The sequence below is a fragment of the Gymnoscopelus braueri genome (genome assembly GCF_963280865.1).
Source record: "Gymnoscopelus braueri genome assembly, chromosome: 4".
NCBI lineage: Eukaryota > Metazoa > Chordata > Actinopteri > Myctophiformes > Myctophidae > Gymnoscopelus > Gymnoscopelus braueri.
In genome coordinates, this window is record NC_137605.1 from 14,668,123 (window position 1) to 14,740,211 (window position 72,089).

The following is a 72,089-nucleotide window of genomic DNA, read 5'->3' on the forward strand; positions in this document are numbered from 1 at the left end:
CACACACACGCGCACACACACACACACACACACACACACACTCGCTGAAAGGGGTCAAATGAGGTAAAGTGTGTGTGTGCGTCACGCACACACATGCGAGTGCATGTGCACACATGCGCATGCACACACACATACACATACACAGTGTATCCACAATAGACCGCCGAAGTCTGACGTCATTTACACATCCTTTGTTTGTCTACCTGGTTCGCAGTTTTCCACCCCCGTTCTGAATCCCACAGACGTATTTAATATCGCGTCAAATAAGAACTTTGTTCCAAAAATAAACAAATGACCCCGGCGGGTTGACTCTTATGGATATGAAGCATCAACTGACGGTGAGAAAACGCTAATGTTACTTCCGCCGAATTAGTTACATTTTCGCCAGAAACAGACTGTATCAAATATAAGTGACTGACTATCATAAACGATACAGAACCTCCTCCCTGACAATAACGCCGACACGCGGTGTTTATTTTTGGACCACAATTCTTATATGAGACGATTCTAAGATGACCCAATGTTATTCTCCATAGAGAAATTACTTCCGCAAACCTGGGGATGAACGAGTGACGTCAGGACTTCGGTGCTCTATGTATCCAACTCTCTTTTACCTGTGTGTGGGTGGGGTTTTCTCGCAAAAACCCAGAGAAAACCGAACCCCCTCACAGAAGTAGAGGGGAGACATGTACTAAACCTACACAAGATGCAGCTGACTGTCAAAGTGACAAGATGAGTGAGGAGAACACAGCCTTTGGGTATCTTAGAAGCATTATTGACCAGCAAGAGGGTGAAGTACAAGATGGATGTGACAGTGACAGAGGATGAGTCAGAAGTGGAAGATAACGTCAGTGATGAAGATCATGAGGATTCAGATTATGTTCCTGTTACTCCAAGAGAAACTTTCATCTAAAAAAATGGTGAAATACAATGGTCATCAACCCCTAAACAACATCAAGGAAGACTGAATGCTGTAAATGTCATCAAGATGAAGCCAGGGCCCACCAGGATGGCAGTGACTAAAATCACTGACATCAAATCAGCTTTTGAGCTGCTCATCCCCAGATCACTGAAGAGAATCGTCCTAGAAATGAGCAATTTGGAAGGGAGGCTAGTTTTTGGTGAGAGCTGGAAGGACATTGGGGAAATCCAATTGGAAGCGTATTTTGGGCTTCTCATACTGGCTGGCGTCTACAGGTCCAAGAATGAGTCCACAGAAAGCCTGTGGGGTGCAGACACAGGCAGGTCTATTTTTCGGGCAACCATGTCTCTGAAAGACTTCCAGAATAATCCGATTTGATAATCGTGAAACGAGAAGTAGAGGGGACAAGCTGGCACCAATAAGGACCCTGTGGGACAAGTGGGTAGAGCTTCTTCCACTACTCTACAACCCAGGTCCTGACATAACAGTGGATGAAAGGCTGGTGGCATTCAGAGGCCGCTGCCCTTTCAAACAATATATGCCTTCCAAGCCAGCGAAGTATGGCATAAAGATATGGGCAGCAACGGATGCAAAATCAAGTTATGCACTCAACATGCAGGTCTACACTGGAAGGCCAGTTGGAGAAGCCCCTGAAAAAAATCAGGGCAAGAGGGTTGTGCTTGACATGGTCCAGGGTCTCAGGGGTCACAACATCACATGTGACAATTTTTTCACAAGTTACAACCTGGGACAGGAGCTTCTGAAGAAAAAGCTCACAATGCTGGGAACTGTTAGAAAAAACAGAACAGAACTCCCTGCTGAACTGTTGGAGACGAAGAAACGGGCTGTACAGTCATAAAAATGTGTCTTCACAGAAGACACAGCCCTAGTGTCATACATCCCCAAGAAGGGGAAAAATATCGTCCTCATGAGTACACTACACAAAGATGCCGAAATCAGCCTGAGAGACGACCAAAAACCCGCCATGATCCTCGACTACAACAGTACAAAAGGAGGAGTGGACAACCTTGACAAAGTGACAGGGTGCTACAGCACCAAGAGGATGACTAGACGCTGGCCTTTAGTTGTATTCTTAACATCATTGATGTGTCAGTCTATAATGCCTTTGTGATCTGGAGGGAACTCTTTCCTGAGTGGAATAAGGCAAAGCTCTACAAGAGGCGCATCTTCCATGAAGAGCTGGGGAAAGCACTTGTGGAACCATGGATACTACAGAGGCAGCACATTCCAAGGACCCCTGCTGCTGCAGCAACAATGACGGCGATCCGGGAGAGGGCTTCCCCCTGTACACCAGTGCATGAGGTGAGAGAGAGAGAGAGAGAGAGTGTGTGTGTGTGTGTGTGTGTGTGTGTGTGTGTGTGTGTGTGTGTGTGTGTGTGTGTGTGTGTGTGTGTGTGTGTGTGTGTGTGTGTGTGTGTGTGTGTGTGTGTGTGTGTGTGTGTGTGTGTGTGTGTGTGTGTGTGTGTGTGTGTGCACATATGTCAAGGGATTGGGGTCAGCAAAAAGACTAAGTCATCCTCATCGTTCTAGGTTGCTTCTGGGAGGAAGAGGAAAAGGCCAGCCGCTGGAGCCACATTGAGTGCGATCCCAGAGAGGGCTTCTCCGACACCAGTGACTATGGTAAGTGTGTGTGTCTCTGTCTGCGTGCGTGCGTGTGTACGTGCGTGCAACACATGTCAAACGATGGGATTCGGCAAAAAGAGTAATTATCATCCTCATCTTTATAGGTTGCTGCTGGGGGGAGAAAGGAGAGGAAGAGATGCTATGTCTCCATGCCGACTGACAGCAAGACAACAAAAACATGTGCAAAATGTGCAAAATATATTTGCCCAAAGCACACTGTTCTCACATGTCACTCATGTTTGGGGAAGAATTAATGTCTATGGGAATGAACCCGACATGTGCATTTTGACATTGCTTGTATTAATTTCATTGTTGATTTTGTGTTGTTCAAAAAAAGGAAAATTCGGAAGCACTTCAGAAGTGTAACTGTATGTCTTTACCCTGTGCTTCAAAATAAAGAGATTTGAAACAAGAATTAATGTCATCTGTTTCTCTCTAAGTTTTTCTTTTTTTTGATTGAGAACTTGATCATATTGATTGAATTGAGAATTTGAAATTAACAAATAAACACACACGAGTAGCTAATGAATGGTACATGGGCGTTTGCCACAAAGCCCTTCTATTGCCTGCCTGACACTAAACTAAATAACAATATTGATTGAATTGTTAGTACTGTAGTTATTGATGAATAACAAACTATATTCATTAGGATTCTTTGGTTTTCTAACGACTTTAGAATGGTTTAACATGAGCCGGGTCAAAGTGACCCGAAGGCCCTGGGTGTGACTAAAACACGAAGACCCTACGAGGGACACATTCACACACCGACAGGACTCACAGGAGAGGAAACCATGCAAGGCACCAACCTGCTGATCAGGAGCAGTTAGGGGTTCCATGTCTTGCTCAAGGACACTTCACAACGTAGCTAAGAGCAGCCAGGATTACGTACAAATACATAGCATATACTGTACATACAATGATACAAATACATAACCTTATATCCTCAGTGTTAAGAATGTCCTGAGTGGAAAAATGTACCTTAGTTTATTTTAAATTAAAATAAATTAAGGTACATCTTTCCATTTATAAAAAAATGTAATAAACAGATATTGTTCTAAATCTTAAAATAATAGAGGATTTTACAGTGTGCAAATACATAACAAGCTCACAGCTGCGAGCTTGTACATCTGCTTGTACAATTTTGAACATTTTTTAAAAAATCTTGAAAGAGCTACTGATTTTGAAGGCCTCAGGTCCTAATGGGTAAGTCATGCAATGTCCCCAAATTTTGGCTTGATTAGTGTCTGTGTGTGTGCTTGTGTGCGTGCGTGCGTGTGTTTATCATTGCGGCAGAGTAGGCATGGAGGAGGCCAAGTCAAATAAGAACCTTCATGACGAATCAACGGCACAGTTCACCTGAACAACTTAAAGGGATACTTCACTTTCAAATAAAATAAACATTAAAAAAATATATTAAAAAAAAATGAAAGAAGTTATGGCAAAATAAAGGCCCCCTCACGCATTAGAGTGTCCTACTAATGTGTGAGGGGGCCTTTATTTTGCCATAACTTCTTTCATTTTTTTTAAATAATTTTTTTTAATGTTTATTTTATTTGAAAGTGAAGTATCCCTTTAATAAACATATTATTACCGTAAAGCAGTCAAGATGAGATCAAAATCAAACAACACCAGGATGTGTGCACTGAGCAGTTCCTTGTTGTCTCTGGGTCAACAACAGTACTTTGTGCTATTTTAATATATACGTTCCATGCGAACGCTCATCAAAGGCAATCAATCAATCACATTGTGACATCAAGCACCTGACTAGTTCTGTGAAAGATGGTTCTGGCGAACACATCTCATCTGACGGCTAATGCTGAGTTCACACTGGCAGCTACAAATACAGGCTGCCATTATTTTTCAGTGGAAGCCAGCGACATGAAGATAGAAAGATAGCCTCACAAGCCAGGCTCTGTTGCAAGATGTTTTTTAACAGTGGTGGAATGTAATTAAGTACATTTACTCAAGGACTCAAGCACTATTTTGAGGTAGTACTTGATTATTTTTCTAATATTTTTTTCCATTTCAATTTGTTTATACTTCTATTGTGCTTTTTACTCCACTACAATTGAAGGCTTTTGTTACTAGTTACTTATTAATACAACATATACATTAACTGATTAATGATATTTAACGTCTGTCAGGTGGAAACCTCATATGTCCAAAACTGTTACTTTTCAGGATTTAAAAAAAATATATCTGCAAAAATAGCAGATCTACAAGCTCAAAACTAGTCACTTCGTGCCACGTTTCAAGCTTGTAGATGTGCCATTTTTGATACTTTTGTGTGAAGCTGTGTAGTAGTATGATCAAGCAGGGCATTAATTTACGAAAAACAACAACAATTACAACAGGTTAAGCTATCCAGCATCACAAAGTAATCAACATTCTATTCTATTCCTCCCTACCACGTGTCTGGTACTGACAGAGAAGACAGACGCCGCATTATCCAGAATACTTTTATTGGTCTCATGTGCATGTAGGAAATCTCATAAGAATGACCTTTAAATAAAACGCAATGTACAGCTGTATATGTAATATTGAAAAAAAAAAAAAAGAAAGTTTATACAAGGTGTCAAAATACTAAATGAACATGTTAATTTCTCTCTTCAGGTTCATTTTATTCTGTTTGTTAACCAAAAGAGTTATCTTTCCCACTTTCAACTCTTTTAACTTTAGAAAACTGTACAAACGTAAATCTACAGCCTGCGTGGCATCACTCGCTCTATCTCACACATACACACACACACACACACACACATACATATACTGTACAGGGGCTGGGCTGTCACTCTGAATTGTGTGTGTGTGTGTGTGTACAGTACACATACACATAACCATCTATGCATCGGCCTATGGTGTGTGCATGTGTGCACGTACATGCAGGTGCGCACATGATGTGTGAGTATCAGTCAGTCGTGTGGGTGGGTGTCCACTTCAATCTGTCTAGAGAACAGCAGCCGTCTCTCTGTTGGTTGCTCTGTGTGCGTTATGATCCGTTATGATCTGTATCACAGATCTCCAACTTTGAAAACATCATCAAAAATTATAATTTAAAGGGATACTTCACTTTCGGGCCGGGGACACATTTAAAAAAAATATTAAAAATAAATGAAAAAAGTTATGGAAAATTCATGGCCCCCTCACACATTAGTAGGACACTGCGTGTCGTGAGGGGGCCATGAATTTTCCATAACTTTTTTCATTTATTTTTAATATTTTTTTTAAATGTGTCCCCGGCCCGAAAGTGAAGTATCCCTTTAAGTAACTTACTGGACGTACACACGTACAATGAGATTGGATTTCTCATATATTCAATATTTCTCTTGCTGCATCGTGTAAGGCTTTTGATTGTGTAGCATTTGTTTGGTTTGTTCTCCTTGTTATTTGCCACGTCAGAAGATTAAACCATCGCAGGGACAGCGGTGGTTTACAGTACCATATCATCTCGTCACAGGTTTGAGTCTCATCGTGTGGGGTGTAAATGGCTTGGGGCGGGGGTTTAGGCTGGGCTTAGACTAAACTTGATTGAGATTTGGGTTTTAAGTTGATCCAACGACTCGCCTGAATACATTCAACTATAGGCAACATCAACCATGTGAGCTCACGTGAGGAGCGCCTGATCTTAAGCCATTAAGACCGGGAACGCATCTGTGTCATTTTTAGATTTCTTTAGGCTATTCAAAAATAGCAGATCTACAAGCTCATAGTGCGGCACTCAGTGCCGCGCTATGAGCTTGTAGATCTGCTATTTTTGTAAAATCGTGCTTGTGCAAATCTTTGAATATATATATATATTTTTTAAAGCGTTGGGATTTTGAAAACATTTTTTAATCAGCCTCAGGTCTTAACCCATTAAGACCAGAGGCGATTCTTTAAAAAAATCTAAATCCTAACATTTTTTTTTTATAGCCGCTCTATGAGCTTCTATATCTGCTATTTTTTAATAGCCAAAGAAATCTAAAGTGACACCGATGCGTTCCAGGTCTTAATGGGTTAATGGGTTAAGCCTCATTTATAAATTAAGCTTTAGATTCCACCTTACTTTAAGGGGATCTTTGCCAATTTGAACGTTTTTTTTGTTTGTTTTCGTTCCAAAAATAGCCGATCTACAAGCTCACAAAGTGTCGCATTGGGACGTGTTGTGAGCACAACCTGTAGATCGACTATTTTGGCTACTTTTGAAACAGAGCTTAGATGTTTAACCAGCATCCTACCGTTCTATTGTTGAGGAGGACATACTAGTATGATAATGTGGTTGCTTACTTGCTTTATTGAGTACATGCAGGCATAGTGTATGTACATAAGAAAAGTGGATTGCTCTGATATTATTTAACAAGAAGAGAACAGTTAAGACAAAGACAAATGAACGCCAGAGCCTCGTCGCCCACAGGATGGCGCCATCTTCACACTGCAAAATCTGACCTAACACCTCCCGTAACATCTCGTTTTTAACCACCTAATTCTCCCTGTATACTCAACTGACCGGGATCTATCCTCGGGCCCCTCCTTTTTTTTCCCCCTCTACACCAAATATCTTTGCTGAAAATAGCCAATTGGCTATTTATGCAGAATTGTTCGCCCGTTTTGGCTGAGTGTTCGCCTATTATGACATGCCCAGAATAGAGACGCGAGGGTTCATGTGGTTATGTCGTTAAACAAGAGTTCTTCCAGCACCTACGTAGTGAACACAAAGGGAAGTGTTTCCACATCCTCCTCACAAATAGAAAGACAGTATTCAGGTTAAAAGTCGATGAAGCCGCCGCTCTTTAAATAACACAATCTAAAGGCTAGTGGGTCTGACAGTTTGTCACTGTGTGTGTGTGTGTGTGTGTGTGTGTGTGTGTGTGTGTGTGTGTGTGTGTGTGTGTGTGTGTGTGTGTGCGTGTGCATGTCAGACAGAGCAGAGTGTACTAATATGCTGCAGCTTGCTAAGGTCCGCCAGTAGCTGTTTGATTGACAGCTTGAGCTGCGGGAGGCGGGCCAAAGGGTCCGGCGGTTCTAGGCCTCCTGATAAGTCCAGCCAGGATTCTAGAACTGCCAATGAGAGGGAAGGAGGAGCGTCATGTCACCACATGAGTATCAATGCCACATTATTAATGTTATTATAATTATTATAAATATTACCAGCTGACAAAATGCCGGATGGAAAACCAAAGCCATGACTTATACTTTGTCGTAAGGAAATAGCCGTTCTACAAGCTTGATCAGCTGTTTTCAGACTAGAAATTAACCACTAGAAAGAACTGTTCCTGCAGACGCCATACTGACGTCATTGATAAGAAGTCCCACATGGCTCCATGTTGGCCTCTCCGTTGACTATCAGTATAAAATGTAAGTTTTAAAACGTTAAAAGTTTCAAAAAAAAGTATAAAACATTTCAAAGCATTGTACGAGAAGGCCACAATTCCCAAGGAAACTGACAATTTTTAAGTCTGAATGAAGTTTCTAGGTGAAACAGGCAGGGTCCAAAGGTTTGTAGGTGAAATAGGTTCACCTAAGGTGAAATAAGATTTTTGGGAGAATAAATAAATATAATAATAAAAAGGGGGAAACATCATTCGTGGGCTCTCCCAGCGAGCACACTGCAACATTCACTTCAACATTCCCATAACAGGGAGGGGACCTTTTTAATTTTATTTTTATTAATTAGTATCTTTAGTATCGTTTTCAACAATTCACTATGTCGTGACATATGCTTAGTTTTTTATACTTTTCACTTTGTTTGTTTATTTTTATTTTTTACTTTGCTTTGTCTGTATGGACCAGTAATGTGGTTCCATCATAAAAAAAATGACATGATGAAATTATGTTTTTCTCAGGGGAAAAAAATCTAAACAAAAAATTATATGATGGAACGATGTTCTTCCTCTGTCTAACTGTCTGAAAAATGCTAAATAAACACAAAGGTTACAAAAAAATTAATTAAAAAAAAACAACAAAATGAACCATTATATTTATTTCATCACATGTATTCTTGAAGCACTTTTGACATCTTCTTACCATCCAGTTCTTTCTCTATGTAGTCCATTCTGGAAGCCAGTTGGTTCTGAACGTCCTCGATGTGGGTGAGCAGGTTCATCTGCCACTGGACACACGTTCTGGTCCTGAAACACCACAGACCAGTTTAAACTTTAACTATAGTTTGTTGATTACCTTTGATGCAATAATGGTCTTTTTCTTTTCTTTCTTTTTGAGGTATCAAAACGGTCTTAAAAGTCTTAAAAGTCCTGGCCCCAGTGTTGATTTTGACAGCAAATTTTGATTTAGTTTTAGTCATAGTCTTTTGAATAAAATTCCATTCAGTTTTAGTCATATTTTACTCATCTGAAATGTTTTAGTTTTTGTCTAGTTTTGGTCGACTAAATCAACAGTTGATTTAGTCGACTAAAATGTATTTTGGCGGTGCCTTGATGGCGTCGTAACGCCTGATTTTACACTTGGTTGCATGCTGAAAATAAAAAAAACGCGACGCAGCGCAACGCGTTGTGAGCTTGTAGATCTGCTATTTTCAGAGCGCAACACCCGAGCGCAACCACACATAAAATGACTCGTCTTTTAAGTTCTACTGGATTTTATTTGTTGACGAAATTGTCAATATATTTAGTCCCAGTTTTAGTCATCATAGCTTGGTTTTTAATCTAGTTTTTATTTAGTTTTCGTCAGTGAAAAAAAGGTAGTCGACGAACATTTTTCGTCATAGTTTTAGTCGACGAAATCAACACTGCTCTGACCCACAGGTTGAGAACCCGTGATTCTAGGGGAGCGTACTGTACCTGGCTCTGGCTTGGTGCTCCGCCTGTGACAGCCTCGCTGGACTGACGGACGTTCTGGAAGGTTCTACTGGACCTCCTGGTGTCTCACCAGCTTCCACAGAGTTTGGACACGGAACAGCCAATGTGGTCTGCTGCTGGACACACACGCGCACGCGCGCGCGCACACACACACACACACACACACACACACACACACACACACACACACACACACACACACACACACACACACACACATACACACACACACACACACACACACACACACACACACACACACACACACACACACACACACGTAATTATTGGAAATCTGACGGTCCCCCAGGAGCAGTGGTGGAAAAAGTACTCAAATGTTTTACTTAGGTAAAAGTATCAATACTGCTGCTGTAGAAGTACTCCGTTACAAGTAAAAGTCCGGAATTTTAAAATTTACTTGAGTAAAAGTACAAAAGTATCGGTATCAAAATGTACTTAAAAGTATCAAAAGTAAAAGTACTAAAGTGTTTGAAAATAGCAGATCTACAGATGCGACGCGTTGTGAGCTTGTAGATCTGCTATTTTCAAATAGCCTAGGTATAAGATAGGGCTAAAGTGTTTAATGTATGTTTTATAGCGTAATCATTTACCGGTATATCTGCAAAGTAACTAGTAACTAAAGTTTTCAAATAATTCTAGTGGAATATTTGCCTCTGAGATGTAGTGGAGTAGAAGTAAAAGTATAGACAATTGGAAATACTCCAGTAAAGTAAAAGTACCTCAAAATTGTGATTAAGTACAGTACTTGAGTAAATGCACTGTGTTACTTTACAGCACTGCCCAGGAGTCTATACTAAGCCCCCCCCTCAACAAGTTTTTATTTTTATTTCAGTTAACCCATTCAGACCGGGAATGCATATACTAATAGCAGATATACAAGATAGTAGATCTGCTTTTTTTGAAAAGCCAAATAAATCTAAAAATGACACAGTTTTGACACACTTTCCCCAATGGGTTCTAAATTGTTCTTGCAATAATAAAAAGCAATGAACTGAAATGAACACAACCTGCCTACCGATGATGTCACTGGTAGGCAGGCTTCTAAACTGTCCACAGCCCTGTCCTCCTCGGAGACACAGAGCGAGTAAGCGAGACAGAAACGGTGCCGTTTTATAATGAGCATCAGTGAGGATCAATTATATGAAGATAGGTTGAAAATAGGTGTAAAGTTAACTAAAATGTTTTCCCCCCACAATCGACACACAGGCAGAAACTTTTAACCCATTAAGACCTGAAGCCGATTCTACAAAATGTCTTCTAAATCCCAACAGTTTTCTGAAAAACGTATGTTTCTATGTCAGTGGTGCTCAAATCGTTGTCGGACCCTCAAAATGATATGTATTTGGCCGCGGACCCCCATCTCAAAATATTTCGTTCCAAGGACCCGAGATGCAAAGATTTGAGTTAAAAATGTTTGCTTTAAAACAATATATATTCAAAGATTTGCACACATTTAAAAAAAAAAAATCAAAAATAGCAGATCTACAAGCTCGTAGCGCGGCACTCGGTGATGCTATATATTAACACATTTTGCTGGGGACCCCCCTGAACCCCCCCCCCCCCCCCATGGACCCCTGGGGGTCCCCGGATCCCCACTTTGAACACAGTGTCCGGTTTACCTGCGTGTGCTGCGTGCTACAGCCTGCAGAGTCTCCGGCTGGCCCCGTGTGCAGGGAGCCCTCAGGGTTGTGCACTGGGTCGGCTGGTTTCTGGTAGCTGTGCTCACTGGTGATGTAGGTGTCTGGGAGGAGGAGGGGGGCGTCGGAGGGGGCGGGCGGCGGCGGGGGCTGCAGCTGGGGGAGGAGGGAGTCGAGGTGAGGCGGGGGCAAAGAAGAAGAAAGGCAAGGGTCCAGGAAGTGCAAGCAGTCGGGCAGGCCTCCCATTGGCTGGTGCTCGTCGGAGTTGACCCAGGAGCGCGCCCAGAGCTGCAGGCTGGGACTGTGGCAGTCCCTGGAGAGCAAACAAACACACACACACACACACGTTTTTATAACTATATTTTGTGAGGACATCAACCTTTTAGGACGACGATTTTATCAATTTAGATTTTGTTTATTTGCCATTCATAACTCTCTGGCTGCTAAGAACGAGTTATCACAAGTTAAAAAAAAATAATAAAAAAAAATGTTTTGGGGAGGAAAAATGTTCAGAACCCAATATATTGTGATCCGAAGATTTGCTGCTCCATTCACTTCTTGCTTAACTTATTACTTAAAAAGGCTGTATCTCGGCTCCTGTGTACTTTTTTCTTTTACTATGTATTTTTGGCCCAGACATGCTATTTTCAAAGGCAGACAATTAATGTCAACGAGGTCGCGATGACCTCGTTGAAACCACACAGTATAACCCTCAGTGATTAGCAATCATCAGGGGATCAATCATGATGGAGATAAATATTCTGTGACTACTTGAAAAAGGTAAGAACATCGAAAAATCGCTGGCAGTGGGCAAACGCGGCCAGAAATAAGTCTGGCAGCGAGAGAGTTATTAACTGTAACCCTAAAGCCGACAATAGCAGATCTACGAGCTTGTGCGTAGATCAGATATTTTTGGTGCGTAACCAAATATAAATAAATAAGGCAATGCTTCAACCACGTTGCATCGCAATGCGTTGTGAGCTTGTAGATCAGCTATTTTTGAAAACATTCCCCAAACATGAAACATTTGAGTACTTTTACTTTGATAATAATGTAGTACTTTCACTCAAGTAAAATATTGAATGCAAGCCGTTTTCTTGTAACATAGTATTTTTATATTGTGTGTGTGTGTGCGAGTGTGTGTGTGTGTGTGTGTGCTAATATGTCTTACTGTAGTATGTCCATCTTCAGGGTGAGACCGTGCAGGACGTGTTTGAGGCTGAACAGGTCTGCCAGCAGCTGGTGGGTGGAGACTATCCTCTGGCTGTTCTGCTTGGAGTAGTTCTCCGATAGGACGGACAGGCCGAACATGTGACCCTTCACCAACCAATCGCGGTCGTGACGGTACTTGGCACTGCACCTTTGGCCTGTGGGACATAATGTGAACAAAATGACTTCAAGAATATATTCAAGAGTATATAACATATCTCTGCTGTCGGTCAGAAACCAGCTATGTCCTAAATATTATACTTATTATACTTTCAGAAAATGAAAAGAAAACGTGTTTTTTCAACAACACAATACTGCCTCATCAAAGTTGGCATGGTGCCTTTATACATTGTCAGATTGAATGTGTCCTTATATTATCATCACTTTACCCAAATACAGCTCAGGTGGAGTTAGGAGGTTTTTGACCATTAACCCATTAAGACCTGAAGCCGATTCTACAAATGTCTTCTAATTCCCAACAGTATTCTGAGAAACGTATATATTTCTATATCAGTGGTGCTCAAACTTTTTCATGTCAAGGACCCCCAAAATGATGTATTTGGCCGCGGACCCCCATCTCAAAATGTTTTGTTCCAGGGACCCCCCAGAAGCAAAGATTTGATTTAAAAATGTTCGCTTTAAAACAATATATCTTCAAAGATTTGCACACATTTTCACGATTTAAAAAAAATAACAGATCTACAAGCTCGAGCTTGTAGATCTGCTATTTTTCAATAGCCAAAGTGTAAAATAATGCTTTTTGGCTCAAATCAAAAAGTGACACAGATGCGTTCCAGGTCTTAAAGGTAGGGTAAGTGATTTTCTTTGGTTAAAATAAGTGTTAAATAGCTCTATATTCTGATAGTACTCATTGCTATAGAGTGTTTGTTCAGTAAAAGGAGTCTCCATGTCTCTCCAGCTCTTTATAAAGCAGAAAATGCATTTTAGTTTCAGTTTCAGTTTCAATTTCCAATTTCATCCAATCAGGATAGAGAACTCAATCAGGATACAGATTAAACAAGTGAAATTGGAAGTGATGACACTAAGAAATGAGCAGGCAAAATTGGAACTGGAACACTATAAAAAATGAAGCTTAAAAATTGGTACTTTCTTCTGATTGGCTGAGATTTTGACACCTACCGGAAAATGTATTTTCCGTTTATTAAAGAGCTGGAGAGACGGGGAGACTCTTGTTACTGCGCGCGCGTGTGCGTTACCTGGAGGATCTCTGCAGATGTAACAGATGTACTGTTCTGGGATGCTGTCTTCCAGGAGACCCATGCACGCACTATGCTGCCAACACATACACTCCTCACACTACACACACACACACACACACACACACACACACACACACACACACACACACACACACACACACACACACACACACACACACACACACACACACACACACACACACACACACACACACACAGTTAGCATGAGGCAGGTCAATACTGTGGGTCAGTCAGTCAGGGTGATGTTGGCAGGGGTGGGGGGGGGGGGGGTCGTGGGGGTCACCTGGATCATGAAGCCGTTCTCCTCGTCCATCTGGCACACGCAGCGCACGATCTCCTGACTGGCCTCGCTGAGGTCCTCCTCCGGTGGGACGTCCTCCTCCTCCAGATCCAGCTCCAGTTCCTCTGTGCTGTACGGTAACGACTCTGTGGTGGAATCCTCAGGGAAATCTCCCTCCGACAGATCTGCCAGAACAACGACAACAATGATATTAACCCATTAAGACCTGGAACTGTGTCATTTTTAGATTTGAGCTAAAAAGCATTATTTTACACTTTTGGCTATTCAAAAATAGCAGATCTACAAGCTCATAGCGCGGCACCGAGTGCCGCGCTACGAGCTTGTAGATCTGCTATTTTTGAAAAATCGTGAAAATGTGTGCAAATCTTCTGAATATATATATTTTTAAAGCGATTTTTAACTCAAATCTTTGCTTCTGGGGGTCCCTGGAACAAAATATTTTGATGGGGGTCCGCGGCCAAAAACATATAATTTTGGGGGTCCTTGGCATGAAAAAAATTGAGCACCACTGATATAGAAACATAGGTTTTTCAGAATATTGTTGAGATTTAGGAGACATGTAGAATCGGCTTCAGGTCTCAATGGGTTAATAGAACGATATTGATATATCTTCTACAAGGAACAGTCGATGCAACAAAAAAAAACATTGCCTGCCCTGAACCTATTGTCTGAAACGCTGGCCGTACAGAGTAGCTAAACTTATGAGCTCATGGGTGACCGACCGCGCCTTTGCTGTGTCGCGGGCCCGAAGCCGTGGAACAGCATTCCCTTCTCGGTCAGATCTGCCTCCTCCAGGGGCGCCAACGGCCTAGTGGTTAAGGTGCATGGTATACCACATACAGGCTCTAATGCAGCCTGACAGCGAGTCGCAGGTTCGAAACCCGAGCATCTGTGTCATTTTAGATTTTAGCTATATATGAAGCAACAGAAGCGTTTTGAAAATCGTTCAAAACGCCCTCATTAAGTGATTCCCTCATTACACACACAGGGGTCTCGTAGAATCGGGGAAAAAATTATTGCAGCCAGTTGAAAATAGCATGTTTTGCCAAAAATACACTGTAAAACACAGGAGCCGAGATACAGAATATTTCCGCTATAGCCGGTTTTGGCACTCATTGTGTTAATATGTCGCCTTCCCGAAATGACTACTTGTGTGAATGGGAGGCTGCAGTGGTTGTGGTTGCATTAACTTTAGGAACGAGCTTCGTAAAGCTTTGTTACAGGTGAGACAAATATATTGTCCGTTCAACATGACAAACTTTTTTTTTAAATAAACTTGGAAACGGCACGTCGTGAGCTTGTAAGTGAGCTATTTTCGACACGTGCCACCATCGTGCGACGAAATATGAAATGGGCTTCATACAGGAAGTGTGGTTGTCTGGGGGGGGGGGGGGGGGGTACGTACTCTCTCCACTGAGGTCCACCTGCAGGATGGCACGGGGACAAACAAGGTGCTTAGAGGACGAGGAAGAGGCAGGCAGGGAGAAGGAGTTGCCGTGACGATGATGCAGAGACGAATGCTCCAGTAACGACAGTGACAGGTCGTCGTAGTTATGGTAGCCTGGGTCAGAACAGCCAAGCACACACACACACACACACACACACACACACACACACACACACACACACACACACACACACACACACACACACACACACACACACACAGACATTTAGATAATAGTTAATGTTACCTATTCACTTCGTGCCTCGTGGCACATAAGGCCTCTTTTGTAATACTTAGGGTAAACTTTGGGTCAATGCAGATGGAAAATTTCATATATGTTTGCTGCAAGTGTACAGTGACGAATAACCCAAAAACTAAAAACGAACATAGCGAGCTCACTATGTTACCAGCTGACCAACAAGAGAATTTTATTTGGCATCAATAACCAGGATATATTGGTTGGAACAGTCACTGTATGTTATTGTTGTCAGTCTGTCAGACAGCCAGTCTATGAGCTGTTGGTGAATTGTGGGTAATGTAGTTGTAGATGTATATTTACAGTGCTGCTTTGACTTTTTCTTCTTTTTCTTCTTCTTCTGTTTCAACTTGAACGGGTCTCTGTCTCTCCGATCTCTTCTGTCTTTCTTCCTCCCTGTGGACAGACAGACAGACTCCATTAGCAATCCGACAGACGGACAAGACTCAGTCAAACTCAGAGAGACAGATGGACACGGACGGACAGACACACACACACACACACACACACACACACACACACACACAGACCTAAACTCAGGTGCTTCGCGTCCATTTTCAGTCTCTTCTCCATCTTGATTAAACCTAGGAGGAGAGGTCAGAGGTCACACAGGTTCATCACTATCACAACCCCTTTGACTTATCGTTTATCAACCATTCTGTTGTCAACACAGACTATTGATTTGGTTTGTTCAACATGGTGACGTGTCAGCGTCTTCTCTCGGCGGTTTTCTGGGATGGGGGTCTGGGCAGGACGCACAGCGCTCCCAGCTGAACCTCTTCTCAACTTTAGCCACAGATTAACCCATGAAGACCTGGAACGCATCTGTGTCACTTTTAGATGTCTTTAGGCTATTCAAAAATAGCAGATATACAAGCTCATAGCGCGGCACCGAGTGCCGCGCTATGAGCTTGTAGATCTTTTTTTTTTTTTTAATCGTGAAATTTTTTTTTTCAAAAAATTGTTAGGATTTAGAAAACATTTTTAAGAATCGCCTCAGGTCTTAATGGGTTAATGTCACCCTCTGGGTCAACTGGCCAATCAAATCACTAGAGCAGTGGTTCTCAAACTTTTTTTTTTTTAATTTCAAGGACCCCCATAACTCTGAGAGTTTGCAAATGGGTCCATTTGGTTCCATTTGCACACTCTCAAGAGTTACAGACCTATGAGGGTCCATTTGGACACCCCTCAAGGAACCACGAGGATCCCCTGGACCCCCACTTTGAGAACCAGTGCACTAGAGCAGTGGTTTTCAAACCATTTTCATGCCAAGGACCCCTAAATTGATATACATTTGGCCGCGGACCCCCCATCTGAAAATGTTTTGTGCCAGCTGACCCCCCAGAAGCAAAGATTTGAGCTAAAAATGTTCGCTTTAAAAAAAACCACTTAGCCAAAGCTAAGTGGTTAAAATGTTAACCTCATTTAGCTGGGGACCCCCTGGTACCCCCCCCCCCCCCCCCAGGACCACTGGTGGTCCCCGGACCACTGGTTGAAAACCAGTGCACTAGAGAAATGGGGACTTTACATTCAGTGTGTATTTCCAGGCAACAGCTGATTACAATGATGCAATGCGACTTGATTACGAAACACAAGCGGAGATACGATTACACCCCCATGTACTTCGTTTGTCTGGCAAATAGCGACAAATGGCCTATTATCTGCACGCTCACGATGCATGCATCGCGTTGTAAGCTTGTAGATCTGCTATTCAAAACAAATGGAACGTCGCCAGGTTTAGGGAACTCTGGGCGATTGGACGAGCATTACAGAAACACCTTGGCGGACAAAGCTTTAACTGGCGATTCATTGTCACACAAACAAATTGCGATTGAATTTAGTTTTTTTTTTAAACAAAAAACGAACAAAAAAATAAGTACCTTTTCCTTCCGACTTTTAGGCTACGTAAACAAGAAATTCCACAAGGCAGATATGACAAATAACTTTAACCCATTAAGACCTGGAACGCATCTGTGTCACTTTTTGGTTTGAGCTAAAAAAGCATTATTTTACACTTTGGCTATTCAAAAATAGCAGATATACAAGCTCATAGCGCGGCAGCGAGTATTTGTATTCAAATATGTTAGCACTTTCACTTTTGGTACTTTAACAGATCCACCGCCAAGAACGTAGTCCTACGGTCCGTTAAATCCAACTGTTAAGCGCCGAGACCGTAGTCCTACGGTCCGGGTGTTTTTTCCTTTTTTTTTTTTTTTTCAATTTTCTAGGGGGACCATTTTCAGTGTAACACCACCCGAAGTCAACCGGAAGTGCGATCCCGTTTTTTGTTTCCCGTCGGCCTCCATTCTAAGTCGTACACAAAAACCCCTGTAAACCTATGTAGTTTTTCATCCTCGCATTTCCCATGTTAACATAAACGGTCAGAACTCAAACATGGCGGCTCCGTTTGACACGTGGTTTTCACTGGGAGATACAGTGGGATGTCGCGGATGTAAACAGACCTTGTACGGCTCAATCTTAAGGATTTTAACAAGATCTATGGCGACATGAAAAAAACTAAAAAAACACCTTGGCACTGGTGAGTACATTATGAGATTAACCTCTGGCGGTGGATGTGTTAAAGGAGTAGTTCACCCAAAAAATGACTTATTTTCTATCAATTGCACACCCCATGAAGCCTTGAATTCATGGATTTGTTTTTGTTTTTGTCGCATTCCTAAGCTAATAATTTGATTCCCGTCTCCTACCGACTAATGTATCTGGTAGGAGACACAAAGTAGATTCTTTGTGTCTCCTACCGGAAATACACACGGTCATCAAATTGTTGGCTTAGGAATGCGACAAAAACTAAAATAAATCCATGAATTCAAGGCTTCATGGGGCGTGCAATTGATATAAAATAAGTCATTTTTTGTATATTTTGATGCCAATACTTTTGTACTTTTACTCGAGTAAATTTTGAACGCTAGAAAATAGCGCTACTGAACGAGAACGTGAACGAATCATTTGAACGAATCATTGCCGTGAACGTGAACGAAATCGTTCGTTCACTGAAATGAACCTTTTTTCCCCATCACTACACTTCAATGTGATTAAACTGCTGGCTGGTACCTACCTGGCTGTAGAGGGTTGCTGAGCTGGCCGGGGTGGGGGTGAGGATGGGGGTGGGGGTGAGGATGGGGGTGGGGGTGGGGGTGTGGGTGGGACTGGGGGGGCTCCAGTCTCAGCTCCCTGGGGGGAGGAGGGGGGGAAAGCGCCAGGGAGGAGGGGTGAGGGGGGAGGGGAGGCAGGGAGGAGCACAGCTCCGCGCTGTTGTCCGAGCTCACAGACGTGGACGAGCGCTTCTTCTTCCCGGACGACCGGACCGTCGACCGCACGTCCTCCAGCTGGAAGGCCTGCGGAGAGAGCGCTACACACACACACACACACGATTTAGAGAAGTGATTCTCAACGGTGATGCACAACCTCAAAAGGTCTTGTATTTGGGCCCCCAAATAATTGCCAAAACCCTAAGATTGTATTGATATTATGAGATTAATACAAAAAAAAATGTTTTTCTTTTTAAACCTTTAAAACCTTGAAAAGAGAGTTTTCATTGTCATAGCGATAAATGGGAACTTCCCATCACGTATTGCAATGGGAAGAATATATTGTCTTGCAGAATAAAGCTACTGTTGTTCTGTATTGATGGTGTTTCTTATCATTTTTTCTTACAGTACTTTCCTTTTCTGTACCTGTAACTCCAACTCTTAACTGCTGTTCTGCCTCTGGGCGACTGACATTTCCCAGCGGGATCAATTAAGGTATCTATCCAAGTTGATAATTAAATGTATTTGTGGAATCCAACAGCGTCAAAAACAAAGCCTGCTTTCTCTTTTCTGTCCTGTTCCACCTGAACCCTGTGCTCCTCTCTCTCTCTCTTTCCTTCTCCCAATTTCCTCTCCTTCTCCTTATGTCCTCACTCCTTCTCCCAATGTCCTCACTCCCGTCCTCTCTCCTTCTCCTAATGTCCTCTCTCCAAGAACTCTCAACCAGAAGTCTCTCTCTCTCTCTCTGTAACAATGTCACTCTTCTTAAGGAGGAAGCAACAATACAGGCATTCACACAAAGGGAGTGTCATATACCCCCTGGCCAGGGCAGAACAGGCTTTGTTTATACAGGTGGCTTGTGGCCCTCTATCTCCTTATCGAAGGAGTGACCACTTCTGGCTACCCACAACAGTGGGTGTGGAGAAAAGGGAATCTCATAATAATATGCGTGCAATCGTGAAATGATGGATCAATATTTGACGGTCAAAAATATCGCCATAACAAGTATACTATCTCTGCTGTCGGGCAGAAACCAGCTTAAATACAAAATGATCATTTTTCAGGAAGTGAAAAAAAAAAAGTGGAGTTAGGAGGGTTTGTTCATCATTGATAAGAACAGCTGAATGGATCTCCAAGCTCACAATGAGGTTGGAGGTGGAGCCTGGAGTCAGCAAAACCAGCTAACTCCACCCCCCTTTGGTGGAGTTAAAGGGATACTTCACTTTAGGGCCGGGGACACATTTAAAAAATATATTAAAAATAAATGAAAAAAGTTATGGAAAATTCATGGCCCCCTCACGCATTAGAGTGTCCTACTAATGTGTGAGGGGGCCATGAATTTTCCATAACTTTTTTCATTTATTTTTAATATTTTTTTTAAATGTGTCCCCGGCCCGAGAGTGAAGTATCCCTTTAAGCTGGTTTAGCAGAAAGTTTGAGGATCCAATGGAGTTAGCTGGTTTTGTCTTTTTAATACTTTTCATTGGTTCAATATTGTTTTAACCAACACACAGACACAGTAAAGGGTGTTCAATAGCACTGATTTATGAAAAAAAATGAAAAAGCTCAAAAATGGAGTTGGCTGGTTTCTGCCCGGCAGCAACGCTATGTTAGTTAGTTACTTTAATCCAAGCTTGAAGACTATAGACCGATCGACTCCCACTGTGAGAAACAATGATTAACCTGTGCGTCCGCGCGTGTGTGTGTGTGTGTGTGTGTGAATAATGTATGCGTTGGGTGCATGCTATTTACACGAGGAGGAAGACACGGTCCGTCTCCTCTTGGAGTCGTGCAGCTCCAGAGCGGAGGCGAGAGTGGACGAGGGGGGCAGGGAGGCGGAGGTGGCCCGGGTCCGGACCACCCTGTCTGGGGACGGGGTCAGGGTGTGCTGCTGCTGCTGCTGCTGCCCGGGAGGACTGCTGCTGTGGTAGTACTTGAGGTGGTAGTCCAGCAGCTTGGCTTTGCGGAAGGACTTGGCGCAGCCGGGCAGCGTGCACTGGAACTGCCGGTGCTCCTCGCCGGAGGACGACGGAGGTTCGGGAGCGCGCAGAGACGACAGGACTGGTGGGGCGAGAGAGAGAAGAATAGACAATTTAGGCATTTTAGCCGTTGGTGGAAGAAGTACCGGTACTCAGATATTTTACCTAATAAAGGTAGCAATGGAAATACTCTGTTACGAGTAAAAGGCCTGTGTTCAGAAAGTTACTTGAGTAAAAGTACAAAGGTATTGGCATCGAAATATGCTTAAAGTATCAAAAGTAAAAGTACTAAAATGTTTGAAAATAGCTTTATGTATAAAATAGAGCTAAAGTGGTTAATGTATGTTTCATAATATAATAATTTATATCTGCAAAGTAACTAAAGTTTTCAAATAATTGCAGTGGAGTAAAAAGCACAATATTTGCCTCTGAGATGTAGTGGAGTAGAAGTACAAGTATTGAAAATACTCCAGTAAAGTAAAAGTACCTAAAAATGTGACGCTTTTATCCAGAGTGACTTACAATACACAAGGCAAATGATCACGCAAATAAGAGTGCAGAGAGAACAGTGTAGTAGTGCCTTAAATAAACTAGGATACCAGGTGAACAATGAACCTAGCATCTGTCTAAAACAACATTATTGGCTTAGGAATGCGACAAAAAAAATATATATATATCCATGAATTCAAGTCTCCAGGGGGTGACCAATCGATAGAAAAAGTAATTTTTTGGGTGAACTAATCGATAGTTTAAGTGGTTAACACATCGACCGCCAGAGGTTAATCTCATAATGTACTCACCAGTGCCAAGGTGTTTTTGTTGTTTTTTTGTTTTTTTCATGTCGCCATAGATCTTGTTAAAATCCTTAAGATTGAGCTCTACACGGTCTGTTTACATCCGCGAGATCTCCCTGTATCTCCCAGTGAAGATCGCGTGTCAAACGGGGTATCCATGTTGTAGTTAGAGCGGATTACGTTAAACAGTGAAATGCGAGGAGAAAAAACTACAGGAAGAGAATTGAGTTTCAGTTTCGTCTGTAGAATGGGAGCGGGCGTGATCGTCAAAACCGGATCCCAAATAATTCTATTTCCGGTCATCAAACCGGAAACGGAAGTGGATCAAAAAAATTCCGAAAGTGCACCCGGACCGCGCATGCGCGAAAAGACCGCAGCCCGTAGGGCTACGGTCTCGGCGCTTAACAGTTGGATTTAACGGACCGTAGGACTACGTTCTTGGCGGTTAATGTGTTAAAAGTTAGAAACATCAAAAAGGTCCCCTGAACAAGAGGCACTTAAAATGTCTGTGTCAAAGATGATGTGATAAGAAACATTCACATTTAAACCATGTAGCCTACATTCAAATGTTCTACACTCATTCAGTCATAGCAGTCTATGCTATGGAAGCCACAGGGGGGAGTGAGGTGAAGGTGGAAGTGCATACGGTACGTACTGGGTTCTCTGGCGTGTCTGTTGGCTTTGGGTGTCCTGATAGCAGAGCTCCTCACGCCCACAGCTGGAGACGACCACACAACAGGTTAAAAACCTACAGTATATTACTATTGCTGCTACTATCATCACTACTACTATAAATACTAACCCATTAAGACCTGAGGCGATAATGTTTTCTAAATCCTAACAGTTTTTTGAAAAACATTTTTCAAGATTTTTTCAAAAATAGCAGATCTACAAGCTCATAGAGCTTGCAGTCGGTGCCTCGCTATAAGCTTTGCCTCATGTAAAGTACTTTCAATTGCCTTTGTGTATGAGATGTGCAATACAAATAAACTTGCCATGCCTAGAAATGTTCTGAGGTTTCTATTCCTGTGGTGTCCAAGTATAAACCGGTTTAGGTGTTCGTATAGCTAGTCTCTGTCATGCTTAACGAACTCTCATGCCATCAACAACACAAGATGGAGGGGCAAAAACAGGAAGGCTGTTCTCACACTGCAATGCACCGTTTTGGATGCCTAGCTTTATGTGCACATGTACAGGTTCACTGTCAATAATTGACTTCACCAGCTTGCAGTAATTCAGAACATAATTCCCTCATATGAAGCAGACAGTTTGATACATATTCACGATTCAATGCAACGTCAAAACAGCAACAGATAGGCATGTAACAACGACGACGTATCTTTGTTGAGCTGAGCAGCTCGAGCATCCGTTTCACGACGGTTACCTGTGATAGGGGGCGGTGACTTCTCTTCTAGGACAATATAATTGGTCGAAAGGCTGTCAGTCACACGGTTCTGTTCCATGGCTGGCTGGGCTAGCGTTGTGGGCGGGGCCCAGGTGCAGTAGTTGTGGTGACTTGACTCCTCCCTTTCCGTTGATGCACCTGGTCACACACACACACACACACACACACACAGGTACACTCAATTCAAATCACTGGACTTAGTGTACAACTCTTACAATATCAACATGTCACAATATTCAAAATGCCAGAAGCAATCTATCTAGTCTCATATCACGATATATATTTTGACAACAGATTTTTCCTCCCTTATATTTTTGGCAGTATTGTTTGCATATTTGATGTTATATCATTATTTTTGTGACTTCAGTGTCTCACTTGGTGTCTGGGACGACGCAGGCTGTGGCGGACAGGGCTCACGGTGGGCGGGGTCAGAGGGCGGGTCGGAGGCGGGTGCTAGGCGCTGCGAGCGCCGCCTCTGGCTGCAGGTGAGAGAGCAGGAAGGGGCGGAGTCAGTGTGACCTGGAAGGAGAAGGAAAACGAGTGGAATTAGAGTCACAATTATTTTTATTGCCAGGTACTGTTATGTTTGCACACGCAACGCTTTTTCACTCCAAACTCCTCATTATGTCAGCGCTTGGTCGGGTGCGTCTTATTTCAGATGTTGTGGGAGTTCTATAGAAGTCTGTCACAGGGGTTCCCAAACCTTTCTATGGCCCAAGGACCCGCAAATTAGCCACAGCCTCTGACTGCGGCCCCCTATTGTGAAATGGCTTAACCCATTAAGACCTGAGGCCGATTCTACAAATGCCTTCTAAATCAGTAGTTCTCACACTTTCAAGATTTTTCAAAAATGTTCAAAAATAGCAGATGCACAAGCTCGCAGCGCGGCACGCACTGTGAGCTTGTATATCTGCTATTTTTGAAAAGGCAACGCAAAAAATCTAAAATGACACAGATGCTTTCCCGGTTTTAATGGGATAAAAAAAGATAAAACAAACATAGCAAAAATAGCCGATCTGCAAGTGTGATGGGAAATATTTATTGTCCATTCTGAATGAAGTCGATTACAATTCAGTTTAATTGTGGAATCCAACAGCCTCCAAAACAAGCATGTTTCTCTTGAATGTCCCAAGAGGGCCTAGCCTGACACTCAGCCTGAATTTTCATTTCGTTTCACTCCATTATTCAGTCTGAAAGCCCTCTCAATGCAGCGGAGTTCTGAGATGGGGGCGTGGCCAAAGTGGGACTCCACTATGAACCAACGCGATTGGTTCATACTGGATTGTCCCGATCCCGATTCGTCGTACAGATTTTCAACCGAGAAACACCCGCCTTCGAAAGCGTCACCAGACCCTGAATGCTAGGCAAAGGATTCAGGGGGTGGAGCCAGGCTAAAGAGGGCCTGTTCCCTGAGCCAAATACCTTTCCCTCTCTCACCGTGCTGTTGTCCCTCCAGGCTCTCCCAAAAAGAAGTCCCTCTCTGTAACAATGTCACCCTTCTTAAGGAGGAAGCACCAATACAGGAATCCACACACACAAAGGGGGTGTCATATACCCCCTGGCCAGGACGGAACCGACGGGCTTTGTTCATACAGGTTGCTTGTGGCCCTCTCTATCTCCTTATCAAAGGAGTGACACTTCTGGCTGCCCACAATAGTGGGTGTGGAGCAAATGGAATCTCATACAATCCATCATGAATCAAGATTTTACAGTATCCAATATCGCCATAACAGCAAGCTCACAGAGCGTCACATTGTGAGCTTGTTGATACATTTTCGAATATTTTAAATGTTTTGAAAATGTTTGAAAAATTATTCCACAAAGGCATGCTCAAAATAGGTAAATTGACACAATAATCTCATAAATAAATAAATACATTTATATATAACTGGTTCTCATGTTGCCCCCTTTAAAATCCACAGGTCTATGGGACTACTCTGAAACATGTTGAAAAAGGATGCTGAACAACATGTACATGTTAAAAAGGGGGCAGGGGAGTTGGAGGTTATGGACTTGGGGGACTTGGGGGGGTATGACGGCATGGGGGTGGGGTTTGGGGGTCATGGGGTGTGGGCAGGCGGTTGTGGGAGTGGGGGGGGGGGTATGGAGGTGGGGGAGTTGGGGGATACAGGGTATGGGGGGGGGGGATTATGCTGAGGGCGCTTCACACCTCCTCCCTCCCCTGCCCTTTTCTTGCACTTTAATATGCTTGAACTGTTCCTACCTGAACTGCTGTAGAAGTTGTTTACATGAAGTAATGTGGCAGCTACTGAAAAAATGCTGTTGGGAGTACCGTATATAATATACCAAGATCATATGCACATGTACATACGCTGATGTTCTCTTTTTTGCACTCCCTCTCTTCCTTTTTATAATTGTTATTACCTACGCTGCTGCATTGTCTGAAGGAAGCCGAACAAAAAAAAAGTGTACTCTTATGTACCTGTACACAAGATGTAACAATAAAGCACAAACTTGAAACTTAACGTAGGATGGGGCCAATTGCCCACAGGGTGCTTTTTTCCTAGTAGTTAGGAGAGAGAAACAGCACACACGCGCAGACAGACAGAAATTCCCTCACCTACAGTCTGTGGTAATGATGAACATAGCACCCATGATTAGAACATACCTGTGTTGTGTTTGTTGTCTGTGGTGAAGGGGGGCGTGTCAGAGTCTGACTGAGGCTCATCCTTCACTGAACTTCCACTGCTCACACACCCTGCTGCCGAGACGCCCTGACACACACACACACACACACACACACACACACACACACGTACGTACGTGAGTATTTTCACAGTGTCAACACCCTCAATCAGGGATAAACGGTAACATTTGCACACTCTCTGGGTTAACTTAACACTGAGGATGTTGTCCTCAGTGTTGCATCTAGGGGCGCAAATTGGTAGGTACCGGACGATTCAATTCCGCTTCCGAGGGCTACGATTCAATTGCGATGATTGCGATTCGCGATTAATTTGCTTCCATTATCTTTTATTGAAAATAAAAACTAATGGAAGAGATGTGTCACTGTCAGCTGGAAGGTTATATTTGCCAACATCAACAATTGCAGAAAACCAACAAGAAATGAAACAAGTCCTTTTTTGTAAAATAATACTGACTTATAACTAGGGGTGCACATAACTGGTGCGCAGGTGTGCATGCGCACCCAAAATAAATAATGCGCGGCACATCAGACGACGCGAGGCGCTTTTGCGTACCAACAGCTGGGACAGGAATTTCCAAGCTTTTATTTTTTAGCAAAACTAAAAAATAAAAGCCTGGAGACCGAGGCTAGGAATTTACTTCCTGAAGCCATACTCACACAATCACGCTAAAGCACGCGTCGGCCCCATGTACAGCCATTAGGCGCAGGGGACGCATGCTGCGCGTGATTGTGTGAGTGTTGCCTCACAGCGAGTGTTGCGACTTCACACGACTCGCAGCTCGCTGCACGCAGCCAGCAGCGGCTGTTAGAGGCACTCGTCACCGATGATGAACGCACCGTAATGGTGCAAAATATGCCGTGAACGTCCCAATCTGGCGGATAAAAGCAGCGCAGCACAGGGCACCAACCTTGGGGGGTTCATCAAACGGCGTGGGAAAAAAAGAAACGGCGATAACCGATTTTTGACATTTGTGAATCCATGTCCGAATCGCGATTAATTGTTGAATCGATTATATTTCCCACCCCTAGTCGCATCCATTCCTACAGGAATTAATCTTTCAAGATAAAAGTGGTGGAGCACCGGAGAGAAGAATCTGGAGATTTGTTCTAGAGGGGAAAAAGGAGGGGACCAAGTATAGACCCATGGGGGAGCATATGGGGTTTAAATGGTTTAAACGCCAGGGTTAATGCGGTTAACCACCCATAGTTGACTACCGGGGGGATTGTGGGCGGGTCTTTATGCTCTCCCTCTCGTCTTTTTCCCCCGTCTCGCTCTTCGTCGCCCTCGTCCTCCTCCGTCTCGTCATCGTCATCGTCATCATCATCATCATCTTCGTCGCCCTGGATGTCGGGCCTGAGGCGGCTGCTGTTGTTGCTGGTCCGCGGCTTACTGGAGTTACTGGAGCGACTGGCTGTGGCTGCCTTCACCAGAGCTACCCAGTCCTGATGGAAGCAACGCAATTCACATGAATACACACTGTTCATAACACAGCAGAGGAGAGGATTGATTGAATACATTATTATTAAAATGTAAACAGCACAGAGGTACAATATAACATTTAGGGTAAAAGGATAACACCAAAAAGTCATGGGGACCTGTTTCCATTGTGGTATGTATTCAATTCATTCAACAGGGCATAGTATATTAATTCTTTCAGTGCCATTTTTATTTATGGAAGTTTGGTTCTGAGTGCCACAGACAAAATTCATTGTAAAAAAAAAAGTGCTTAGGAGCCGAGATACAGCCTTTTTCAGTAAGAAGTTAAACAAGAAGTGAATGGAGCAGCAAATCTTCAAATCATCATATCTTGGGTTCTGAACAATTATAAAAAATAGTTTTTTTTCATTGTTTTTTTCATGACGTCTTAGACGTCACGTGGCGCTCAGGGCGCTACAGGCCATGACGTCTTAGACGTCATGTGGCACTGAATGAGTTAACGCATTAATGCACGTCATCAATAAATAGCTATATTTTACAGAGGAGAAAAGGGAGAGGAGAGGAGAGAAAAGCAGAGGAGAGGGTAGGGGAGGACCACGGTCCCTCAGAAAGGCAGCAGTTAAAATTCGCTGACCTGTCCCTTGGCGTCCTCTGGCATGGACTTGATGTGGATTCTCTTCACACTGCGCACCACACCATCATAGAACTGCACACGGTACATACCTGCACAACACACATGTACATACACACACAGTTTAACCCATTAAGACCTGGAACGCATCTGTGTCACTTTTTGATTTGAGCTAAAAAAGTATTATTTTACACTTTGGGCTATTCAAAAATAACAGATCTACAAGCTCGTAAGTGCCGCGCTACGAGCTTGTAGATCTGCTATTTTTGAAAAATCGTGAAAATGTGTGCAAATTTTTGAATATATATATCTTTAAAGTGAACATTTTTAACTCAAATCTTTGCTTCTGGGACCCCCTGGAACAACATATTTTGAGATGGGGTGGGGGGTCCGCGGCCAAATACATATCATTTTGGGGGTCCTTGACATGAAAAGGTTTGAGCACCACTGATATAGAAACATACGGTTTTTTTTTCAGAATACTGTTGGGATTTAGAAGACATTTTGTAGAAATCGGCTTCAGGTCTTAAATGGGTTGAGATATTTTCTGAGTAGCCCCCAGGAGTACCGCAGAGTACCCCTAGGGGTAAAAACCCCATTTGAGAAACACCGCCCTAACTATATCCTGTAGTTAGATTTAGGCTAAGTTTAATTAGGCTAACTGTAGTTCGCTAGTGCTCACCCTCTTTGTTCACAGCTTCGATCTTTGCAGGGTAGTAGCGACAGTCTGTCCAGCGAGCCAGAACCTCCTCACCATCTCGCAACTCCTGCATAAAGGCATATTTATGTATCACCAAAAAAACAAGCCGGTCAATCCAACAACGTGTGAGAGTTCAATCACAGTGTCAGACGATGTTTCAAAGTTTGCATGATATCAACAAGCCTCGATGCATTGGCAAGATGCATCTCAATCAGTGGTGTAAAGTAACTAAGTACATTTACTTAAGTACTGTACTTAAGTAAAATGTTGAGGTATTTTTAACTTTACTGGAGTATTTCCAATTGTCAGTACTTTTACTTCTACTCCACTACATCTCGGAGGCAAATGTTGTACTTTTACTCCTCTACAATTATTTGAAAACTTTAGTTACTAGTTACTTTGCAGATATACACTATTACATTATAAAACATACATTAACCCCTTTAGCCCTATTTCATACCTAGGCTATTTGAAAATAGCAGATCTACAAGCTCACAACGCGTCGCATCGCGACGCGTTGTGAGCTTGTAGATCGGCTATTTTCAAACATTATAGTACTTTTGTACATTTTGATACCAATACTTTTTTACTTTTTACTGTAAATTTTGAATCCCGGACTTTGACTTGTAACGGAGTACTTCTACATTGCAGTATTAATACTTTTACTTAAGTAAAACATTTGAGTACTTTTTCCACCACTGATCTCAATACATGAGACATCTGTGTTTGTTTTGTGTGTATATTTGTTAAGGTTCTACCTGTAAAGGAAAGACACTGGATGTTTGTGTGTGACAGTGTGCGTATGCATGTCGTACAGTCTTGTTGTTGTCGTCGTCCTTGTTTAGCCCGTCCTTGCGGAGCGAGGGTCTTTCAAGAGGGCGGAGACGGCTGCTGTCCCAGGAGATCCACTCATCGTAGCGATGGCTCCAGCGCTCAAAATGCACCAGCAGCTTGCCGTCCTCTGGTTCCAGCTTCTCTATATGGGCTGGGTACCTGAACCACACAACACACACACACAGAGAAATGATACAGCGTTGAGTGAACCTAATGGAAGTTATTTTCTACAAGGAGTGGAGAATTAACCACGTAAACCCTATATACCTAGTTGAACTGGGGTCCCCAGGGCTCTATACTAGGGGCGTACCCCCCCCCCCCCATCTACAATAATATCTCTGTTGAAAACAGCAGATCTACAACTTCACAACGAAGCGCGTTGCAACTGCAGATCTTCAAGCTCACAACGCAATGCACTCCGTTGTGAAATTGCTTTTCGCCGAATGCTTGCCCCAGAATAGGGACACTTAAGTTAGATGTGGTTTAATGCTCCAAAGAAGAAACAAATTGGGTCCAAAAGATAAAAAACCTCTGCTTCGTTGTGTCCCGTGATTTCCTGTCCTTTTCAAAAGTTGTATTGATCCTACTATCACTAGCACCAAGGGAGACGTGAGCGGCTTTGCAGAGAACCCGCTATTGTGTGAACAGTACTGTATATCTGTCTCATTTGGCACAACAGTACAGTTCTGGTGTGAACTAGGCTTGAGACCATTTTGGGGGATTTACCATAGCTAGTTCAACAACTTAACCCATTAAGGCCTGAGGTTCCGATTCTACAAAGTGTCTTCTAAATCCTAACAGTTTAAAAAAAAAAAATCAGTGTTTCTCAAACTTTTTCATGTCAAGAACCCCAAAATGATATGTATTTAGCTGCGGACCCCCCATCTCAAAATATTTTGTTCCAGGGATCCCCAGAAGCAAAGATTTGAGTTTCCAATGTTTGCTTTAAAAATATCTATTCAAAGATTTGCACAAATGTTCTTGATTTTTCAAAAATAGCAGATCTACAACGCGTGCCGCGCTATGAGCTTGTATATCTGCAATTTTTTTTTTTAGCCAAAGTGTAAAATAATGCTTTTTAGCTTAAAAAAAGTGACACAGGGTCTCATTTTATACTTCATCGAACGATGGTCTCACGCAGTGAACATAGACAGTCTACAAGTTCACAACGCATTGTGATGTAGAGCCATTTTTTGCCCAATAATGACATGCCTAAAACAGGGATACCAGGTTGAAATTGGTTACAGAGTTTTAAAGTGTTAAAAGGCAAGGGGGTTTCCGTTTCCTCCTCACACTCTGGTGTTTACATACCCCGGGCAAACACGAAGGAGTGAAGATCAACAAAACAATGGAACATTGTATTATGGAGCTGTCAGAGGCTATATTCAGTGAATCAATAGTCCAAAAGCTGGCCTGTATGCTGCAATTAACCTTGTTCCCAGGCGTTCACATCTTAGTCATAAAACAAACTGTCTCCTGTCTCTGTCAGGACCATGTATAAGTTGCAAAGAGTACGCCGGCCTGGCTTCAGGCTTACTCCTTTGAAGATATTATAAGAAAGTCAGGGAGTGAAGTTAGGTACAGAGATTTCTACCACAGCTGTAATAATTTCCCCTGCGAGAAGCTTCACTAGTACTACACAACGCCCTAGTGAGAGGTCATAATCTCCCACTCTGCATCACTGCGCCATTTCTTATGTTTCCATAAATAATACCACAGTTTGCTGGACTCAAATGTTGTTATAACAATTGTCATGGGCACCGTCATGCCAATTCAATTAACTCATACTTTGTCACCACACTATCTCTAATGTTGTGTATATTACCAATAGGATTATGGTCACGTTTATAATTCTATCTATGGTAATACTCCAGTGTTAGTGCCATACCATTTCTTCAGGTAGTCCTGTGCTTCCACTTTGGCTCCCACCTCAAAACTGATTCCAGGTCTGTTGGGGGGTTTTCTGCTCATTTTGCCTGGTTCACAACAGATAATTACAAGATATAAATTACAGATAAGACAAGAGGACTACAAGTCAATAGATCACCCACATACTGTGTTCCTTCCTGAGTAACAAAATATATCCCCTGATGACACTAAAATGGCTGTTTTTATTTTTTTCACGAGAAATTACAATGTCATGTAAAGATAATGGGACCACAATGGAAACAAGTCCCCAGGACTTTTTTAGGCCAAGCTTTTGACTGTACCTCGTGCTGTATAGTACATGTCTGTCTAATAAAGTATTCAATCAATCAATCAATAACCACCATGTATATGCTACTATGTCATTCTGAAGTGAACTGCAGAAAATTTCAACATTTGTTTAAAAAAAAAAAATCAGCATGAGCTGATTCAAGAAGATCACTAAGAAATCAAACTGAGGGTGCCTGGCGCAGGCAGTTAATCCCCCAGACAATGTGCTCCCTTGCAAGAGCAATGACCCAGATTCAAATGCGACCCATCATTCAACAGAATAAATACACCATGTTACCAAATCATCATGAACTTTATGACTTGACTGTAACATGGCTATATTGGTTTTATACAACAACAATTGAGTTGGCAAACATATTATCTCTCCTGAGGTATTTCAGTGAGCTTTTTCTTTGCTTGTTAACTCTGATACAGAGCATTAGAGTTAAAAGGTAAATGGCGCATTTATATAGCGCTTTTATCCAAAGCGCTTTACATAGATTCACCCATTCACACACACATTCACACACACACACCGATGGAGGAGGAAACCATGCAAGGCACCAACCTGCTCATCGGGAGCAATTCGGGGTTCAGCGTCTTGCTCAAGGACACTTCAACACTAACTCTGGGGGAGCCCGGGATCGAACTGGGAACCTCACGGTTCCCATCCGTCCGCTCTGCCACTGCCACCCCGTTCTGCTCAGCGTTACTTGTGGACTAGCTAGCAATGTGTTGGCAGTCTGTGTTGTACTGCATGTTATGTCACTTATGTGTATGTTATGTGTGTGTAATATTGTATGTGTGCACTGTATATGACATAATAATACTATATTGTCACTGTATATGTTTAACCCATTAAGGACCGGGAAAGCATCCGTGTCATTTTGGATTTTTGCGTTGGCTATTCAAAAATGGCTCACAAGCAATGTACTTGCTTATTTAGGCTTGCTTCCAGCTTTTTTAAATTATTATTTAAACCAGTGGTTCTCATATATTTCATGAAAATGTTTTCTGCCAGGGAGCTTTTCTGTTAGAAGTATTTATTTTTTTATATTCCAAATTTTATTGCAAGAGTTTTTGAAAATAGCCGATCTACAAGCTCGCATCGCGACGCGTTGTGAGCTTGTATATTTACTATTTTCAAACAGCCAATGCATATATAGGTTACTTTAGAGTGCTCATGTGGCCTATAGTTGCTTCTTTTGGGCTTGTTTTCCTAGACCTGGTTGCTTGTTTCTCTCACAAAATATGGCAACAGTCACTGAACCAGAATAACGTTAACCAGTTAACACTTCAGGCTGAGTTAGCTTAGCCAGGGTTCCAACTGTTAGCTAGCAATAACCATACAGACAGTTCAGTCTTGTCCCGTTTACATTCATTCGGATCAGTGTCTGTCAAACTGATCAGCTGCTTGTAACATAATACAGTTTAATTCATTATGTTGTCAATATAGATTGATAGATGTATTCATTTAAACAGGGCTGACTGAGCCTGTTGGTAAACGGATCATAGTGTACTAACATTAACAGCACATTCCAGATGAGACCTTTGTGTATGCAGCCAGTTCTCCAGAAGTATTGACCTAAACATGCCAATGTATCACCATGCTACTATTAATCCTGTGCAGATTGGCCACTAAATGGCAGTTGGAACCATGCTAACCTTAACGCTGTGTGCACTGTGCAGGTTAGCCACTGATCTGCCAGTTAGCACCATGCTAACCGTAACACTGTGCAGGTTAGCCACTGATCTGCCAGTTAGCACCATGCTAACCTTAGAACTGTGCAGGTTAGCCACTGATCTGCCAGTTAGCACCATGCTAACCGTAATGCTGTGTGCAGGTTAGCCACTGATCGTGCCAGCAGTTAGCAACCAAATAGCCATTGACCTGCCAGTTAGCACCATGCTAACCATAGAACTGTGCAGGTTCGCCACTGATCTGCCAGTTAGCACCATGCTAACCTTAGAACTGTGCAGGTTCGCCACTGATCTGCCAGTTAGCACCATGCTAACGCCGCTAGCTAAAGCTCCAGCAGGCAGCCAGCCAGCTAATAGGCAGGCAAAGTTTGTGACTGTGTCAACCATTCATTGGTTTGAGGTTTGTTTGTTTCTCTCTTTCTTTCTCTCTCCCTCCCTCTCTCTCTCTCTCTCTACATGCCATGCAGGTGTTGCTTTACCTTTGCGGACACATTTGAAACGGCTCAACGGGACACAGATTGTTGCAGAAGTCAACCTTCAACCAGCGGTCCGTTTCTTCTCTGCAAGAAGAAAACCTCAGCAGCACCAAGCAGTGTTGCCAGGTGTTGGGAGAGAAACAAGCAACCGGGTCTATGAAAACAAGCCCAACAATAGCCGATCTACAAGCTCACAACGCGACGTGAGCTTGTAGATCTGCTTTCCTAAAAAATTGTGGAGAAAAGGTGAACACAAATTTGGTGGCACAAAACATTTTCAGATGGGGGTCAAGGGACAAATACATATTAATTTGGGGGTCCATGACATTAAAATATTTGAGAACCACTGGTTTTAAAAAAAACATTTGGTCTTGTTTCCCCCGCACAAATTAGCTACTGCACTTAAGAAACAAGCCCCAAAAAACCGCAACCCGCAACTATTTACAATTATTTACAAGCAACTAAACCAAAGCAACAAAAACAAGGCCAAAGTTGCTTATAATAAGCAGACATGGCAACGCTGGCACCAAGTTAAGTGACGTCACCCCGTCCGGTCCCTCGGTATACGTGGGAGGGTCACGTGACCAGTCTAAAGGTGGGAAGTCCATCATAAGTCTATTCACTTTGCAGCTTGCAGATCCGGTCTAGAGAGGATACGAAAATAGCCTGTGAGTGAGTTTGTGTGCATAGAGATTACCGGATACAGTAGGCGGGTTCTATACCGGATCTGAGCCCTGAACGGTAAATAGAAACCAGAAGCCTTAGTTGGCGATGCGAGGTTAGACGTAAACAGAGAAGCTTTACCAAATATAAACAGTCTATGGATTTTGATCATTTTTGCCTAATGCAAATGTGGCTAATTACCTAAAACCTGTAATACAAAAGCTTTATAGTTTGTAGTTTCTGTGTGATGCGTTTTGTAAATAAATAAATGTAAACTCAGGGAGGACAGTGCTGGAAGTAAGTGGTAAAGTATTAGAGCTTCACACATACTGTGAATGGAGATGCTGGCTGAATGATTGACTGACACACACACACACACACACACACACACACACACACGCACACACACACACGCACACACAGTACACGTGTTTCTGAAGTGTAAAGTAAACAGTTTTGTTTTATTTGCTTTGTAGTGTCTTGCAGATGTGGTATTTGCGGTATTTTACATTTTTGAAAATTACATGGCCGAAATAGAGACAGGGTTAATGTGGTTAATAACTAGCTGTAGAATATACAACTCTCGCAGACGTATTTATGATTCTGACGTTTTCAATCTACGAGAGTTGTAGGGTTCACGCCCCATGGACACAGGGACTTTCTGCACTATGCCCCGTAGACACTCCAAACATGTAAACATTGAAAATAAAGGTGCTTACCCCAAAGCCCCAAATGTTAACTCTCGCTACGGGGTAGTAGTTTAATGTAATAATCCATATATTTCAATAAAGAAGTGTTTTAATGCCGTCTGTGGTCGAACGCCATTTTTTCACCCTCGTTTACTTCCTGTTTACATTGAGTGTAAATCCGGGTTTCACCGGATGCGCCCCGTCACTACCCGTCACTACCGCCCATTGGGAACTTCCGACAGAATCGGCCACAGACGGCATTAAAACACTTCTTTATTGAAATATATTACATTAAACTCCCGCGTAGAGACAGTTAACATCGGGCTTGGGGGTAAGCACCTTTATTTTCAATTTGTACATGTTTGGAGTGTCTACGGGGCATAGTGCAGAAAGTCCCTGTGTCCATGGGGCGTGAACCCTACAACTCTCGTAGATTGAAAACGTCAGAATCATAAATACGTCTACGAGAGTTGTATTCTACAGCTAGTTAATAACTAGTAATATGTCATCATGTCATGCCCCTTCTGACAATACTGATGCACTGTGTGTGTGTGTGTGTGTGTGTGTGTGTGTGTGTGTGTGTGTGTGTGTGTGTGTGTGTGTGTGTGTGTGTGTGTGTGTGTGTGTGTGTGTGTGTGTGTGTGGTGAACCTAAGCACCTTAAGCACTAGGACCAATGGACAAACTGTTATTTCTCTTATATTGTTGCTATTCTTTGATTATTAATTTCCCCCCCTATTAATTCTTGTTGTATATTATGATTTACTATGATTATAATTCCTACAATGTCAGAGGACAGAACAAAAATATGTTTCCGGAAACTTTCTGCCCTACAAAGCCAAAGTGCAGTAACTACGTTTTTGGACACACACCGACTTATTTGTGTATCCAAAGCCTTCGTGATTTTGGGGGATAAACAATTACCTCAAGAACAGATTTAACATTTGAGTAATATCACTATCTGTGACAGGGTCCCCACGGTCATGAAATTCCTGGAAATATTTTGAAATTGAAAAAAAAAAAATCCAGTACTGGAAAAGTTTGGGAATTGATCAAAGGTCCTGGAATGTATCAAGGGTCCTGGAAAAATATTTGGCTATGCATTGTTTTTGGCTATTGATTTTGTTAATACAAAACATTTTCATAAACATTACACGAAATATGTAACATAAGTAGTTTTTCGCCGAACGGGCTGTGTGATGGCATATATTATTTAAATAAAATAAGTCATACGGATGCCATAATGAGTCTTCCAGTGAGCTATGCCCTAATTTTGCACGAAATTTTGAATGAAATTGTACTTTTCTATATTCTATGCTTTATTTTTGCTACACTGCCTATCTTTGGGCATTCTACATAGGAGTAAGAGACACATTATTGCGCTGAATGATTGTTATATAGGCCTGGAAATTGGGCTAAATATTCTGGAAAAGTTTTGGAAAAGTTTTGGAAATTCATTGCTAAAAATGTGTGGGGACCCTGCTGTGACATATATATATATAGATATATTTTTTGTCTGACCAGTTGAAACACTTTTAAACCCATTCATCAGGTTTTTTTCCCGTAGTTACTGCTCTTTGTCTTTGTAGGACAGCGTACCATACACAGTGTAACAATATTAAGCAACATTGAACTTGAACCTTGAACCTTGGTGTGCAGGGATGGGAATTGATAATATATTCATATTATTACGATAGCATGATACTATTGATATTGATAGTCAATACCAGTGGCATTAACGATTCTGCTTATTGGTCCAATTCTTTGTCGATTCCTGATACATTTTCAGTGTGGAAAAAGGGTAGGCCTGCACTGGTTTTCAACTCTTTTATTTATTATCTCTGACACGCACGCACACACACACACACACACACACACACACACACACACACACACACACACCCTCTTCTAGACGGCTCGGACCCTATGTGTGACACCGTAAAAAGACATGCATACCTACCCGAAATGTTTTGAACATTACACTCTGGATAAGAGTGTCTGCCAAATACTAAATAAATTATAATTGTAATTTGCAACATTTTAAAATTAATAGCGGTGCTCCATATCTTTACCTTTGCAGCAGCATGGACACATGACACCATTGTGTTGCAATGAGCAACTGTCAGAAAAAACATGCCGGCATTAATAAAAAAGAATTGATCAGCTTGGAGGCATACATTGTCGATGTTCCGATAATCTCCATATTTTTTGTGTGAATAAAACATTATTTTAACCAGTCTGGTATGGTAAGAGTATGTTAATACAATATCTAATAATCAATAGAAATATATCTGTACAAATATGTTTGTCAATTGAGAATTCAATAAACAGGTTTTAAAATATTTATAATAATAATAATCAATAACTAAAACAAATGCGGTGGTTGTAGTTGGTCTTACCTGCTCTTCCAGAAAGATCCTTAAAAATTTTCATATTTTTTTAAAACACTTTCAAAAACAGTGGAAATAGCAGATCTACAAGGCATGGATCGTCTATTTACACTATTTAATGTTTTTTTTTAAAAGTATAAAGTCATTGCCCTGTGCAACCTTTATTTACGGTAGCCTAAAGGCCAAACAAATGTATGTTTTATCCATAATGTTCCAATGTTCAACAGCAGATACACAATGATCTTTAATCGGTTATTTGAGTGACAATTTATCATCAAGTACAATTTCTTAATCGTGACAGCCCTAATTTACTAGTCTCTTCTACTTGCTTCTGATCACTCTGTTTCAGTGGTGGAAAAAGTATTAAAATGTTTTACTTAAGTAAAAGTATCAATACTGCAATATAGAAGTACTCCATTACAAGTAAAAGTCCGGAATTCTAAATTTACTTGAGTAAAAGTACAAAAGTATTGGTATAAAAATGTACTTAAAGTACCAAAAGTAAAAGTACTAAAATGTTTGAAAATAGCAGATCTACAAGCTCACAACACGTCGCGATGCGACGCGTTGTGAGTTTGTAGATCGGTTTGTAGATCAGCCTAGGTATAAAATAGGGCTAAAGTGGTTAATGTATGTTTTATAATGTAATAATTTATATCTGCAAAGTAACTAGTAACTAGTTTTCAAATAATTGTAGTGGAGTAAAAGTACAATATTTGCCTCTGAGATGTAGTGGAGTAGAAGTAACAATTGGAAATACTCCAGTAAAGCAAAAGTACCTCAAAATTGTACTTAAGTACAGTACTTGAGTAAATGTACTTAGTTACTTTACACCACTGCTCTGTTTGCATTTCCCTCAGAGGATGAAGATGCGCGCGCTGGGAGTTGACGTTGTGAGGATGATGATGGCGGTGCGTGTGCAGGGTGATCACGCTGTGAGGCTGTGCTCCTCAAGGAGGTCCCTGCGTTGGACAGGACGTCCGCTGACACACACCTCCTCCTCCTCCTCCCGCTCCTCCTGTTCTGTCCCGCCCCCGTCCCCGCCCCCCTACGAGGCGGTCATCTTCGACATGTATGGAGTCCTCCTGCCATCGCCTGTCGCTTTGGCAACAGGTTGTACCAAATGGAGCATGATAATATTTCTGCTACACAGTACACACACACAACTGTTAAAAAGCCTTCGCACACCAGATTAAAATGTCTTGGTGACAGGTGTGTACGTGAAGCAAACAATGAAGCAAACCCTTTTATTTAATGTATTGATTGAATACTTTATTATTCCGAAACGTAAACAGCACATGGTACTGTAAGACATTAAGGGCCCTATTTTGCGTGTCGTAAGTACCAGAGCCTTCTATTAGAGAGTTGCGCCAATGAGGGGTCAGAAACAGCGTCGGTCACGTGGTTCATGTAGCTGGAAATAGTGGCAAGGAGCCGTCGACTTCAATGCATTCCATGAACTTCCGGTTTAGGGATTTGTCACTATTCGCCAATGTATGTGTATGTAGAAGACCTGGCCCGAAGAAGTGAACGGAGTTGGCGTAACTCTCTAATAGATGGCACTGGTAAGTACCAGTTCTTATGACTTAACTTATGACCTGAAGGCGTGGCCAATGCTGTTTCGTATTTTGAGTGGCCAAACAGCATTGGCCACACCTCCAGGTCTCAAGTTAAGTCATCAGACCAGGGGTCTATTCCACGAAAGCGGAATTAAATTATCCTGGTTTGAAAGGCAAATCCAGGTTTGACAAGCCTGCGCTGTTCAGCCTGGTTTATTCAGTTCCACGAACGCCAAGCCGGGCTGAGAAGGAGAGGTTTGTCGAGCCAGGATCGTTAAACCAGGCTGAATATGAGTTCACATATTCCTATAAAAGACCATGAAAGTCGATAGCAGAATCCTTGAACTTGACCAATCATGGAGCCCAAAACCAGAGCAGCGTTCTTCTCTGTGGCTGAACAGCAGCACTGCAGCAGCTCATGGAATCATACAAGGAAGTAAAATGTATAATAAGCAAGAGAGGAAACACAGCCGCAATAAATATAGATCCAGGGAGAAAGCTTGGCAAAGTATTGCAGACAAATTAAATGCACAAGTTGTCCAAAAATATGCAATTAATTTATATACAAATCCATAAATATATAATTCAGTTAGGCTTAAACATAAGGAGTTTAAATGAATGTTGGAATTATAATTACACACTAGAATAAATTTCTAATTTCTAAAATCGAAGATCTACAAGTGAAAAGCTTGCCTTTTGGCGGCCGGGGGTCAACGGGGGGCCGGGGGTCAACGGGGGTCCGGGAGTACCCGGCCCCCCGTGTACTCCCGGACCCCCGTTGACCCCCAACAGAGGTCCGGGGTATACGGGGGTCCACGGGGTCGGGGGTCCGGAGGTACACAGGGGGCCGGGGGTCCACGGGGCGGGGGTCCATGTGGGCGGGGGTCCATGGGGGGCCGGGGACCCCCGGCCGCCATAAGACAAAAACATTTCGGGCTTGTAGATCTTCGATTTTCGCATAAGAATTGAATAAGTGTGGAAAAACTTATTGGTTTATGATTGGAGTCATTGGACTAACAGCTATTTCACAAAACTTGAAGAACAAGGCACTGGATTAATAAAGCTTGGCTGTTAGCCTGGTCCGGACCAGGCTAACTTCACAGCTAAATTGCCATGGTAACTAAGGCAGGATTGCTTCAATTTTCTTTTGTGAAACAGGATCATGGATAAACATATCCAGGTTTACTGGCTAAGTTAATCTGCTGAGCTAACTCAGCTTTCGTGGAACCGATTCCTGGATAATTTGAGCCAGGATAGCCGATTAAACCCGGTTTATCCCTAATCCAGGTTTCGTGGAATAGACCCCTGGTACTTAAGACACGCAAAATAGGGCCCTAAGGCTAAAAGGACAACACAAAAAAAAGGTCCTGGGGACTTGTTTCCATTGTGTTCCTTTGTATTCAATTCATCAACATGGCATAAGAAATTAACACAATAATGCATGTCATCAACAAATACAAGCACTATACAATGATCATAGGAAAACAGCACCTGCACACTGTCTGACTTGCACAGTACAAGAGAGAATGTATTAAAGGACGCAATGTTTCGGTCACCAAGATGTGGTGGGTTTCGGTCACGCACGCACGCACGCACGCACGCACACACAGGGGCGTAGCACCAAATTCTGGGCTCTGGGGACAAAGATTCACTGTGGGCCCCCCTATGATTTTTTTTTCTTTAAAAAAGACAAAAAGAAAATATATATATATTTTTTTTTGGGCCCTAGTAACTCAGTCCCACTTACACCCCCCCATGTGACGCCCCTGCACACACACACACACACACACACACACACACACACACACACACACAAACACAAGTTAAGTTAAGACATATTGGTATTGTCAAAATGAAGCTTTTTAGATTATTGGAAATCAGATAGCCTTCTCGATTATTTGATTAATTGTAAACATAATCGATAGAATAATCACTGAGAAAAATCACTCTCTCTCTCATTCCTGTCCAGAGTTTGAGTGTCAGTACGGTGTACCTCAGGGTACGTTGGGCCGCGCTATCAGAGCGGGGGGGCGGGACGGAGTGTGGCACCGCTTCATGAGAGGCCAGATAGGAGTCCAGCACTTCATCCAGGCCTTCAGCCAGCTCTGTTCTGACCTGGTGAGTTCATTTCTCATCACCAGTCTTGTAAGAGAGTTTCTCTTAGTTTCTGTGTATTCCCGTCATCAGTTGACGAGGATGAGGCCGCACATCTCTTAGCCACGATGTAAAAGTTTATTAAAATGTACAACCAACGTTTCGACAAGTAGTCTTCCTCAGGGTTTAGAGTCTAAACCCTGAGGAAGATTACATTGTCGGAAAAAATATAAAATAAACATTTTAAACAACATTATGTGACAGAATCCAAATCACTTTAATTGCCACATATGAACTGGAGCTGGAGTTGGTGAAATTAATTCGGAGCAGCAATGCCTTGAAGATAACATTCAACAAAAACATGATATTGTTACTTCAGTTTTCCTAACCGACATCTTCCTGTTGTCCCGCCCCCCAGGCAGGGTGCCCGGTTCCTATTGGTTCCTTCTACTCTGCCCTCATCAGTGGGCCCATGAGCAGGCCTATTCCAGTGATGTCAGAGGCGGTACACAGCATCCGCAGAAGTGGTCTGAAGACAGCACTGCTTACCAATAACTTCCTGCTGCCTAATGGACAACCCTTCATGCCCTTAGATCCCAACACCTTTGATGTGGTGGGATTCCTCATACGCAATCAGTCCAATTCACTCACAACAATACATTTGTGTGTGTGTGTGTGTGTGTGTGTGTGTGTGTGTGTGTGTGTGTGTGTGTGTGTGTGTGTGTGTGTGTGTGTGTGTGTGTGTGTGTGTGTGTGTGTGTGTGTGTGTGTGTGTGTGTGTGTGTGTGTGTGTGTGTGTGTGTGTGTGTGTGTGTGTGTGTGTGTGTGCGTGCGTGCGTGCGTGCGTGTTCTTATGTTCTCTGATGCGATCTGAGACGATGAATGCGAGGGTGTAGACTAGCCGACACCAACTCTATATGACAACTACTACATGTACTCTACTGACTCCTAAAAGTGTTAAGAATGTGATTTAGAAAGCATGTTATTTAGACAGATGCTAGGTTCATTGTTTTTACCTGGTAACCTATAGTTTCAAATGTACAGAATGTAGATACCATGTTGTTTAGACAGATGCTAGGTTCATTGTGTACCTGATATCCTAGTTTCTTTGAAGCACTACATTGTTCTCTCTCTGCACTCTAATGTATTTATGTGATTATTTACCTTGTTTATTAACTAGCTTACTCTGCTTATTCCGATCTCGCACTTGTAAGTCACTCTGGATAAGAGCATCTGCTAAATACCTTAATTGTAAGTGTAAACCCCTGTGTGTGTGTGTGTGCGTGTGTGTGTGTGTGTGCTCGTGCGTGTGCGTGTGCGTGCGTGCGTAGGTAGTCCAGTCAGTGACAGAGGGGGTCAGTAAACCAGACCCACAGATCTTTGAGCTCTGTCTGAACAGACTGGGCGTGGGCCCAGAGCGCGCCATCTTCCTCGATGATCTCATCTTCAACGTAAACGCTGCCGCCCACCTTGGTATCACCACCATACAGGTACACACACACACACACACACACACACACACACACACACACACACACACACACACACACACACACACACACACACACACACACACACGTCCCTCTCTCAGCTTTCCTACTTTTCCTACTGTCTGTCTCTCCTACACTGTCACCCTCTCAGCTTTCCTACCGTCTGTCTCTCCTACACTGTCTCCCTCTCAGCTTTCCTACCGTCTGTCTCTCCTACACTGTCTCCCTCTCAGCTTTCCTACCGTCTGTCTCTCCTACACTGTCTCCCTCAGCTCTCCTGCTGTATGTCTCTCCTACACTGTCTCCCTCTCAGCTCTCCTGCTGTATGTCTCTCCTACACTGTCTCCCTCCCAGCTCTCCTGCTGTATGTCTCTCCTGCACTGTCTGTCTCTCAGCTCTCCTACAGGCAGCCTGTCTCTCGTACACTGTGTCCCTCTCTGCTCTCCTACTGTCTGTCTCTCCTACACTGTCTGTCTCTCAGCTCTCCTACAGCCTGTCTGTCGTACACTGTGTCCCTCTCAGCTCTCCTGCTGTCTGTCTCTCCTATACCGTATCCCCCCCCACTTTCCTACCGTCTGTCTCCTACACTGTCTCCCAATTCAATTCAACTGGGCTTTATTGCCATGAAAAAACTATACGTTTACATTGCCTCCCTCTCAGCTCTCCTGCTGTCTGTCTGAATAAAGCTATCATGATTGGATGCTTAAAGGATTCTAGGCAACATTAAGCCAATTTTATTTTATTTTATATATATATATATATATATTTTTTTTTTCCCTCTATCAGCCACTATATAATGATGCTGGGGTGTTCTCCTGCATTGAAACACAGCCCCCTTTCTGAAATCCGTATTTTCCCTACTATTTATGTTTTGACATCCGGGTATCCGGGACGTTCTGCTGCGCTGTTTTTACTTTTTACTTTCGGTTTTAAAACGCTCTCAAACTTATTTTTTGAGGCACGGAATGTACTGTTAAGATATCTTTTGGATAGAATTTAGTTGTTTAACTTCATATATGTGGTCAATTTATCATGACAGAGCCTATTTAAAAAAAAAAATTCAGAGAATCGGCAGGGGCGGACCGGGCGGGCAGTGACACGCATTGTAAAGCAACCTATTTTCGGCATGGCCCGTTCAGAAGTCCCCCCTGCGTCACCCCCTGGTGGTCGGGGAAACGAACTGCTGATGAGGAGGAGGGGGCAGTGGAGAGGCGGTGTTTGACAACAGTTTTTTTCTTTTTTTGATCTCTGAACTTGCCTAGAATCCCTTTAACTCATTCAGTGCCACTGGCCAGAATTCATTGTAAAAAAAAAGTGCTTAGGAGCCGAGATACAGCCTTTTTCAGTAAGAAGTTAAACAAGAAGTGAATGGAGCAGAACATTTTCAAATCATCATATCTTGCGTTCTGAACATTGTTTTCCAAAAAAAAAAAAAAAAAAAAAAAAAACTTTTTTTTTTTTTTTTTTTTTTTTTTTGACGTATTTTACGTCCTGTGGCACAGGGCTTATTACATTGGACGTATTTTACGTCCAGTGGCACTAAATGAGTTAAATGATGATACCTCGTCTCACCAGGTGACAGATGCAGCCACAGCAGTGCGGGAGTTGGAAGAGCTGCTGCGTCTCCCTCTACGGACCGTGACCCCAGACACGTCCCATCGGTCCACTCAGCAGCCAATCAGAGGTCAGCCGTCTGACTCTCAGCCAATAGGATGGCACCTAACAGCCAGCCGGCCAATCAAAGAGCGGTTGGCAGACTACCTCAGAACACAGCGACACCTCCTGGACATTTCAGGTATGGATGAAAGAGTGTCATGGTAACCACTTAAAGTTGATGTCTTAAACCCTCTATACTTATTTGACTTGAGTTGGCTCTGTACTTGGTGCACTCTTTTTCCCCCCTCTATCCAAAATATCTTCGCCAAAAATAGCCAATCTACAAGCTCACAACGCGTAGCAAATCAGCTTTTTTGGGGCAGATGTTCCCCCCAGAATATGGATGCTAAGGTTTAAAATGATGTTGAACTTTGGAAAAACCTTGGATTGTGTAGACAACATGACCATGATAGAAGTCCAAATTGTTTATGTTTACCAGTATCGCTCATCTGTCTCTCCGTCTACACTCTCATTGTATGTAACACAACAGGTCTCGAATCACTTTTAGCGCAGAAACAATTCAAAGAACAAAGCAGATTCTGCCAATATTAAACTAATAAAATGTATGTGGATGAAGTTAAAGTTGGCCTACTGACAGTGTGCACAAGAAATGTGGCACTGATGAGTCCAGTAGTTTGCGAGATTAGCTCAGAACAGATGCATGCGCACGCACGCACATGCGTGGGGTTCTCTCTCCTGACTGGATAAAATTGGTATTCCAACCTGAAAAAGTAAGTTCTGTTTACTAAAGAGCTGGAGAGATGGAATATAGAGCTTTAACATTTGTTCTTTTACAACAAAATATCACTTACACCTCCTTTAATGTTGTTATTTTATCGTAGAGGCAGTATCCCTACAGAAGATCAGGCCTACATTACACCTCTTGTCCTCTAGAGGGCAGCAGCTCCTCATCAGAACCCAACAGGAAGGGCCTTTGGGGGCAACCTGCCTTGACACAGAACTCAGGTCAGCCCTCTGCTTCATTGCTTATGCATAAAAAAATAAGAAATAAAAAGTAATCTACCAATCGTTTTATTGATTTGCAGTTGTCTTGACTATGTAAGTTCCAATAATGAACACACATACATTCACGTTAATCAGACTTGCAGTGATTAATTGGCATTTTGATTAATCAATTAGTTAAATATGTATTAATATGATCTTAACAGCCCAACCTATTAATTAGTGAACAAGGATTAAGGGCTCGTTCACACCAGGACTGTTTGGTTCGTTTTAAAGGGACCACAGTCCACTTGCTTCTTTGGTCCGGTTCATTTAATACGGAGATGTGTGAACGGCACCTAAAGTAGCAGTCCCAAAGAATAGGCGATCTACAAGCTCACAACACGTTGCAATGGGACACGTTGTGATACAGTAGATTACGCCTATTTTGACTATTTTAGAAATAAAGAAGTGGTTGACAATGCTTAGAGTTAACAGTCAGTTTCTGGGACATTTTCATAAAGTGCAGGCAGATACAGTATTAACGTTTGTTATGTATCATCTTTCATTGTATTTAGACATTTTTATGTCTAGTTTGATTGGACAGTATTAGAGAGACAAGGAACCAGGAGGAGCAGAGTGGAGAATACAACATACAACACAACTGACCTGTGTTTCTCTGTCTGACACACACACACACACACACACACACACACACACACACACACACACACACACACACACACACACACACACACACACACACACACACACACACACACACTCAATGTCTCTCCAGGGTTTTGAAGACTCTCAGTGGTTCTGGTCTACCTGTGCCATTCCTTATCCACCACTGTCAGGATCCACGGTGAGAATGTACACACACACACACACACACACACACAAAACAGAATATCACTTGCTTGGCCTGTTTCAGTTCACATGTAGAAGTAAGAGTTCAATGGATGATGCTGTCAGTGAGTTAGTTTATCCACTTAAACCATACTTCTTTGACTGGGTTCCCACGGGGCTCTGGTCAATACTGTAGGTCCGCTCCTTTTCCCCCCTCTACACCAAATGTCTTGTCTTGTGTCGAAAATAGCCGATCTACAAGCTCGTTGTGAGCTTGTAGATCCCTCTTCACTACACTAGTTAGTTAGTTAGTTGTTTTTATTATTTCGGTCCATTGAACAGAACAGACAGACATGCATACAGTTAAGTCTACTAATGTTAGTGGCCGTAAAAGGTGTAGGCTGAAGCCAAGGCTTATTTTGCCTACGCTATTTGAAAAGGTTTCAAAACAAAATAACACTAGTGACTGAAGCAGTCAGACTGATCAAGCATGCAGATGACACCATGTTAGCAGGCCTCATCACAAACAATGATGTATACAGCAGTGGTTCTCAAAGTGAGGTCCAGGGACCCCCAGGGGTCCTTGGGGGGGTCACGGGGGGGGGGTCACTTATTTCTTAAGTGAGGTGAGATTAACCTTATAAACCCAAAAGGGTTTTCTAAATCTCACCTGCACATCCCGACACAATATTATGCTGTTGCTAAAAATGTGTTGTTTTTCAACGTGCAAATAAATAATAAAAAAAAGAAAAGTGTTAAAACAGCATCGCAATCATTTTAACCACTTTTTCCATATTTTATATGCAGATATACAAGCTCACAGCATGACACTTGTTGTCTCCACTGTACCTATTAACCCATTTAGACCTGAGGCCGATTTTAAAACGCCTTCTGAATCCTAACCTACGTTTTCAGAAGAACTTGACACAGATGCTTTCCCGGTTTTAAAGGTATAACAACATATAGGCTTTCCCAGTCTTAATGGGTTAAATAAAGTGTTAAAAAAATCCCTCAAAACAACAAAAAAATATATAAAAAAATGTGTGTGTGTTTGTCAGTGTGATAGGTGGGCCATTCCAGGTGATGGAGGTGTGTGGTGGGGGTGGGCGGAGTTTGACAGATGTCACCCTGTTAGGCCACTCCCCCTCTGACAGGAGAGCCGTCTATGAGGCCACGATCGATGCCCTCTGCCGCATCCACAAACACACACTGCACACACGCCTTGCTGATCTGCCAGGTACACACACACACGTACACACACACACACACACACCAGCCCAGCTTCAAACTTTAGAAAAAAATAAAACTTCTAAATCCAGCCTCTTCACAAACTCTGTCTGCCTCTCCTCTCCTGTAGTTCTATCTGTTGACCAGAAGGTGAGGACGTGGACACAGCGTTACAGAAAGCTTCAGAATTCAGATAAACCAAGCGCAGCTCTTCAGAGCTCCAGTCAGACATTCACAGCTCATGAGGAATCCAGAGAGACAGTCATGGAGAGACTGTGCACCTGGCTGCCACTTCACCTGCCCTCCAAACACACTCACACACTACTGCATGGAGACTACAGGTAAACACACACACACACACACACACACACACACACACACACACACACACACACACACACACACACACACACACACACACACACACACACACACACACACACACACTACTGCATGGAGACTACAGGTAAACACACACACACACACACTACTGCATGGAGACTACAGGTAAACACACACACACACACACACACACACACACACACACACACACACACACACACACACACACACACACACACACACACACACACACACTACTGTATGGAGACTACAGGTAAACACACCAGTGGTGGAAAAACATTCTTCACATTCTTTACTTAAAGGGCAAGACCACTTTGGTAGAGGTTTGGGTTGTGTAGTTACCTCGCCATGATGTAACTCCAAAGGTGGTCAAGAAATTAAAAATAATTGCTGCATTGATTAGAAATTGATCATTCAAAATATGCTCCCCATTGACTTACATTGTACAGTAAAACAGCTCTCAAAGTCGCTCTTTTAGCATGTAAACGAATGTAAACAAAGTAAATTCAGACAATATAGAACATCACCAAACCCAGTACTGTTTTTTTTTTTTTATAAAAATGTTAACTTACTGATGATTTAGCTATTTTTATTAGAAAAAAAACCTGGACTGGATCGGCGGATCCGGATCTTCAAATAATAAAATCATCAGGAAGTTGACATTTTTATTAAAAAAATAAACAGTACTGGGTTTGGTGATGTTCTATATTGTCTGAATCAGCTTAGTTTGTGTTCGTTTATGGGCTAAAAGAGTGTCTTTATTTTTTATTATCAATTTCTAATTAATGGAGCAATTATTTTTCATTTCTTGTCCACCTTTGGAGTTACATCATGGCAAGGTAACTACACAAACCAAACCTCTATACCAAAGTGGTCTTGCCCTTTAAGTAAAAGCACCAATACTGCAATGTAAAAATACTCCATTACAAGTAAAAATCCGGAATTCAATATGTACTTGAGTAAAAGTACAAAAGTATTGGTATCAAAGTGTACTTAAAGTACCAAAAGTAGAAAGTACTCATTGTGCAGAATGTCCCATTTCACAAGTTTTCAGATGTATAAAATGTTAAAAAAAAGCTTTTGAAAATAGCAGATCTACAAGCTCACAATGTGTCGCATCGCGACGCATTGTGAGCTTGTAGATCGGCTATTTTCAAATGGCCAAAATATATATAGGGCTGAAGTGGTTAATGTATGTTTTGTAATGATCATCAAAATCTACAAAGTAACTAGTAACTAAAGTTGTCAAATAATTGTAGTGGAGTAAAAGTACAATATTTGCCCCTGAGATGTAGTGGAGTAGAAGTAAAAGTACAGAAAATTGGAAATACTCCAGTAAAGTAAAAAATACCTCAAAATTGTACTTAAGCACAGTACTTGAGAAAATGTACTTAGTTACTTTACACCACTGAAACACACACACAACTGCACCGTGACTACAGGTATACAATGACCTCACGTATACAATCAGACACTTTAGTTTTGACTAAAGCGTTGACTCTTCGTGGACTCTCATACGATTCTGAATGTCTTGCCTGTTTTTTCTTGTTTTTGGAAAATAACTCATGGCAACTAAGGTAGATGGATTCTCTGTCTGTCTGTCCGTCCATCCAGGGTCAGCAGTGTTGTGTTCCACAGAGACAGGTGGGAGGTTGTGTGTGTGATGGACTGGACCCATGCTGCCATAGGAGACCCACTGCTAGATGTGATCGCATGCTGCTCACAGCTGGCCGGTACACACACACACACACACACACACACACACACACACACACACACACACACACACACACACACACACACACACACACACACACACACCAACCAACAACAGTAGATGTGTGGATCCTGTTCTATATAAGTGCAACTCCTAAACAACTCCTTTAGAATACTTCTTCCACCACTGTGTGTGTGTGTGTGTGTGTGTGTGTGTGTGTGTGTGTGTGTGTGTGTGTGTGTGTGTGTGTGTGTGTGTGTGTGTGTGTGTGTGTGTGTGTGTGTGTGTGTGTGTGTGTGTGTGTGTGTGTGTGTGTGTGTGTGTGCGCGTGTGTGCGTGCGTGCGTGCGTGTGTGTCCACAAACTGATTGATTGTGCCATAAAACTGTCACAGTTGTTTGCTCTCGTGCTCGCTTGCTTTTATGTGGGAGAAAGATATAGATGGAAGGGCAAGAGAGCTGCCTCTCCCTCATCTGTGTGTGTGTGTGTGTGTGTGTGTGTGTGTGTGTGTGTGTGTGTGTGTGTGTGTGTGTGTGTGTGTGTGTGTGTGTGTGTGTGTGTGTGTGTGTGTGTGTGTGTGTGTGTGTGTGTGTGTGTGTGTGTGTGTGTGTGTGGGGCGGGGGGGGGGGGGGTTGAATTCTTGTTCACAAAACAGAAAAGTTGCAACTGCTAGTATTAGAGGGAAATGAGGGGTAATGCCTTTTTAAAAGAGCAATGCATTGATATTAAAAACAAAATGTACTTTGTAATTTGTACTTTTAAATACTTTCTAAATGCATGTACTTTTCATGCATTTTGAAGCATGTCAACCTTAAAGGACTCACTCCAGTACAAATTCGATCTGGGAACCGATCGGTAAAAAAACTAAATCATATGTTGTTGTTTTTGCCTCTGGGGTCACGACCTCCTTTTTGTGTAAAACAGGAACTCGGGTTTGGCTCCTCCCCTTTCTTAGTCCACTTCATCGCAGGTGCTTCTGTGTTTATTCCGACTAACCGCAACATTACATGTTTAAGGCAGTAGTACTGACAGATGGAGTACAAATTTGGCAGAGCAACTTTCACTTGATATTTGACCAGGAGTATCTATACTTTTGACTCAAGTACTGGGATTGAGTACTTTGTTCACTACTACTGCTCATTTAATCCTCAATCATCCTTCAGGTGTGAGCGGGAAGGGCTTCCCCAGTCCTGAGGAGCTGATTGGCCAGTATTGTGAGCGCATGGGGCAGGACATGTGCTCTGATTGGAGGTTCTACATGTCACTCCAGTTGTTCTGCCAAGCCGTGTCGCATCAGGAGGAGGTATGTGTGGTACTTCACTTGAATGGGGATTACCAGTGTGCTTTTGACCAGTAGCAAGGCCATTAATTAAGCACAACTCTGCTGCAAAGACCCTTTAAATAGTCAAGAGAGCAGCTGTGCTGACAGCTAGTTGAAGACCCCGGTCAGAGCCTGGAAAGACAGCTGATAGGAGGGATTGAGCCCATCTCTCTAGTGGTGGGAAAAAAAGTTCCTTTCAGTGAACGAACGATTTCGTTCACGTTCACGGCAATGAGTCATTCAGATGATTCGTTCACGTTCTCGTTCAGTAGCGCTATTTTCTAGTGTTAAAAATGTACTCGAGTAAAAGTAATAAAGTATTGGCATCAAAATATACTTAAAGTACCAAAAGTAAAAGTACTAACATATTTGAAAATAGCCGATCTACAAGCTCACAACGTGTCGCGACGCGTTGTGATCTGCTATTTTCAAATAGCCTAGGTATAAAATAGGGCTAAAGTGGTTAATGTATGTTTTATAATGTGTGTAAAACACCATCGCGGGAGCGGTTTTTTTACGTCGCGCGTGAACGTAACAGTTTCAGAAAGTGAACGAGCTCGTTCACGGCAAATGAACTAGTTCTTTTGAACGAATCGATCATGAACGACACATCACTACATCTCTCATGGCAGCACTATGCAGAGTCTGCATGAGCAGAGGTTGAAGATGAACTCACATCTGAGCACCACAGCATCACTAATAAGACGATGACTGTGTTATCTCACATGTACAATGCTACTTACAGGAATTCAAACCATTGCCATCCAACCAATAAGAAAATACCGTCTATTTCTTATAGGGTCGCCAATGTTTCTGCCTTTCCCTCTCTCTTTTCACCAGGTGGCAGCAGAGTTTCAAGCCCTGCAGCACACAGTAGAGACGGACCAAAGACTTCAGCCGGAGCATTCTGATAGGCTGGTGCAGAAGGTGTCTGAGGTGGAGAGGCTAGCTGAGTTAGCATGGGACTTTGCTACTCAGGAGGGATTCAGGCTGTTTAACTCTGACACTTAATAGAGACACACTAAGTTCTCAAAGTGGGGTCCAGGGACCCCCAGGGGTCCTGGGTGGGGCTACAGTGTAGATTGCTACAGTGTAGATTTTGAAAATAAATCAAACTCACCAGTTAGTTGACAGTTGCGAGAGCAAAACAAGAAAAAGCTCCTCTCCAACAAAAAGCTGGTTGAAAAGCAACAGATATTAACACTGCTGCAAGAAAAACGTTGATCAAAAAAAGCCTTGGCTTCTGATGACAACAATCTGTAGAGATTCCTCTGGTAGTTGGCGATGTATCCTCTGTTAGCGCTGGTCCGTTAGTGATGTTAAACAGGTAATGATGCTGTAAAGCAGGGTAAAATGCTCTGATTCTATGACAGTCACAAAGCGTTCTGAACGTTAAGCTCCGTGCCGAACCTTTTGTACCTGCAGGTGGCAGCAGCGCCCTGCACGGGCTGTCCTGTCCCTGCTCGTTAATTGGTCAGCTGGTCGCTGGTTGCTGGTTGTTGATTGGTCAGCTGGTCGTGACGTCACTTTTATTTGTAAACAGCTTTCAGTTCAAAGTTCAAACGCTAGTGACGTTGAGGCGTAACGTTACTTAACAAATTGGTTTTGTGTGTTTATTTTTTAATTGCAATTATTATTATTGTGTTTTAATTAAGTGACAAATATGTTTAGAGGAGAACATTAAAAATGAACTAAAACAACATGTAACACAGAGATTTATTTCCATCACCTCTGGCTCTGTTCATTATAATTTTGGGGGTCCTTGACATGAAAAGAGTTTGAGAACCGCTGCAACCCCATACGTTTTTTCCAAAAACTGTAAAAATGTTCGCTTTGAAAATATATATATTCAAATATTTGGACACATTTTCATGATTTAAAAAAAAAGCAGATCTACAAGCTCATAGCACTATACCTGCTAAAAGAAATCTAAAAATGACACACAGATGCGTTCCCGGTCTGAATGGGTTAGGGACCACAGTACCCATGTACCTGTCAAACTACCTCAAAAGAGTGAGAAACGCCCACGGACACACCACCATAGGGCGCTCCACTGATCTCATTCCCCCAAGATTTGGCACAAACATGGGGATGAATTCATTCTACTATTATGCCACCAAAACGTGGAATGCCCTACAGTACCACCACCAGACATCACAGTGTGACTCCCTACCCTGAGTACCCTCCTTGAAAACCGCCATAAAAGTGCACCTGTCTGTTGCAACCAGTGGTGTAAAGTAACTAAGTACATGTACTCAAGTACTGCACTTAAGTACAATTTTAAGGTATTTTTTACTTTTCTGGAATATTTCGAATTTACAATACTTTTACTTCTACTCCATTGCATCTCAGAGGCAAATATAGTACTTTTACTCCACTACAATTATTGGACAACTTTAGTTACTAGTTACTTTATAGATTTAAAATATCATTACAAAACATACATTAACCACTTCAGCAACAACAATACTGATGATACATCCCAGGTGCATCCATGTGATGTATTCTTTATATACATCACATTACTCTATTTATAGTGGCTCATAGGAATTAGACTACGTGACAACCAGGAATAGTTTGGTGACCACCGGAGAGACGGGTGACAGCCGGAATGTAGACGGCATACCGGGAGCAGTATGGGTTAGCGCCCCAGGCTGCGTCTTCCGTGAGGAAGAAGCCCAACAAACCCACGGTGAGCCTTTAGGAGGGCCATTCCAGCAAACCGCAAGTGGAGCTAATACCATTGGACGGCCCAATCTAGTGGTAACGGCCCAAGGAACCATCACGCCAGAAGGAAATGTTTGGATCGGGGCGGTGCAGCGGATCTGGTGCAGCGGATATGGTACAGCGGATCTGGTACAGCGCTCAGGTCATGGACCTGGTGAGACGAAGGAGGAGCCCGGCCAGGAGGCCACCTACAGAGCCTAGTCCCTCCACGTGCCAGAGCCTCCCCGTGTTCAGGCAGAGTAGTTCCAGAGAAGCGGTCTGAGTGGCCCTGTCTTTCCCTATAGGACTGACCTTGGGTAGCTACCTGGGATGTAAGTTGGGGCTTGATCAACCCTGGCTGGGTCACCTGGGCGAGGGTGTACTGTATGTTGCGAGACCCGAAACACCCTATGACCCCAGGCTACAACACTGATGATACATCCCAGGTGCATCCATGTGATGTATTCTTTATAGTACAGCCCTATATAGACTTCGGCTATTTGAAAATAGCAGATCTACAAGCTCACAAGTGTGAGCTTGTAGATATGCTATTTTCAAAAAGATTTGTATACATTTGAAACCTGTGAAATGGGACATTCTGCATAATGAGTACTTTCTACTTTTGGTACTTTAAGTACATTTTGATACCAATACTTTTGTACTTTTACTCAAGTAAATTTTGAATTCTGTACTTGTAACAGAGTATTTCCAGATCGCAGTATTGATACTTTTACTCAAGTAAAAAAAGAGTACTTTTTCCACCACTCCTTGCAAGTTGTTGCAACTGGACCTAGACCAGTCTTCTAGCTTGTCAAAAGATATCACCCCCACTGTTTGTTTCTGTAAATATACCTTTATTGCTCACAGTATTGATCATAATAGTATTGTGTGTCTTTATATGACTTGATGAACTGTATACACAGGACCACAATGGAAACAAGATATATATATATTATATATTATCTTATATATAAGATCATACGATCAGATCTCATGACAGGTCGGAGGCAGTTGTTGACTTTGGCTGAACCCGTTTGTTCCATTGTAGACATGCGGATCAGCATTGTCTGACCGTCTGACAGACATCTGGACACATGTATCCACTCCAAAATGTATATCTAACACACTAATAAATAATCCCTGTGAAAATATAACATTTTATTAACTAATTTAAACAAACTGCTTTAACAATCATTCAGATAAGATTGCAGATCTGGCTGCATTGGCGATTTGAAAATAGCAGATCTACATATATATCCTGGGTTGAGGATAAACCAGACGCTCCAAACCTTTGACCAGCGCAGGTTATTATTCATGCTGTGGATTTGGGCCGCCGCGGGAGATCGGACATTTACACTCCCAACACACACCAGCCTTCACCCATTAATGTTTATAATTTATTCAATAATTGTAATACAGTATTTCTACATGATGGTATTGATACTTGTACTTAAATAAAAAAAATGCAGTACTTTTTCCACCACTGCAAACAGTCACCATGAGACAGTGACCATCTGAACACTTATAGATCAGATATGGTCTAACAGTGACCAGCTGAACACTTACAGATCAGATAAAGAAATAAAGTGTATAACTCAGTGTTTAACCCATTAAAGGGGAATTTCACCCCTGGAAGAACTTACAGTCACTCAATGTTAATAATATTTGTAGTAGATAACAGTAGCAAAATTCCAAATTTGCACCCTATGGCCAGAAAAAAATTGAAGTCTGTGTGTTTGACTAGGGTTTGACTGGACTGCTGCATTACTACAATGACCATAATGCTTTGGGGCACTGCCCCTCCTTGTGGGAGGAGAGGCTGCTTGGGGGGGTGATCTATACTATAACAACAACAACAAGCATGCTTTCCAGTGTTCTGCAGTGTTGCCATGTCTGCTTATTATAAGCGGCTGGTTTCTAAAATGTAGTTGATATTTGGACTTGTTTCCAAATGTTTTGATTGTTGTTTAAACCAGTGGTTCTCAAACATGTTCACGTACTTTTCCACGGACCCTCATCTGTGCACTGCGCGCCAACATATTGGCCAGGGAGACCCTACCAAAAATGTGTTGTTAAACTGTTTAAAACATATTCCACATTTTGCACTTTTTTCCCCTCAAGATTTTTTGGAAAATAGCAGATCTACAAGCTCACAATGCGTCACATCGTTACGCGTTGTGAGCTTGTAGATCGGCAATTTTCAAATAGCCCATGCATGTCTAGGTTTAAAGTGCTCTTGGCCTAGGTATTTTCTTTTGGGCTTGTTTTCATAGACCTGGTTGCTTATTTCTCTCACAAGATCTGGCAACACTGAATGCTGAATACTTCATGAATGTTACGTTCGGACTTTTCCGACTTTTTTGTCTACCTTTGGATCACAAAGCACGACATCAAAGCCATGTTCTTTCTTGGACCACGTGAAATCTGCCTCTTGTTGAACCAGTACAGTTGGACCAGTACCCATTGCAAGTTTGCTATATCTACCAGGATGTAAACAGTCCCATCATCACCGTGTCTCTGTTGCGCCAGCAAGGTGAAACTATCAGACAGTCCTTGCTGCTGTTGTATTGTGTTCTGTATTGATTTGATTGTATCTTTTAGCAAACTAAATATATCATGTCTAAATTAGCATAGTAGGCCTAACACTAAACGTGTGTGTCTGTGTGCGCGCGCATCATATTTTTTTCAACATTCCATCCCACCATGTAGAAAGTCCGGTGCTGGTGACGTGACGTCCATCTTCTACTTGGGAGTCGGGACATCCATGGAGATGCGGCATAGTCAACAATATAATAATAAAACAAAACGTTTCATGCTCATGTCATGTGTGTGTGACTCCTTATTTCTGAGAGCATAATGTTTCACTGTCATTTCCAGTTATATTCTTTGGACTAAACTTAGAGAAAACATGGAAAACATGAAGTGCATTACTTTAGAATAGATGACATGCTAATGTTCAAATACTCTTGTCATATAGCCTAAGTCATGTAATTATGTACCATTCTGCCAAATGAAAGACCATCTCCTATCATGAAACAGTTCAAAAGAACCCTTAGGCCTATAGAATTGGGGGTTCACATTTTGTCATTATGAATGCTTAATACAATGTAGAATGTACCGTGATCAATGAGTAGAGCAAGCAGGGTGTAAATGTTATCGTTTTATTTAGAAAAATAATATATATGGTTGTATCTCATAAGGCGACCCTTATGCGATCGGTTGGGAGGTTTATGAGAAAATGGCCACCGATCGGATTAAAATGCTTTTATTTAAACAATACGGAAGATACTGGTACTTGCACCCACCCGATTCAAATTGTAACATCTGTGGGCATGGCATAAGCACTTTATATTTGAAATCTGACAAGAGACAAAGCATAAATTAGGCTTGTCACACAAGTGGTTTAGCTTTGCATTTGGCTAGCTATTGGAACGACAATGTAAACAAGAATGAGCTGCGTGCATGCGTCTATCAGAAGTCAACTACACAGCGTATACTACCCTAACTTTATTCATCTCTAACATTAAAGCAATCAAGTACAATCACACGTTGGATTATTATGTCAAGTTGGCAACGTTTACAGCAATCATTACTTACTCTCTAAAGTAATTAATCCAAGCTGTGTCCAGTATGATTTCAGCATACAGCCTGTTGAATTCCTCTGCGGTGGAGCTGCTCTTCTGTGTTTTATGGTTCAAATAAATATCTGTTGTGTTAGTATTCCTCCCACGGAGTGTTTACCGACGCCATTGTACAACTGAGCAGGGAAAAGGAAGGCTGATCCCACTCTTTGGGAGACACCCCTTGGGGTGTGTGTGGGGTTGGTCTCACTGAGACACCATGTAGTGCGGACATAAGGTGAGATAGGCAAAGAAAGTGTCATTTGATGCTTTCCGTTGACGTCTCACGGATAAAAATCTAAAAACACAGATACAACACAAAAAACACAACAGGATCATGTTTATGGGTCCTAGACTTCATAAAAATAGGGGTTTTATGCAAAATCGGCGAAGTGTCCCTTTAAGGCCTGAGGCCCATCCTAATAGTTTATGTTCCTATATCAGTGGTTCTCAAACCTTTTCATGTCAAGGACCCCCAACATTATATGTATTTTGTCCGCCGACCCCCATCTCCAACTATATTGTTCCAGGGACCCCCATCTGAAGATATATTGTTCCAGGGACCCCCATCTCCAACTATATTGTCCCAGGGACCCCCATCTCCAAATATATTGTTCCAGGGACCCCCATCTCCAAATATATTGTTCCAGGGACCCCCATCTCCAAATATATTGTTCCAGGGACCCCCAGAAGCAAAGATTTGAGTTACAAATGTGTCGAGGGAATCAGACCCTGGGCCCACTAGACCCAGATTCCCCACCGGAACCCCTTCAAGGTTTGCTAACACCTCTCCAGTTACTGGAATTTAACCTTACTCCAACTTATCGCTTTATCTAGAATGGATAAACTCTGTCTCAAAAGTTCAACCTAGAGGATCTATTCTCGGTAGATTACAAGTGGCTTCCGACAATGACTAGACTGCATTGCTCAGAACTCAGGCATAAAATCTAGAATTAGATTTAATAACACTCAGTGACTTGAGACTAGTACTATTGTCTCGGTGTCTTTCACCAACAGCTACGGGACACGACTGTTGTCGTATCTGCTTGTGCTTCAACATAAACTGTGACAGACCTAGCTTCACTCGGCATGCTCCGTGTTATCACCAAGCAGCTAGAGCCAAGACACCTCTCGTGAGCAGCGCTCTGTATCCTACTTTTATGAGGATATAAATGAGAGCCACTCGGTGAGAAATGAACTTTGCCCCAACCACCCTACTCAGTAATAAATAACAGATAGATATCTTCACTGGGAAAATATCTTGAGAATGAAACTTAAGGCCGTGGACAGGGCCTGCCCCAACCTGCGTCTGTTAGAGAGAAGCTCTCAGACACAGGCTAGCTCCTATTATAATGTATCAATTTGTATTACCAACCTTTCCACAAAATACAGGAAAAGGACAAAAAAAACAGGATATCTTTCTCAGCTAATGAGGCAGTAGGGAGGCAGACGTCGCACAAAAATGAAGTTCAATGAAAAGGATTTATTAAGAAGAGAGTTACAAAAACAGAGAATAAAGTATTGAAGAGAGAAATGGCCACCGGGGTGTATATATATGGCCACTGTTTTCTGTATGTGAGAAAACAGATGTCTCTATGATGCAAAGTCCAGGAAAAATCTGCCCATCCCAGGGCGACCGGGGGTTAAATACAACAACCCCTGTGGCGACATACTGTCATGACATGGCACTCTTCACCCCTCCCGTCCCGACAAACTCTCAACCCTTGAAGCACGTAGACACTTCCTGTCAGCTAAGCAGACAGTGCATGACCGTGGCCGTCTGGCCCACTATCAGCTTACACAGGCAGTGTGTGAGAAAGTGTGTGGGAAGCGTTAATCTCAAAGCTGTGTTTCTATAAACTAAGCATTTGCTTTACATTTTTTAATGGTCTCTAATAGTGTGGACCCTGCTGGCTTCTTGGAGCGGGTTGGTATTGGCCGGGCGGTGCTCCGTAGAATCCTGTGGCAGGATGGGGGTGGGGGTAGGGTCCCCGAGGAGGTCCCCTTGGTGCATATGGGTGGGGGGGTATGGCGGTGGCATCCCCCCCGTTGTAGGGACAGCGTTGTATGGAGGATTCCAATCATTCCATCGCTCGCTCCCTTCGGGCCATCCAGTAGGTGCCCTAGCAGCACGGTTCAGCTTCAGCTTCTCTCGTTTCTTTTTGCTGAAGGACATGGCAGGCGCCTGGGGCCTCACGGGAGCTCGGGGTCTAGGGGCCACATTGGTGGCTTGGGCCTCGCTCTCAACAAAATGGTACAAATATATATATATTCAAAGATTTGCACACATTTTCATGATTTTTCAAAAATAGCAGATCTACAAGCTCATAGCGCGGCACAAAGTGACGCACTATGAGCTTGTAGATCTGCTATTTTTTAATAGCCAATTAATGTGCTATATTTGTATAGCTAAAATCAGTGATAAAAAAGTAATTAAGTACATTTACTCAAGTACTGTACTTAACTACAATTTTGAGTATTTCCAATTTTCAGTACTTCTACTCCACTACATCTCAGAGGCAAATATTGTACTCCACTACAATTATTTGAAAACTTTTTACTTTGTAGGTTTTGATTTTTATTACAAAACATACATTAACCACTTCTTCAGCCCTATATACATTTCTGCTCACAACATGTTGTGAGCTTGTAGATCTGCTATTTTCAAACATTTCAGTACTTTTACTTTTGATACTTTAAGTAAATTTTTACACCAATACTTTTGTACTTTTACTCAAGTAAATTCTGAACACCAGCCCTTTACTTGTAACAGTGAGTACTTCTACATTGCAGTATTGATACTTTTACTTAAGTAAAACATTTGATGCATAGATGTGACTTCTATGAATATTAATACACAAGAACAATATCAGCCTTTTAAGAGTTAATTTATTAAACAATTAAACATCTACAGATGATCATACAATAACATGTGAAGAATGAGAATAATATGGAATGAATATGCAAATAAAAACACAAATAACAGAATGACTGAGGAAATAATGATCTAATAATGAATCAATAGATGAACAATGAATGATTTGGATGTCATTAATGAATGAATACAGACATTTAGTAGATGTTTGAATCCTGAGTGATTTACAAAGTTCAACATGAGAGTAAATGACATGAAGTCTAGTCGACCAACAACATGCTCACAGCAGTAGGACAGGAAAGAGTTAAACATATCAACCCTAGAGTCACTATTCTGCTGTTGTCATCATAGATCACAATGAGCTGAAAATAGCAGATCTACAAGCTCACAATGACCCCAGGCAGTAAAGTCAACAGGGTTTAAGTGGTTCAGTATAAAGGTTTATATACAAGAAACAACGATGCTGTGATAATTACATGATCAAATATACACTGTTCCTCTGTCTATTGTGTCAAATATCAAATATAAAACAATCACATGTCAAATAATAGAGTAGATTTACATAAGAGACCCAAGTATGATACTGTGATTACATCATCAACATCATCAGTGTTGATGGACAGTATTTATGATAAATATGTATAAATGTGTGGAGTGGAGGTTTGAGCAGCGCTGTCTGATTTAAATTAATCTAATCTAATCTAATCTAATCTAATCTAATCTAATCTAATCTCAGATCTAAAGCTGTGGTGATGACTGATTTTGAGGGGGTCTCAATTACACACATGTTGATTTCATAGGGTTAACTTCTTCCTGTCAAGGACCCCCATCTGATACAACGCGTCACATGGCAGCACGTTGTGAACTTGTAGATCAGCTATTTTCAAATATCTGATATTAATATAATATAAATAGAGGTTAAATTGTTGAAATGATTTTGATGCTATATTAACACATTTACCTGGGGACCCCCTGGAACCCCCTCAAGGACCCCTGGGGGTCCCTGGACCCCACTTTGAGAACCACTGGCAGAGTTTGATTGTCTTCACACACACACACACACACACACACACACACACACACACACACACACACACACACACACACACACACACACACACACACACACACACACACACACAAACAATGGGTCTCAAAATAAGGTCCAGGGACCCCCGGGGATCCTAAGCAAAATGATTAAATATAAAACATAAAAATCACTTCAACCACTTTGACCATTTTATACTTCACTATTCCAAAATAGCAGATCTACAAGCTCACAACGCGTCGCATCGCGGCGCATTGTGAGCTTGTAGATCTGCTATTGAGATTAACCCTTTAAGACCGGGAACGCATCTGTGTCATTTTAGATTTCTTTGGCTATTCAAAAACAGCAGATCTACAAGCTTGTAGATCTGCTGTTTTTGATTGTTTGCACATCTTTGAATATATATATATTTAAAGCGAACATTTGTAACAGACCCCCATCTCAAAATGTGTTGTTCCAGGGACCCCCCAGAAACAAAGATTTGAGTAAAAATGTTCGCTTAAAAATATATTCGAAGATTTTCGGTGCCGCGCTCTGAGCTTGTAGATCAGCTATTTTTGAAAAATCGTGAGAATTTGTGCAAATCTTTATTGCAAAATAACAGATCTACAAGCTCAAAACGCGTTGCGATGCGACGCATTGTGAACTGTCATTTTAGATTTCTTTGGCTAAAATAGCACATTTACAAGCTCATAGCGCGGCACCAAGTGCCGTGCTATGAGCTTGTAGAGCTTGTAGATATGTATTTGGCCACAGACCCCCATCTAAAAATATGTTGTTCCAGGGACCCCCCAGAAGAAAAGATTTGAATAAAAAATGTTTGCTTAAAAAGAATATATATTATTCAAAGATTTGCACACATTTTCACGATTTTTCAGAAATAGCAGATATACAAGCTCATAGCGTGGCACTCGGTGCCACGCTATGAGCTTGTATATCTGCTATTTTTGAATAGCCAAAGAAATCTAAAATGACACAGACGCGTTCCCTTAAAGGGTTCAATAAATATGAAGAAACGTGTTATAATTGTGAACATCTTTAACGACACAAACCCTCTCTTATGTCAGTGATTATGTCATTTAGTATGGTGTCAAAGGATCTATGGTAACCATGACAACCTGGACTCACTCAAACATGTTGAGTAACCATGGCGACCTGATGTCCTCCTCACATAGAGACTCTATCTCTGCTCACACAGACGTACTGAGGAGTATTGGTAAAAACCGAATCCAGCATAGAGCGGTTCAGTGAATGTGTTGTGGAAGGTGTACAGGTGAGTCAGTGAGTCTGAGCAGACATCATAAAAGGACAGAGTCCCTAAAGGACAGTCCAGATACACTGCTACTCTGTTGGAGCCAGAGCTACGGACAGGGAGGTCAGTCCACTTACTATTGTGTATGATACTGTAACTACTGTTATAATTACAGTTCAGACTCCAGGACTTATCATTCCATCCAAGCCTACAGTCATCACCCTCTCCTTTCCTACTGATTCCTCCGTAAGTCACTGCTATAGAAACCTCTCCATTCCTCTCTACCTCCCAGTAACAGGGTCCAGTCAGACCCTCTGTACACAGAACCTGTGTCTGGTAATAAAACCTGTCAGGATGATCAGGATGATGCTGACCCTCTTCCATCCGTGTCGCCTTCATGTTGTTCTCAGACAGAGACAGGTATTCGTGTGCTGTGTTTGTGTTCAGTGTGAGATGAGAGAAATCTGATGAGAAAACAACACAATAAACATCAAACACATCATTCACTGAGTGACACACACACACACACACACACACACACACACACACACACACACACACACACACACACACACACACCACTTAAAGACATGCACACAAGTCAGCACTGCACACGTGTACGCCCCCCTTTATACCGTTGACCGCATTACCTGGGTTGTGTGTGTGTGTGTGTGTGTGTGTGTGTGTGTGTGTGTGTGTGTACGTGTGTGCGTGTGTGTGTGTGTGTGTGTGTACACATGTGTACTTGTGTGTGCGTACGTGTGTGTGTGTGTGTACGTGTGTGTGTGTGTGTGTGTGTGTGTGTGTGTGTGTGTGTGTGTGTGTGTGTGTATGTACACTCAGAGTTATGAGAGAGAGAGAGAGTTATTCTATCACCTCTGCAACCCTCTCTCTGAGACCGACCGACCGACCGACCGACCGACCGACCGACCGACCGACCGACCGACCGACCGACCGACAGACAGACAGACAGACAGACAAAAGGTTTGATGATTACAGTCTGCTTGAGGTGTAATGCAGCTTTAAACATACTAGACCATACCCGGTGAAGTGCGCAGGCGAAAGTAGTTGCAAACGTGGGGTTATTGCACGTCCTGTCGCGAGTCCGTCGCACGTCCCGTCTAACCTCACAAACACTTAAAGCAATAAGTGATATTTTTTGGTTTAAACAAAAAGTGTTTCATTAAAATGTCAAAACTCTATATTGTAAATCTCACTTCCAGCTGAAACAGTGTGACTTGTAGTAGTTTATAATGGCATTATGGTTATACATCACATTTCACAAGACATTGTACTTATAGATAATAGAGATCAATTGGCTAAAAATGTCTTAACATTCAAGACACACTGTTTCAGCTGGAAGTCAGATTCCTCATTCTAGTGAATGAAGCAGCCTAGAGGGCGGAGCCAAAAGTACACTGTGCATATGTCACTGATCACATGACCTCAATCAATTCTCCAGTTCTAGGCAACATAGAGGGGGGCAGGGCCAGTTCTAGGGGGGGGCAGGGGTGGGCAGTGCCCACCCAAACGTGCATCCTGCCCACCCAATCAAAATTGGGGTAAAAAAATAAATAAAAAAAAAAGTTTTTTTTTTTTTTTATCATAAAATATTTATGTAACATTTATTTATTTTGATTGGGTGGGCACCATAGACTGTAAGTGGGCACCGTGGGCAGCATTTTAGACCCACCTGAACACGCACCGCTTAGTGTATCTCCGAAGCGGGGGGGTGGGGGGACTGTGACGGGCCGACTGCTCGCAAAACCCACACACAGAAAAATGAAGCAGAACCGTTTGGGGCCCCCGAAAACCCCCCAAATGGTTTTGGGCCCCCCCAAATTTTTTTTCCCCGCCCCCCCAGCATTTATTAATGCCCCCCCAGTTAATAATTTCTGTATCCGGCCCTGGAGGGGGGGGGGAACTTTGTTTTTCATATTAACAGCTAACAGCTCTAAGGTGTATTAAAGACATAGTTCAATGTTGAAAATGAGTGGTATTCCCGATCTATTTGCATACATCCACACAAAGGCTAGTAGTCTAAATATGAATAAACAAAATGGCAATTTTTGGGGAAAAATTATAAAGTTGACACTTTTTAGGTCTCTTAAAAAACACACACACACACACACACAGGGACATTAAATAAATTGCTATTACAGATATCTAATCTTCAATGCACAATATTGACTTTCTCATCAATTAATATTCACATTTAGATATTCTGTTCAACTGATTGATCCGTCGCCTCCTCTCCCAATACACACATTGTGATCGACTGTGATGGCTTTGAAGATCCAGATGTCGACCGCTTGGTTACCAATGATCTACGAGCTTGTAGATCTGATATTTCTATTTTAAATAAAGCTTATCTGCAAGATGATCTAGAAGCTCACAACGCCTCAAGATGATCTACAAGCTCACAACATGATGTTATGATGCGACATGTTTTTGCCATGAAGACGATCTAAAGCTCACAGTGAATAACTATTCGACTAGTCATTTTTTGTCCGTTTTTGTCACTTTACATTAGGTTATATTTAGATATTTAGCTATTTAGCTATTTAGATATCTAGATATTTAGATATTTAGATATTTAGATATTTAGATATTTAGATATTTAGATATTTGTATTTTTGGTTTCCTTTATGTTAGGTAAGAATAGGTTTTGTTTTGTTTGCTTCATAGTCCCACCCTTCAATACCAAATAAATCCTTGACTCTTGGTATTTTAAACCTGTGTGTCCTGACTGTTTGGGGAAGGAGGGAGTCCATGGTTTATGTTGCACCTAGTGACCCCTAGGCTGGGTTTAACAGATAGATAGATAGATAGATAGATAGATAGATAGATAGATAGATAGATAGATAGATAGATAGATAGCTCTCTCTCTCTCTCTCTCTCTCTCTCTCTCTCTCTCTCTCGATCGATCGATCGATTCATAGATCGATCGATAGATGGATGGTTTATGTTGCACCTAGTGACCCCTAGGCTGGGTTGGAACAGACTAGAGGTGTGGGTCGCTGCGCGGCCCTCTGTCTAGCCGCTAACCTAACGTTGTATTGACGGAGAGAGCATGGTCGAGTGACCATCAGTTTGTATTGAGAGAGAGAACGGAGAGAGCATGGTCGAGTGACCATCAGTTTGTATTGCGAGAGAGAACGGAGAGAGCATGGTCGAGTGACCATCAGTTTGTATTGAGAGAGAGAACGGAGAGAGCATGGTCGAGTGACCATCAGTTTGTATTGAGAGAGAGAACGGAGAGAGCATGGTCGAGTGACCATCAGTTTGTATTGAGAGAGAGAACGGAGAGAGCATGGTCGAGTGACCATCAGTTTGTATTGAGAGAGAGAACAGAGAGAGCATGGTCGAGTGACCATCAGTTTGTATTGAGAGAGAGAGCATGAGCCCGTATGAATTCACTGGAAGATACTGAAGAGTTTTCAGGACAACATCCAGGGAGGGAGGGGCCAGTATAAAATGTCTGACAGACAGACAGACAGACAGACAGACAGACAGACAGACAGACAGACAGATATAAATACAGACAGACAGACAGACAGACAGACAGACAGACAGACAGACAGACAGACAGACAGACAGACAGACAGACAGACAGACAGATAAATACAGACAGACAGACAGACAGACAGACAGACAGACAGACAGACAGACAGACAGACAGACAGACAGACAGACAGACAGATATAAATACAGACAGACAGACTGATATCAATACAGACAGACAGACAGACAGACAGACAGACAGACAGACAGACAGACAGACAGACAGATACTCACATCTTGTAAGGAGTTGAGGTTTATTCCAGTGTTCATGTCCTCCATGTTTCACTCTGTAGGAAGTACAACATGAACATCAATGTTTTTCATGAGTTAAGTAATATATTAATATAACTTGCAAACAAAGGGTCCTAAACAATGGCATTACTTAGATCAGACCTTCCTGTTCCTTCTGTTGCCACAAAGGAAAATAAATATCTATCCGACACATTTGTGCCGTTTCCTGGTAAATGAATGAGTGCGTCTCAGTCAACAGAGAGTTGCACGGATGTTACACACAAATCGGTGACCGCGTGTCTTGCCAACTGCCAGCAATCTGTATTGATTGCGTAATCAATAGGTCACCACTTTTGGTGTGACAGTGTCACACGACTGACTGACTGACAGGTTTGGTTTTGTATTACATTAATTTGTCACACCTGTTGACATGACAGAGATTGAGAGAAGACAGAGACGTTATCCTTTAGTACGGTCGTAGAAGTATTCACATGATTGTTGGATTTGTTGGTGTAAAGAGAAGGAAGAACGTCAATGTAAATTAGATATGTCAGTATGCTTGGTGAAGCTCAGCACAGCTCCACACTGTGGCCACTCTGATAGGCTGCTCTATTGATTTTATGTTTACCAAACATACTCGTAATGAGGGGATATTACATAGGATATATCATTTCTTACAAATAGGTTTTAATCTTCAGTAACGCAACAGTCATCTAACAAAAGTAATACTGTAACGTAACAGAATACTTTTTTTAACGGCAGTAATCCTGTAATGTAACAAGTTACTTTTCAAATTAACGTTACCCAACACTGCTTGTAATGTAGTTCCATAAACATTAGTGATAACTAAACATATTATGTTACATTTGATTGCTTTTCACGTTGTAAAACAAAAGGGACAAAACTGTTTATGTTTTATATTTACTTATATTTACTGATGAAGGAACATGGAAGGAATGCTGGGGGTGAATTTAATACAAATTAAAAGTTAAAATTGACTCGTATTGTTTTGTATAAAATAATAATAATAATAATAATAATAATAATAATAATAATGATAAGGTTAATAATAATAATAATAATAATAATAATAATAATAATAATAATAATAATAATAATAATATTATGATAATAATAATAGTATGATTCATTTGTATGTAGGTGATGTATTGCACATTCATTTTACTCATATGCACCCCCAGCCTTCCTACCAACCATTGAAACATTCTAATAGAAACAGTGAACTAACAAAAATGAACACAGTTCATTCTACTCACTGGAGAGTCTTCAGTCCAGAGAACAGCTACAGTGCTGAATCATTCAGGACGTTGAAACGCAGGTCTAGTTCCTTGAGATGGAGGGATGGATTAGAACGTAGAGCTGAGGCCAGAACTTCACAGCATCTCTCTGACAACCAGCAGTGAATCAGTCTAAATGAAGAATCAAACATCAGATATTACATTATTCCTGCCTAGAAAAACTAACCATTTATTAAAGGACCTGGTCTGACTGTGAGGTTCTGGGAGTAGAGATACTAGAGCTGAACTCTAACAGGCAGGAGTAACATGAACTACATAGTCTTTACTTGATCTTAAAGAAAAAGGTAAACTTCCTGTTGATTTAGCCATTCTCACTGGAGGAAGGAAGGAATAAGTATAAATAGTATAATAAACAGAAAGTTTCCATTTTACTTTAAAACAGTCTTTGTACAGGGTTTTGTGATGTTATATACTGTCAGAAACCAAGGCCCCGGCCCGACTGGGAGGCCTTTACGGGAAGCCCTGAACTCCAGGCCAACTACACAGCGGAGGTGAGAGCCCGCCTACATCTGCTGGCCGAGGAGGGGGAGCCAACAACCTATGAGCAGTTCCTCTCTGCTAACGAAGAGGCAACCAGGAAATGGGTACCGACAAAGGGGAGACTTAGAAACTCCCCTAGATCTAGACACCCAGAAGTTGTCCGAGCGCGGGGGCAGGTGGCCGAGGCACGCAGAAGCTATGAGAGAGAGGGGACCGCAGAGAGTCGGGAGGAGCTGAACAGTGCCAAACAACAGCTGTTCAGCACCTACGACAGGATCAAAGGGAAGGAGATGTTGGAGAAGGTGAAGAGGGTGGAGGCAGAACATGGTGAACAGAGATACAAGGAGTCATGGAAGGTCATAAACGAGATGACTGGGCGCAAGAGGACGAGAGAGGGACAGTTGGCAGGCTGCAGCCCAGAAGAGAGAGTGACCTCCTGGTTCACCCACTTCCGGGATCTCCTGGGTACCCACCCAACAGGGGACAGAGATGAGGAAGAGATACCTGCAGTCCTCAAAAATCTTGAAATTGGCGATGGCCCCTTTACAGCTACAGAGTTTGCCACAGTGAAGTCCACCCTGAAGCAAGGAAAAAGTCCCGGGCCGGACGGTATCCCCCCAGAAGTCCCTAAAAACTGTGATCTCGACAACATCATACTGGAGATCTGCAACCAGGCTCTGATAGATAACATCAAGCCCGACATATGGTCCCTCTCTAACATTATCCCGGTTCCAAAATCTGGAGATCTGTCTAAGCCAGACAATTATCGTGGCATTAGCCTGACCTGTGTCATAGCAAAGATGTACAACCGCATGATACTAAACCGGATTAGGGACGCCATTGACCCACACCTGAGGGACAACCAAAATGGCTTCAGAAAGGGAAGGACCACCGTAGGCCAGATCCTGGCCTTAAGGAGGATCATCGAGGAGGTGAAGAAGAACAACTTGACAGCAGAGCTGTGTTTTATTGACTTCAGAAAGGCTTTTGATTCAATAGACAGAGGCATAATTCTGAAAATCCTCAAGGCTTACGGGGTCCCCCCGAATCTACTCCGGGCCATAGAGGCCATGTACAAGGGCACAAGAGCCAAGGTGGTAACCCCAGATGGCATCAGCGAGGAGTTCCAAATCCTAGCAGGGGTGCAGCAGGGAGACACTCTTGCCCCCTTCCTCTTTGTCATAGCTCTGGACTACGCGCTCAGGAAAGCCATCAACGGGCGGGAGCAGGAGCTTGGCTTCACAATTACACCAAGGAAGTCTAGAAGAAACCCTGCTATAGCCCTGGCAGACCTAGACTACGCAGATGACATCTGCCTGGTGTCTGACCGCGTGGAGCAGACACAGGAACTCCTGAACAGAGTGGAGGTGGAATGTGCTAAGGTTGGCCTCAGACTGAATGCAAAGAAGACTGAGGTAATCACCTATAACATCAACATGGACCATCCGCCGATTACAACATCAGATGGCAAAGCTCTGCGAGAGGTCAATGACTTCAAATACCTGGGTTCCTGGGTGAACTCCACAGAACAGGACGTTAAGGTCAGGAAGGCACTAGCGTGAAGGGCCCTGAATGGTATGTCAAGAGTATGGTGCTCGAATCTCCCTCGACACATAAAGCTAAGCCTATTCCACGCCACTGTGGAGTCTGTCCTCCTGTATGGCTGCGAAAGCTGGACCCTGACACCCACCCTGCAGAAGTCCCTGGATGGGTGCTACACCAGAATGCTACGAACTGTTCTGAATATGGACCAGAACATCCACATTACCAACAAGGACCTGTACGGGCAACTGCCGAGGCTCAGCAAGAAGGTAGCAGTCAGGAGGATGAGATTGGCCGGCCACTGCCACAGACATCGGGAGCTCCCGGCCAGCAGGCTGGTCCTGTGGGAACCAACGCGCGGGCATCGATCGCGAGGACGTTCCGCGCTAACGTATGTGGACGTCCTGAAGAAGGATGTGGGAGCTGAAAGCTCTTTGGAGCTGGCCGGGTGTATGGAGAATCGGAAGGATTGGAGACTCCGATGGAAGCTCGTCTGAGGACGACTGAGAGAGAGAAACAGGTTTGTTTGCATTCATCACCCTAAAAGAGTGACTTTGAGAGACATTTCTAATCAACTAAGCGATATATGTCGCCAATTTCTTTTTAACATTTACAAATATTATAAACATAACATTATTACCCAGTCACCCACACACTGCCTACCCAACATCCGCTGTAGAATACATAAACAAACATGGTAGCGAACACAGCAGCAGGTGACGCTCCTGCTAAACAGGCTCAAAGTTAGTTTGTATGGAAGTATTTCATACATATGAAGATGTGGACAAAAAGATGGTGGAGTGTAAAGTTTAGTTTGCATCCCTCCCATGTTGATAGTTAGACTAGTCTTTCTTAATGCTAACCAAAAATAAGACATGGTAAGCATAATAAACGAGGCGAACAATGACAGCGAGCTCTAGACGAGTAGCCTAGCCTATTCAAGCACAAAGTATGCGGAAGAAATAAGAGTAAGAAAAAAGTGCACAGAATACATTTCGAAAGAAATTAAAATTTAGTGTGCTCACTCTTTAGCGAGCCCATAATAATAATAAAGCCATGTATCTCAGCATGGCTTTACATACTGTGGTCAGTGTACTGTATCATTATTCTAATCAGTGTTGGTTACCATGCTGTCAACCTTATTCACACTCTTCAAATAAGGTCTCACCGCTGTATTCATATAATATTTACATTCTGGTAAATGAATCTGACCTGAGAATCTCCAGACAACAGTGTGGACTCTTCAGTCCAGAACACAGCAGGTCCAGTGAAGTTCCCTTCCCCAGGTAGTTGTAACCCAGCTCCAGTTGTTTCAAATGTGAAGGATTAGAGCTGAGAGCTGAAGCAACAACTTCAAAGTGTGTCTCCCCGAGGTCACAGTCAACAAGTCTGTAATTACACATTAAATGCAAAATCTGACATTAATAAAACAAATGATACAACAGGTAGTTCCGACCAAGCAATCTGATTGGTTGAAATAGGCTTTCTAGCCGTGCTCAAATAATCATGACATCACACCTCTGTGTTCTCAAATGAAACTAATCAAAATATAGAAATCAGCTGTGCTGATCAGACAGAGTCTGCTAAGCTACAGTTTGCATGGGAAGTTCACAGACATAGCTAAATCTGACATTAAAGACATTTAATTTCTATTGAATATCTTAAATACAACGAGATTAACAGAGATACCACTGTCAGAGAGGTTTTATTTTGATAGTGAAATGCTGCACATTATAAATAAATGTTACTGGCCAATCACAGTGCGTCTTTCCCGGGACTTACACAACTCTCAACTTCCGCTACAAATCCGCCGTGCACTAACAAAGCTGGCGTGGTTGACGTGCTAGGTAATGTTATCTGATGACTTCCTTATTCCCACAGAGTTCAGAGAGGGAGACGGATGGTGGGAGGGGCCATCCGTGCTTGATGCAATGGACACCATGCGGGGGCTGTCTCCTCCCCTCAAACTTTGTGGGAGCATAAATGGGGCTTATTAATATTAATAATATTAATAATAATAATTTAGTCAGCTTTAGTTGTTTTGTGGAGATTTGTCACTGTACATTTGCACATACAGGACATGTGTCCTCTGCATTTAATCCATCCCAAGTATTAGGAAAAATGTATGCAATTAACATTAACATTAATTTGACTCCCAGGAGCAGTCAGGGGTTACGTTTCTTGCTCAGGGACACTTTGACATGGAATTAGCTTTGAACCTTCAAGCTCCATGAAGAATGAACCCTACTGACTGAGTGATCCCCACAGCCTTTTATCTAGCGCCACCCTTTGACCAAGAGACACTTTGTACATTGTAATTATCATTATTTGTAATATAATATAAATTATGTCATAAATATATGACATAATTTGTAATTATTGTATTATACTATACAATAATAATAATAATAATAATCTATTATTTGTTTTACTTTGAGCTCCACTAGGGGGGGCTACTGAGCAGGAGGGGAAACGATAGATTCATATTTTCCCGGTGGATCTGTATGAGACTTGATCTGTCCTTTGTGCCTGTAGCCATGAGGATTTACAATGAGGCACACGGTCACTCTGCTCAGTCAATAACTCTGGAGTAACACCAGTACGGGCTGATTGTGTTCATACAGATGCTCAACATGGACCACGGTGGATTCAAACACACAACCTCTGTGGTGGTGGACTGGTACTTTACCACTGCACCACCCGAGCACCCTGATACTGTAACGTTATCAGTGTATTCTGTGATGTCATAACGACACTGTAACGTTATCAGTGTATTCTGTGATGTCATAACGATACTGTGATTGTGTGCATTTGCTTACATATTGTCAATGCATAGGACAGGATAATGTAATGACACTGTGATTGTGTGTTTAGTTCTGTATAGTGCAGGGTGATATTCTCAGTCAGTAAAAAATACATTAAAAAACA

At 42.3% G+C, this 72,089-nt stretch overlaps 3 protein-coding genes across 10 annotated transcripts in view; 1 reads left to right on the forward strand and 2 right to left on the reverse strand.

Moving 5' to 3' along the window:
- Positions 1-6,322: 6,322 nt before the first annotated feature.
- phf20l1 (PHD finger protein 20 like 1) lies at positions 6,323-33,680 on the reverse strand. Of its 3 annotated transcripts, none has more exons than XM_080426677.1 (22): positions 33,567-33,680; positions 31,079-31,166; positions 29,172-29,349; positions 28,339-28,423; positions 27,660-27,748; positions 26,803-27,030; positions 25,549-25,654; positions 23,295-23,438; positions 22,899-23,057; positions 22,170-22,232; positions 20,494-20,802; positions 18,549-18,842; positions 16,003-16,056; positions 15,776-15,868; positions 15,175-15,330; positions 13,752-13,933; positions 13,445-13,544; positions 12,190-12,385; positions 11,001-11,331; positions 9,343-9,476; positions 8,570-8,673; positions 6,323-7,603 (listed from the first exon to the last, which is right to left on the reverse strand). In XM_080426677.1, exons 2-22 carry the CDS (start codon positions 31,159-31,161, stop codon positions 7,461-7,463), a joined length of 3,231 nt encoding a protein of 1,076 aa, XP_080282803.1. In that variant the 5' UTR covers positions 31,162-31,166; positions 33,567-33,680; the 3' UTR covers positions 6,323-7,460. The 3 variants fall into 3 exon arrangements, with proteins under 3 accessions (XP_080282803.1, XP_080282802.1, XP_080282801.1); XM_080426676.1 differs by having other exon boundaries at positions 9,343-9,473; positions 29,115-29,349; XM_080426675.1 differs by having other exon boundaries at positions 29,115-29,349.
- Positions 33,681-34,346: 666 nt separating this feature from the next.
- Positions 34,347-52,224, forward strand: LOC308084161 (acyl-CoA dehydrogenase family member 10-like). 3 transcript variants are annotated; one of them, XM_080426696.1, is made up of 13 exons: positions 34,347-34,530; positions 38,165-38,417; positions 40,833-40,981; positions 41,376-41,570; positions 42,289-42,447; positions 44,023-44,242; positions 44,946-45,069; positions 45,845-45,913; positions 46,956-47,134; positions 47,255-47,465; positions 49,102-49,220; positions 50,367-50,506; positions 51,365-52,224. In XM_080426696.1, exons 2-13 carry the CDS (start codon positions 38,168-38,170, stop codon positions 51,533-51,535), a joined length of 1,986 nt encoding a protein of 661 aa, XP_080282822.1. In that variant the 5' UTR covers positions 34,347-34,530; positions 38,165-38,167; the 3' UTR covers positions 51,536-52,224. The 3 variants fall into 3 exon arrangements, with proteins under 3 accessions (XP_080282822.1, XP_080282821.1, XP_080282823.1); XM_080426695.1 differs by having other exon boundaries at positions 34,347-34,523; XM_080426697.1 differs by lacking the exons at positions 44,946-45,069; positions 45,845-45,913; positions 46,956-47,134 and having other exon boundaries at positions 34,347-34,523.
- Positions 52,225-61,735: 9,511 nt separating this feature from the next.
- LOC308084156 (protein NLRC3-like) overlaps positions 61,736-72,089 on the reverse strand; it is a 29,701-nt gene continuing 19,347 nt past the window's right edge. For all 4 annotated transcript variants that reach the window (XM_080426689.1, XM_080426687.1, XM_080426688.1 and 1 more), the window contains 4 exons: positions 70,374-70,550; positions 67,098-67,250; positions 65,824-65,876; positions 61,736-62,489 (listed from right to left, as the gene is read on the reverse strand). In XM_080426689.1, the coding sequence (XP_080282815.1) occupies positions 67,124-67,250; positions 70,374-70,550 (304 nt within the window). In that variant the 3' untranslated portion in view covers positions 61,736-62,489; positions 65,824-65,876; positions 67,098-67,123. The remainder of the gene's footprint in view (positions 62,490-65,823; positions 65,877-67,097; positions 67,251-70,373; positions 70,551-72,089) is intronic.

Coding starts and splice junctions, on each gene's coding strand:
- phf20l1 (XM_080426675.1), bottom strand. CDS start 31,161: ATGAGCAGAAAACCCCCCAACAGACCTGGAATCAGTTTTGAGGTGGGA. Junction 28,424..29,114: donor CCAGTGTCTTTCCTTTACAG/GTAGAACCTTAA, acceptor GCCTTTATGCAG/GAGTTGCGAGATGGTGAGGA. Junction 20,803..22,169: donor CAGACACGCCAGAGAACCCA/GTACGTACCGTA, acceptor TCGCCCCACCAG/TCCTGTCGTCTCTGCGCGCT.
- LOC308084161 (XM_080426696.1), top strand. CDS start 38,168: ATGAAGATGCGCGCGCTGGGAGTTGACGTTGTGAGGATGATGATGGCG. Junction 41,571..42,288: donor ATCCCAACACCTTTGATGTG/GTGGGATTCCTC, acceptor GTGCGTGCGTAG/GTAGTCCAGTCAGTGACAGA. Junction 47,135..47,254: donor ACGCCTTGCTGATCTGCCAG/GTACACACACAC, acceptor CCTCTCCTGTAG/TTCTATCTGTTGACCAGAAG.